This window comes from Peromyscus leucopus, chromosome X, assembly GCF_004664715.2.
Source record: "Peromyscus leucopus breed LL Stock chromosome X, UCI_PerLeu_2.1, whole genome shotgun sequence".
Lineage (NCBI taxonomy): Eukaryota > Metazoa > Chordata > Mammalia > Rodentia > Cricetidae > Peromyscus > Peromyscus leucopus.
This window is the reverse complement of record NC_051083.1, coordinates 87,816,297-87,887,357: the sequence shown is the minus strand read 5'-3', so window position 1 is coordinate 87,887,357 and position 71,061 is coordinate 87,816,297. Positions and strand designations below refer to the sequence as shown.

Here is a 71,061-nt window from a genome sequence, read left to right as displayed (position 1 = left end):
TTTATTTGTTTGTTTTGAGACCGGGTTTCTCTGTGTAGTGTTAGTTCCTGTCCTGGATCTCCCTGTGTAGACCATGCTGGACTAAAGCTCACAGATTTCTGCCTGGCTCAGTTTCCCTGAGTGCTAGGTAATGGCGAATGCCACCTCTGCACAACATGCAGTTTTTTGTTGTTGTTGTATTTAAAGATTTATTTATTTATTATGTATACAGTGTTCTGCCTGCATATATGTCTGCAGGCCAGAAGAGTGACCAGATCTCACTACAGAAGGCTGTGAGCCACCATGTGGTTGCTGGGTATTGGACTCAGGGCCTTTTGGAAAAGCAGCCAGGACCCTTAAGAGCTGAGACATCTCTCCAGCCCACAGTAGTTTTTTTTTGTTTCTTTGTTTGTTTGTTTGTTTGTTTGTTTGTTTGTTAATTAAGCAATGTCCTGGCCAGCATCAATTATTCACTAAGATTAGACAGTTAGAACCTTGAGACCTTCTTGACATAAAACAGAAAGCTTTTGATTAATTCCAGATTTTCCTACTAAGCAGCCTCCCTGCAAGGTCGTTTCCCTGATTTACTTAACCTTCCTATACCCTGACCTTCATTGGGAATTTCATAAAAAGTGAGCAAGGCAGAGATAATTCAGTAGTCTTTTTCCAAGGGACAGTTGTGAGCTGCCCTGTGGGTGCTAGGTATTGAACACAAGTTTTCCAAAAGAGCAGCCACTGCTCCAAACTACTGAGTCATCTCTCTAGCCCGTACATGGCGCCTTATTTAAGAGTATTTGCTGTGCCAGGAGGTGGTGGTGCCTAGCAGTAGGAGGCAGAGGCAGGTGAATCTCAGAGTTCGAGGCCAGCCTGTTCTTCAGAGCAGTTTCCACAACAGACCGAAAGTTACAAGGAGAAAACCTTTCTCAAAAAAATCATGAAAAAGAAAAGAAAAAAAGGAAAGGAAAGCAGGGGAAAGAAAAGAAAAGAAAAAAGAGCACTGGTTTCTCTTCCAAAGAGCCCAAGTTTTTTTTTTGTTGTTGTTGTTTGATTCAATGTTTGGTGTTTGTTTGTTTGTTTGTTTTGAGACCGGGTTTTTCTGTGTAGTTTTGGTTCCTGTCCTGGATCTTGCTCTGTAGACCAGGCTGGACTAAAGCTCACAGAGATCTGCCTGGCTCAGTTTGCCTGAGTGCTGGGGTTAACAGAGTACATCACCATTGCCCCACATGCAGCTTTTGTTGTTGTTGTTGTATTTACAGATTTATTTATTTATTTATTATGTATACAGTGTTCTGTCTGCATATTTGGATGCAGGCCAGAAGAGGGCACCAGATCTCACTACAGAAGGTTGTGAGCCAACATGTGGTTGCTGGGTTTTGGTCTCAGGGCCTTTGGAAGAGCAGCCAGGACCCTTGACTGCTGAGCCATCTCTCCAGCCCACCGTTGTTTGTTTGTTTGTTTGTTTGTTTGTTTGTTTGTTTGTTTGTTTGTTTTGAGACCGGGTTTCTGTGTATAGTTTTGGTTCTTGTCCTGGATCTTGCTCTGTAGACCAGGCTAGACTCAAGCTCACAGAGATCTGCCTGACTCTGTTTCTCTGAATGCTGGGATAACAATATGCGTCACCACTGGCCAAATGCATTTTTTGTTGTTGTTGTTGTTGTTGTTGTAGTTGTTGTTGTTGTATTTACTGATGTATTTATTTATTATGTATACAGAGTTTTGCCTGCATATATGTCTGCAGGCCAGAAGAGGGAGCCAGATCTCATTACAGATGGTTGTGAGCCACCATGTGGTTGCTAGATATTGGACTCAGGACCTTTGGAAGAGCAGCCAGGACCCTTAACTGCTGAGCCATCTCTCCAGCCCACCGTTGTTTTTTGTTTGTTTGTTTGTTTGTATGTATGTTTTTTAATTAAGCAAGGTCCTGGCCAGCATCAATTATTCACTAAGATTAGGCAGTTAGAACCTTGAGATCTTCCTGACATAAAAGAGAAAGCTTTTGATTAATTCCAGATTTTCCTACTAAGCAGCCTTCCTGCAAGATCATTTCCTTGATTTACTTAACCTTCCTATACCCCGATCTTCATTGTTAATTTCATAAAAAGTGAGCAAGGCAGAGATAATTCAGTAGTCTTTTTCCAAGGGACAGTTGTGAGCTGCCCTGTGGGTGCTGGGAATTGAACCCAGGTCCACTAGAACAGCAGGCAAGGCTCCCAACCACTGAACCATCTCTCCTGCCCGTCAATGGTTCCTCAGTTAAGAGTATTGGCTGTGCCTGATGGTGGTGGTGCCCAGCACTTGGGAGCAAGAAGCAGGTGCATCTCTGTGAGTTCGAGGCCAGTCTGGTCTACAGAGCAAGTTCCACAACAGACTCCAAAGCTACACAGAGAAAACCTTTCTCAAAAAACCATTAAAAAAGAAAAGAAAAGAAAGGAAAGGAAAAGAAACAAAAGATAAGAAAGGAAGAGGAAAGGAAAAAGAGCACTGGTTTCTCTTCCAAAGAGCCCAAGATTTTTGTTTGGTTGGTTCGTTGGTTGGTGTTTGTTTGTTTGTTTGTTTTGAGACAGGGTTTCTCTGTGTAGTTTTGGTTTCTGTCCTGGATCTTGCTCTGTAGACCAGGCTGGACTCAAGCTCACAGAGATCTGCCTGACTCTGTTTCTCTGAATGCTGGGATAACAATATGCGTCACCACTGGCCAAATGCATTTTTTGTTGTTGTTGTTGTATTTACAGATTTATTTATTTATTATGTATACAGAGTTCTGCCTGCATATATGTCTGCAGGCCAGAAGAGGGAGCCAGATCTCATTACAGATGGTTGTGAGCCACCATGTGGTTGCTGGATATTGGACTCAGGACCTTTGGAAGAGCAGCCAGGACCCTTAACTGCTGAGCCATCTCTCCAGCCCACAGTTTTTGGTTTTTTGTTTGTTTGTTTGTTTGTTTGTTTTGTTTTTTAATCGAGCAATGTCCTGGCCAGCATCAATTATTCACTAAGAATGGGCAGTTAGAACCTTGAGACCTTCTTGACATAAAACAGAAAGCTTTTGATTAATTCCAGATTTTCCTACTAAGCAGCCTACCTGCAAGGTCGTTTCCCTGATTTACTTAACCATCCTATACCCTGACCTACATTGTGAATTTCATAAAGAGTGAGCTAGAGATGAGTGGTTCAGTAGTCTTTTTCCAAGGCACAGTTGTGAGCTGCCTTGTGGGTGCTGGGAATTGAACCCAGGTCCACTAGAACAGCAGGCAAGGCTCCCAACCACTGAACCATCTCTCCAGCCCATCAATGGTTCCTCAGTTAAGAGTATTGGCTGTGCCTGATGGTGGTGGTGCCCAGCACTTGGGAGCAAGAAGCAGGTGCATCTCTGTGAGTTCGAGGCCAGGCTGGTCTACAGAGCAAGTTCACAACAGACTCCAAAGCTACACAGAGAAAACCTTTTTCGAAAAACCATTAAAAGAGAAAAGAAAGGAAAAGAAACAAAAGATAAGAAAGGAAAAGGAAAGGAAAAAAGAGCACTGGTTTCTCTTCCAAAGAGCCCAAGTTTTTTGTTTGTTTGGTTCGTTGGTTGTTGTTTTTGTTTGTTTGTTTGTTTGTTTGTTTGTTTTGAGACAGGGTTTCTCTGTGTAGTTTTGGTTTCTGTCCTGGATCCTGCTCTGTAGACCAGGCTGGACTCATGCTCACAGAGATCTGCCTGGCTCAGTTTCCCTTAGTGCTGGGATTAACAGTGTACTTTACCACTGCCTCACATGCAGCTTTTTGTTGTTTTGTTGTTGTATTTACAGATTTATTTATTTATTATGTATACAGAGTTCTGCCTGCATATATGTCTGCAGGCCAGAAGAGGGCACCAGATCTCATTACAGATGGTTGTGAGCCACCATGTGGTTGCTGGGAATTGGACTCAGGGCCTTTGGAAGAACAGCCAGGACCCTTAACTGCTGAGCCATCTCTCCAGCCCACAGTTTTTGTTTGTTTGTTTGTTTGTTTGTTTGTTTTTTAATCAAGCAATGTCCTGGCCAGCATCAATTATTCACTAAGATTTGGTAGTTAGAACCTTGGAAACTTCCTGACATAAAAAAAGAAAGATTTTGGCCTGTTGTTGGTGGGGCATGGCTTGATCCCAGCACTCGGGAGGCAGAGCCAGGCTGATCTCTGTGAGTTTGAGGCCAGCCTGGCCTATCAAGTGAGTTCCAGGAAAGGTGCAAAGCTACACAGAGAAAACCTGTCTCAAAACACACACACACACACACACACACACACACACACACACACACACACACACATACACACACACACACACACAGAGAGAGAGAGAGAGAGAGAGAGAGAGAGAGAGAGAGAGAGAGAAACTTTTGACTAATTCCAGATTGTTTTACTAAGCAGCCTCCCTGCAATGTCATTTCCTTGATTTACTTAACCTTCTTGATCTTCATTGTGAATTTCATTAAAAAGTGAGCTAGAGATGAGTGGTTCAGTCGTCTTTTTCCAAGGGACAGTTGTGAGCTGTCCTGTGGGTACTGGGAATTGAACCCAGGTCTACTTGAAGAACAGCCAAGGCTCCCAATCACTGAACCATCTCTCCAGCCCATCAATGGCTTCTCAGTTAAGAGTATTGGCTGTCCTGGTGGTGGTGGTGCCCAGCACTTGGGAGGCAGAGGCAGGTGGATCTCTGTGAGTTCGAAAGCCAGCCTGGTCTTCAGAGCAATTTTCTGAACAGACTCCAAAGATACACAGAGAAAACCTGTCTAAAAAATCCATTTAAAAATAGATATACTAGATATAAAGCAAAGAACAATCAGACTGCAACCCACAGTTCGAGGGAGGCTGCATTGAAGGGGGCACCCTACTCAATCACTGGGCAACCATCAGTGAAATATTTCACTATTAGGATAATAATTTGTACTGTATCAAGCTGATGATTGCTAAAAATAAAATAAAATATTAAAAAAAATGAAAATGATCAAGCATGCAGGACCCATAGAAAGATGACCACTGAACTTAACTTGGCAAAATGGTCCTTCAGGTTCCTGCCTCGCAGGAAAACTGCCAGACATTGTACAGGACACAGAGAAAAATGACTGAGTGTCTCTAGGCCTCTGGGCTGAAGACAGATGCCCCAACTTTACAGAGTAACTTTGGATGGCTGTCTAGGCTGCCAGCTGTCTCTGTCATTCTAGATTTTTGAAAGTTGCTTATAATGTACTTCCTGCTTACTTAGGTAATATTATATCCTTCTGAGGTCTTTGACTAGATAGTTATAATTTCCTTAGTTATGATAAAAGATAAGTTAGATATGAAACCTTAGACTCACAAATATAGGATAGATAGAATATCTTCTTTAATTTTGCCAAATAGAAATAGACTAGATATTGTAACTGTAATTCTTGCTTGATAACTGTTTTGTTATATGTAATTTTACTGTGTTAAAGTTAAAACCTTCCTTTTTGGAAAAGAAAAGGGGAAGTGCTGTAGATATCGCTCTGTATGCTGTGAATGTGTTGCTCTGATTGGTTAAAAAATAAAATGCTAATTGGCCAGTATCCAGGTAGGAAGTATAGATGTGAAGGCAGAACTGAGAAAAGTTACCAAGTCAATGGGCTACACATAAATAAGAATTATGGGTTAATTTAAGTATAAGATCTAGTCAGTAGTTAGCCTGAGCTAATGGCTGAACAGTTTTAATTAAAAACAAAACAAAACAAAAAACGAAAAGAAAAGAAAAAGAGCACTGGCTGCTTTTCCAAAGAGCCCAAGTTCTATTCCCATCATCCAAGAGACTGTTAACAACTGTCTAATTTTAGTTTCAGTGTTGTGGGATATTTGTGCACTGTGTGAAGGTGTATTGCTGTGATTGGTGTAATGAAAAGCTGAATGGCCAATAGTCAGGCAGGAGGTATAGGCGGAATTTCAGGGGAGAGAAAGGAAGAGGAGAGTTGAGGCACACAGGAGCTGCCAGGAGAAATGGAGATGAAACAGAAGGTGCAAGATGGAAGAGAGGTAAAAAACATAGATTAATATAAATGGGTTGATTTAAGTTTTAAGAGTTAGTGGGACAAGCCTAAGCTATAGGTCAAGCCTTTATAATTAATAATAAGTCTCCATGTCATTTTTTGTGAGCTGGCAGCCCAAAAAAAAATCTATCTACACTTCAGTCCCAGGGAACCTGATGCCCTCTTCTGGCCTCCACACGTGCTGTACACATGTAGTGCACAGATAAATATACATGCAAATAAAACACATTGCATATGAAAAAATAATAAATAAAATGTGTTTAAGAATTTAGCTAGGTGGTGGTGGCACACACCTTTAATCCCAGCACTTGGGAGGCACCTCCTATTTCTTCTCCATATCCTCTCGAGTGGGAATACTATATACCCCTTTGCTTGGTCTCAGGTCAGGTACTTCTACCAGCCCTGTTAGCTCAGTGTGATCTTCCAGGTATTTCATAAAGACTAAGTGCTATTGTGTTTGTTTATTATCCACAGCAGTAGATCAGTGATTTTTTTTTCTGACTTCCAGAAATCAGATCTTTCTTTGGGCAGAGGCATATAAACACAGGAAGTTCAAAAGAGTATAAAACAATTACTGGCAAGTCACCGACAACAAAAATCCTGTTGTTAATTGAATGAAGTCCTATTTCTCAATGTAGCCATACTAGTAACAACCACCACTTTTTAAGAACGCTGTGTATAAGTCAAGCAACATACTAAACGCTTTATATCATAGCTAACAAATGTCACTCTCTGAGCAATAATCCTGTGTAGTTAGCATGATGATTTCCATTTTATTCCCAACATGCTTAAAAGGTAATACAGCCAGCAACTAGCAAAGCCAGAGTTTAAGCCCTGATCTTACCTGGCTTTAATGACTTGGAATCATGGCCCTACTAGGGTTACTAAAAGGATATCAATTAATTCTACTTTAACTGTGGTAGAGAGGCTTGTTGAGATATATGAAAGGCAATCTATAAGGCAAATCAGTTGGTGTGGTTGTTTGAAAGAAAATGGCCCCCCAAAGGGAGTGGCACTATAAGGAGATGTGGCCTTGTTGAAATAAGTGTGGCCTTGCTGGAGGAAGTGTGTTACTGTTGGGGGAGGTGCTTTGAGGTCTCTGTTTCTGAGAGAAATATTAGAAGATATTATTCTAATGAGTGGTCACCAGCCATCCATATTATACAAGAACAGGGCACAATAACTGATGATCTCCCAAAGACACCAACAGCTCTACCTTTAAAATGGTTAACAGACAAGCCTGTATGGGTTCAGCAATGGCCTTTAACAACAGAGAAACTCCAGGCTTTAGAAGAGCTAGTAGAAGAACAGTTAAATACTCAGGATATTGAAGAATCAACCAGCCCTTGGAATTCTCCTGTATTTGTTATTAAAAAGAAATTTGGTAGCCGGTTGGTGGTGGTGCATGCCTTTAATCCCAGCACTCAGGAGGCAGAGGCAGGCAGATCTCTTTGAGTTCGAAGCCAGCCTGGTCTACAAAGCGAGTTCCAGGATAGTTGCAAAGCTACACAGAGAAATCCTGTCTCAAAAAATATGGGAAATATGGTGATATTTTATTTGTACTGAAATGTAATTTTATTTGTATGTTAATAAATAAAGTTGCCTGGGGGTCAGAGCTAATAGCAAGCCATAGTGAAAGCTGGGTGGTGGTGGTGCACGCCTTTAATCCCAGCACTTGGTAGGCAGAGCTAGGTAGATCTCAGTACCAACCATAGAAGACCTGGAGGTCTGTACAGACAGGCAGTGACTAATAGGTCATGTGGTTGGGTTAACAACCAATGAGAAGGCAGAACAGAAACTCTATAAAAAAGATAGACACAGGAAGTAGGTCTCTTTCAGAGAGGTGCAGCGACAGTGAAGGGTAAGGCTTTTAGCTCTTAGCTCTTAGCTCTGACCTCTTGGCTTTCATCTCTATATTGGCTCTGTGTTTCTTATTTAGTAAGATGGTTGGTTACATCTACAGGTCTCTTTTACTCAATCTTCACTCAGTCTACTTCTTTTTTCCTGCAGATCAGTGTGTAGCAAGCAACATGTCTGCCTGCACATCGACATGCTCCCTGCCATGATGATAATAGACTGAACCTCTGAAACTGTAAGCCACCCCAATTTAATGTTTTCCTGTGTAAGAGTTGTGGTGATCATGGTGTCTCTTCACAGCAATAGAAACCCTAACTAAGACAATGTGTCAGTGCAGGCAGTGATCCACAAAGAGATTGAAAACCCGGTACAGATTGACTTTGGGGAGTCTAATGCCAGGCAATTCACTGTCAGCATATTTAAAACATAATACAATTTGGAGAGCATTATCTCTCCATGTGGCTAATTCAAATTAAACCATCTTTAGTGTTATTTATTTCTCCCACCCACTTTCTCTATGCTTTACCCTCTCATCATCCTCCTCACTTAAGTCTCCCTGTTTTTCCCCTTTTTCCCATTATAGCACTTGTGTTCTACTAACCTCTTCTTTAGAGCTCTCTTTGTTCTCCTCTTGAATGGTCACTTTCTACTTTCCTGGTGTCATAATTAGGGTTTCTATTACTGTGATGAGACACCATGACCACAGCCACATTTAATTGGGGATAAATAAATGAAACATTTAACTGGGGCTGACTTCCAATTTCCGTGGTTTAGTGTAGGCAGACATGGTGCCGGAGAAGGAGCTGAGAGTTCTACATCTGGATCTGCTGGCAGCAGAAAGAGAGACCAGCTGTAGACCAGGCTGGCCTCGAACTCATAGAGATCTGCCTGCTTCTGCCTCCCTCCTGAGTGCTGGAATTAAAGGCCTGTGCCAGCATGCCTAGTCACTTCTTTATTTGTGTTGTATGTATATGGATGTTTTGCCTGCATGTATGCCTGTGCACCATGCCCATGCATTGCCCATAAAGGGTGTCAAGTCCCCTGGGACTAGAGTTATAGTTGGTTGTAAGCCACCATGTGGGTACTGGGAGTCAAACTCAGGTCCTCCGGAAGAGCAGCTGGTGACCTTAACCACTGAGACATCTCCTCCCCCCCCCACACACACACCAGTGATTTTTAAACTGTGGTCCTATGCCCATATGCATATCCTTGGCTCTAAGCAAGATTGTCTGAGTCAGATGTTCTAAGGGTAAGGCCCAGCAATTGGTGTTCCCATGCTCCACCCATGGCTTGTGCTGAGGTTTTAGCCCCTCCGTTCGAGTTGATTGATGACTAGTAGGGTTTTCTATGTTAGACTCTCCTGAGCTTGAATCTCCTTGGTTGAACTGTCAAACTCCCCTCCTCACCAACGTGACTTAAAGAGAAAACCCTAAATCAGTTCTCCAGCTTTCTTTTCTTTTAGTTACTTGCTTTTGGTTGATTTTAGGAATCACTAATTCTGGGGCGAGAGAGATGGCTCAGCAGTTAACAGCACTGGCTGCTCTTCTAGAGGACCTGGGCTCCATTCCCAGCACCCCAGCACCCACATAGCACCTGGGACTGTAGTTCCAGGAAATCCAGCACACCTCATCTGGCCTCCTTAGGCACTTCAAGCATGTGGTGCACAGATAAATATACAGGCAAAGCACCCAACACATTGTTTTTTTTTTTTTTTTAAGTAAAATAAAACATTTAAAAATTAAAAAAAAAAAACTGCCTCAGGCTGGAGAGATGGCTCAGCCGTTAAAGGCTAGGCTCACAACCAAAACAAAAACAAAAAACTGTCTTATAAAACATATCATTAGTTCTGGGCGGCAGGGGACATGGTTCATCAGATAAAGGAGCTTGCTGCCAAGCCTGAGTTTGATTCCTGAGAGCCACGTGGTAGAATGAAAGAACTGACCTCCACATGCATGCCATGGCATACACACACACACACACACACACACACACACACACACACACACACACACTCACACACACACTCACACACACACTCACACACACACACACACACACACACACACACACACACACGGAGAGAGAGAATAAATGTTAAGCTATCACTATTTCTGAAGGTCTGAAGTATTGGCTATGGTAGAAACAGTTCCCGAGATTACTTTTGTGGAAACTACTGACACTTCACTTAGACCTGCACTAGCACTGGACTGGTGACCTTTGGTGTCAAGAACCTCAAAAGTCCACCCTCAGATCATACTAACGCTGTCATTTTCTGAACACGTGTGCGCCCTGTGAAGTGTCACGAAGACTGATTATAAGTGCTCAGACCACTGATGACTTCATTTCTGATTCCTTTTCCCTCATACCTTGAATCAGCTCAATCCCTTTCCCCATTAATGGCCCCAGACTGTATCCTTGGGGAGGCAGATTTGAGAAATGTAGGTCTGCTCTTCCACCCATGAATGACCTGTGAACTCTGTCCTGGGACGGGGGGGGGGGGGGAGCATCTGAGTGGTAGATACACATCTGAGTGGTAGATACAATGTGAGGCGGCCAAACAGGCCTGTTGTAATAACAGTGTAAGGAGTAAACAGGAAATCCTGTGCAGATGGTATCTGAAGATAATGCAGTGCTATGAGATTAATTACTTCCGGGCTTCAGAAAAGAATAACAAATCTTTATTTGATTTCCTGTTCCTAACGTGTGCTTTCTTGTCCTCCTTTATCTTCCGGAGAGTGGTAAGGGAAAAACATAAAGAGCAAATCTGGAGAGAATGTCTGCCATCCAGCAGGACTTGAACAACAGTTCGCCTCACCCAGCCTGCTTTCTCCCACACATTAAAATGTGACTTCTAGGAGCCAAGGACATGGCTCAGCACATAGGGCTGCTGCTGCAGCCTGGCACCCCAAATTCATCCCTTGAACCCACGTAAAACTAGAAAGAGAGCTCCAGCTCCACAACGGTGTCCTCTGACCTCCACATGCCTGATGAGTGAGCACATAAACATATGTTAAAATGTTAAACACATGACTTTGACGGAAACTGAATGTAATCACTACTGTAGCTTCTGGATTAGGAAAGAAATGAAAGGTACACACAGTTACAGTTACATAATGTTTTCTCCCTAAAGGGAGACAATGCTCCAGTTTCCCTCTATTGCAAGGGCTCACCTGGCCTTGTCAGGTTAGTTGTAGCTTGACACTGGAGAGGAATCATTCCCAGATTGCCGATCAGGGCAGTCTTAGCCAATGTAAACCCCAGTCTAATGAACCATGGTTATAAACCGGAATGATGCCTGCAACTGACCAGTCACTCAGTACATGGAATGAATAACTGAACAACTAGGACTCTGTCTCTGGAAGACCACTACTCCCCTAATGCTGGGGCCTATAATCACAATTTCTGACAAGTGGGAAGAAGCAGGTTCTGACTCTGCCAGTGTGCCAAGTCTTGTTCTGGGTTAAGGAAATGCGAATGAAGAAAAGAAAGTTCTTGCCATTCATACACCAAGGTCCTACTATCTTAGACTGTGAAAGGAAGAAACATCATGAACAATGAAATGCCATATGAATACGATGTCAGATAGTGATGAGTATTATGAATATGAGTGTGGTGATGAAGTTTTGCAGATATGGGACTATTGCTCTACCAACACTTTGGGGAAATGGTTGATGCCAGTTCTGGGGTATTTAATGTGCAAAATAAATTTAAAATATCTTGTTATACAATTTACTAAAGAAGCTGTCAAAAAATACTTCAGAGAAAAAAAATTAAAGGATATTGAAAACATGGCAGAGGAACATGACTGAAACTTAAAGATACTTCTACTGACCAAAGACAGTCCTTTTCTTTTCTTGGTTGTGTGTGTGTGAACTTCACATACGAGCACTGAATCTGTCTACATCTCTCCTACTGCTCCTTCCTCCCCTCCAACTCCTCCTGTGTCCCACCCTTTCCTCTCAAATTTATAATCCGTTCCTTAGTTATTATGGTTACATATATGTGTATTATATGTATGTATATAGATGCACACATGCATATGTAATCTACTGAGTTTCCTTAGCATTGCTTGTTGGTATATGTGTCCAGAGATGCTCACTTGAGACTGGGCAATCTATTCCCTGAAGGAAACTGAGTCTCTGTCTTTTAGCAGCCATCGACCACCTATAGCTCTTCATCTAAGGGAGGGACCATATAATGCTTTTCTTTTTTAATACAGGGTCTCCTGTATCCCAGGTTAGCTTTGAATTTGACTTTGAACCTCTGATCCTCCTACCTCCACCTACAGAGTGCTGGAATCACAGACGTAAAACAACTAAACCCAGGGTTCCATGCATGCTAGGCAAGTGCTCTACCAATTAAGCAATATCCCCATTTCCAAAAGATAATAATTGAACAATAAAAAACTATAATAGTTTGAAATACACACACACACAGACACACACACACACACACACACACACACACACACACACACATATATATATATATATATATATATATATATATATATATATATATATATATGGTCAAGACAATACTCATTGGGGGCTGGAGGGATGTCTCAGCAGTTAACAACACTGGTTATTCTTACAGAAGACCCAGATTCCATTCCCAGCATGTATATAGTGGCAAACAACCACCTGTAACTCCAATTCCAGGGGATCCAACTTCTTCACTTCTGGCTTCTATATGCACCAGGCACACATGTGGTGCACAGACACGGATACTGGCAAGATACTCATACACATAAATTTTTTTTCTAAGTAATTAAAAAGAAGTCAATGCTCAGAAAAAATTATTCAACCATATGAAAAGCATTTATCATCTGGATATATATTGGAAGTAAACTATGATATGACTTCTCACTTATCAGATTGGCAAAAATCCCAAGTTTTGTCTGCATAGTGTTCTGGTGAAGCAAGTACTCCCTTGTCATTTTGATGGTGGGAATATAGAACAGCACCATCCCATTGGATAGGAAATGGTTGATATCCTGTCAATTTTCCTTTCACCTGTCAATTCCACCTCTTGAATCCATCCCAAAGAAATACTGACAAAACCCCACTATGACATATGTAAGGTCATTCTCTATATGCAATACCAGGATGGTTTAAAAAAAAACTAGATTAAAATGTCCATCAGTAGGACTGTTTGGACCAACTTCAGTATATTCCTTAGATGAAGTATTATTAAGCAATAAAAAAGGAAGATCGTACATTTCATACACCTGGAAGTGATCTTTTGATATATTGTTAGGTGAAAAAAGCAAGATGGAGAAAAACATAAGTATGCTACTATTTATCTAAGAAAAAAGAAGGGTGTTACGTATATATAAGACATAAGATTGGTAGATACATGATAGATAGATAGATAGATAGATAGATAGATAATAGAATAGAATAGAATAGAATAGAATAGAATAGAATAGAATAGAATAGACAATTATTCTTAATTCAGGACCCCAGTAGCTCAGGCTGTGGCTTGCATGGATTGGAAGTAGCTGGGCAGATGAACTTTGTGAAAACCCACAGGCACCTAGGAACCCACTGTGGACAATACCAAGATTTCTATAAAGAAAGTTAATTCAGCTAAAGAGGCAGTAAATAAAGAGGTCGGGAGATCTGCAGCCTGCAGATTAAACCTACTGCTGCCGAAGTTGAAACAAAGCCCAAAGCAAATGTCAAGAGGAAGAAGATAAGCCTTGAGGGAAAAGTTCAAGCATTCGGGAAGGAGAGGCAAAATGAAAACCCACAGCAGTGGCTAGCAAAGACTGCAGGACGTGAAAACAAGAAAGGCAGTCCCACCCCTGATGGAACTGGACAGAAAGAAGTCAAGATCAACTGAGGTCTTTATAGCAAGTCTCATTGCTGATACTAGTACTTCCCTCCTAGAGCACAGAGTAATGGCTGCTACCAATTCTCTTGAAAATGGGAGCGTTTTAGTATTTAGTAGCTCCAGGAACACATTTTCTGAGGCGTGACCTCATGTAGCCCAGGCTAGCTTCAAACTCTTTGTATACTTGTCTTGAATTTCTGATCCTTTAGCCGCCGCCTCCTGTGTGATGGGATTATAAGTGGGTGTCACAATGCCAACTGAAAATGAAGCCGCTTTGTGATGCTTTTCTCAGGGTTGTTGCCTTTGAGACAGAGTCTCACAGACTGACCTGGAACTCGTTATAGTCAGGTTGGCCTTAAATTTGTGGCAGTCCTCCTACCTCAGCCTCTCCAGTGCTGAGATCATAAGAATGAGCCAACACACTTGGCTATAAACTCATTCTGAATAGAGAGTTTGTTTGCTTTTTTCTGGAAGTGATGGGGATCAAACCAATGGCCTTACAAATTATGGGGAAATACTCTACCACGGAGTCATATCTCCAGCACAGAACACATGGATAGGAAGGGGAAAAAATCCACATCATTTAAAAACTGTTTTCATCAGATCTAAGTGCTTTGTTGAGGCATGAAATCATGTACAGGCAACAGCAAAAGAAAGAACTAGGACTATCGGCAATCTGAAACCTCAAAGCCCACCGCCAGTGACATACAGCAAGGTCACACCTCTGAAACCCACCTGAACAGCACCATCGACTGACTTTGTAGTCAAATATCTGAGCTTCTGGTGGACAGTGTCATTCAAAACATCACAGCAATAATCATACTACCCCAATTCCATTTGCCACCCTTGGAAGATGAAGCCAATGGAATTCAAACTTCCCTTCCTACACTTGTGACTCTCTCCTCAACTATCAGACAACTGAGGCAATGGACCTCAAGAAATTGGAATTACCCCAGAAGGAAAACGCTGGGGCCCTGGTGCCAGTGGGTGGGGAAGGATGACATGGTTTTTACAACTTATCAGACCATCTCGAGGGACAGACTAGCAGTCAGTTGACAGTGATCTGTCCATGATAGGTAGAACTGTGATACCTCAACAAAACCCCCCACTCTATCCCCTACAGACAAAGAGAAGCTTAAACCAGGATTCCTAAGTGTAGATAAGAACTTAGACCCTTTTTCCCCAGGTGGCTGTATCTGCTACAGGGACTTTGGAAAACACAGAGTCAGGATATTCGACCAAAAGACTAAAAAAAGGGAGGCGGGTTAAAATAAATTATATGGTCTGTGCCTTTAAGAACTAGCCTCACAAAGAAAGGGGAGCGCTCCTTCCAACCTCCCTGCTGTGAGTGAGAGATTTGGAAGAGCCTCCCTGGAGGCTTGTAAACTTAGAAAACACCTTACTTTTGCATTCTGTACCTAAAGTCTCCAGTGGCGGCTTTAGGGACATGATCTAGGCACAAGACCCTCACTCTATTGTCTCAAAAAGGGGCCTTAGACAAAGATATCTCAATATAGATAAACCCAGGCCAGTTTCAAGTCCCCAGAAATGATGGCGCCAGCCCCAGGAACTCAAAAGAACAAAGTCAGGATGTCTGATGGTAACCAATTAACCACGAGATGCCCCTCTCCGGAGATAACATGACCAGACCCCGGAGATGAGTTGTAAAACTCCTGACAGGGCAAACAGATAAGCTAGAATAAGATAAAGTCCAGGCCCGGGAAAAACTGGACCAATCAAGGATGGACCGGTACTAACCTCCTCCCCTCTAAAAAATTTTATGGGTTTTGCCTATAAAAACTAACTTCCCTAAGAAAGAGTAACTCGCCGGGCGGTGGTGGCACACGCCTTTAATCCCAGCACTCTGGAGGAAGAGCCAGGCGGATCTCTGTGAGTTCGAGGCCAGCCAGGGCTACTCGGTGAGTTCCAGGAAAGGCGCAAAGCTACACAGAGAAACCCTGTCTCAAAAAAAAAACAAAAAAAAAAAAAAAAAAGAAAGAGTAACTCTTCCCTTCCTTACTTGAGATGGCTTGAGATGAGTTCCCTGTCATGACTTGCAGCAGAAGTAAACCTTGCTTTTGCATTCTGGTATGCTCATCCTTGGTGGTCTCTCTGGGGGTTACGATCTGGGCACAACAGAACCATATCTTAACCAGAATTGCTTAGTTATGCACACTTCTTATCCTCTATTTAAGCCTCCCTGGGGATGTAACAAGGTTAGTGGACTGCTTGCTTAGCACAAATAAAGCTAGCATTGCACAAACCAGATACGGTGCTGCACAGCTGTAATACCAGCACTCAGGAAGTGGAGACAGGAGGACCAGAAGTTCAGGTTACACAGCAAGTTCAAGGCCAGACTGGGCTTTGCGACACACTGTCTCAAAAAAAGACAGAAAAGATTTGCATATATCTTAGTTGATTCTTGTATAATATTAGAGGGACCAGCCTTAATATTAATACATCCCAGGGGCACAGGAGAAAAAACTACGAACAGTGAGGACTATTTTTGGGAAATAGAATCTCAGCACACGGAGCTCTTTAGTCCACTTGCTTTAATTCCTCTGGAATAACATCCTTTATACACAGCTTCAGTTCTGTTCTCATGTCTAGCTCCTTTCTTGCCTGATTTCTCTCTATATTCATCTACTGCTCCCTCTAAGTTCTATCTTAATTCTCTCATCTTAATTCTGCCTCATCTAGGTCCTTTTCATCTCGTTCTTACCCAGCTAGGACTTCCCCATCTGACTCTTCCTCATCTTCCATCTTGTCCACACATTCTCTCTGGTCAAAATCCTCCTTATCCCTCTCTGTTCTCCACCTCTAAGTTCTCTACATTCCTCTAAGTCTCTCAGGAATCCGGTTATAAACCCAAGTAATAGCAATCCTCTTGCAGAGCAAGGTCACCAGGCTTGAATTCTTACGGGGTCATAAAGGCAGGTAAGAAATTTCCTCAGGCACTGACCACCAGGCTTTCTTTTACAACCCAAATGGGAGTGATAAAAGAGGAGGTCAACTGAGTGCCAATGACCAGTTAGCATATCAAAAAGGAGAATCTATGTGCTCAGTCTACATTCTGAGAAGTGGTTAGGAAAGAAGTTAGGGGTCTATAAAGTTAGTAAGGTTGTAAGAAAGGAGGGTCCGAGATAAATTGTGTAAAGCTATTACTTAAGGTCCACCTGACCTAGGCAGTGTCTCCTTGTGGAATTTACCTTAAATCAGGAGATTTATTATGTGGTGGTTTGGACTGTTATTTCTCTTAGTCCTTGAATGTAGCTAAGGGAGATATCTGATTTCGGTGCTGAAAGGAGAGAAACAGATGGGCTGGGGAGAAGGAAGCCTTTCCTGAGGCTGTTCTCCAAATACCTTGAATGTGTATGTCCAGAGAGTGATCAGTCCACACACACTGTTAGCCCTTCTTAGGGAAAAATCAATTGGGAAAGCTATGAAGGCACACATGATCTTCATAACAGAAGACAGCTGATATATAACAAGCCAAATAACACCAAAAACTCCGTGGAATTTGGCTTCCTCTGAAGGAATTCCTTGACCCCTTCAGGTGGTGGCTTTGCCATAACCAGCTGAGTTCTTATGATATATTCCTGCGGCCCACAGCAGTTGATAAAGTGATCACTTAGCATGCATGAATTCCTGGGCTCCATCCCCAGCGCTGCATAAACCTGACATGGTGGTAGATGTCTAATCCTTTGCCTGGAATACAGCACTCCATCTCAAAACAAACAGGTAGCCTGAAACTCTTTATAAGGGCTAGAGAGATGGTTCAATGGTTAAGATCAATTGTTGTCCTTGCAGAGGACGGGAGTTCAACTCCCAGTCATCACATGGTAGCTCACAACCATTCAGGTCTAGATCTTGCATCCTCTTCTGACTCCCACAGGCACCAGGCATGTACATGATATACATACACTCACACAGGCAACATACTCATACACATACAAATAAATAAAAATCATTGGGGGGGAGCACAACAGGGGCTGGAGAGATGTCTCAGAAGTTAAGAGCACTGGCTACTCCTCCAGAGGACCAGGGTTCCACCCCCAGCACCCACACAGTGGCTCACATCTGTCTGTAACTCCAGTTCCAGGGGGAACTGACACCTTCTTCTGGCCTCTGTGGGCACCAGGCATGTACAAGTTACACAGACATACATGCAAGGCAAAACACCCATACACATTTTTTTTTTTTACTTGGTTGGCCTGAAATTCACTAGGTAGACCAGACTGGCCTTGAATTCAAAGATATGCCTGCCTCTGCCTCCCAAGTGCTGGGATAACTGTGTCTTTAATTGTCCTACTGAGTACATGTAACAGAGCCTAGTTGTTGGCTCTTCAAGGCTTTGAACACAGCAACTCCAGTAACACTATAGCATAGCTGGGATCTGAAACCTGCTTTGATCACATGGATCGGAGTCTCTTCAGAAGTTGGCTCTTATGCCTATTAGGAAACTACCAAAACTGGGCAAGTTTGAAAGACCATGAGGAAAGACTTAAAAAAGTCCACTTGTGGGTTGGCTGGGGAGTCTTCTGAAAGATGCTCACAATTCCTATCCTTGAGGAGAGCTGAGAAATGTGTTGGTTGACAGACATCCCTGGAATGATGCTTAAAATGGACCTACTAAGAGTCTACTTCCAGTAGAGAATGAAGAGCCTCCAGGAAAGGACTCAAGCTGTGTCCTAGACTTGATCTAGGCAACATCTGGAAACCTGATTTGGAGACCTGACTGTTTTCAGGTCACATAGGTAGGGAAGCATCCACTACCATGGAGTCAAATTGAAAGGAAAACAGAGCTAAGTGCAAGGAGCTCAACTCAGAATTCAAGCTTTGTCTTTAGGGAGGCAGAGCTATGCTAAAAGCAGTACTGAGATGAGTATAAGCCAATGGCTCAGAAATTAATCACTGAAGAGGTCATGGGAACTCTCAGCTGGTGTCTCTCAGTACCCATCTCTGCTTTCAGAAGCCTAACTTCTGTCAGAGGACTGCAGCCATGTGTAGTCTGGGCACGTCTGTTTTGACCACTGATGAAAAAGTGGAGTCTGAAGGGTCCAGGAATATAGAAATATAAAATGGTAAACATAAAAAAAAAGTTGACAGTCATCGGCTCTAAAAGTTAATTTCTAACAATGGGTCTCTGCTTACAGCCAGCTCCTCTGTCAACAGCCTTTAAGTCACTTACCCCTCATAGCCAACAACTGCCTGGACCAAAGTTAACTTTTAATAGATGTTTCTACATGACTCCTAGCAGGTACCCCATGCCTGATGATTCTACATGACTCCTAGCAGGTATCCCATGCCTGATGTTTCTACATGACTCCTAGCAGGTATCCCATGCCTGATGCTCTCCCCCTTACTATAAAAAGGGGGTCAGAACCCATCTCCATTGCCACAGCCTCAAAATTTAACTCTGGCTGTGGTCTCAGCTAGCTGATAAGCTTTTGTGCCCCCATGGTGATATTCTTTCTTTCTTTCTTTCTTTCTTTCTTTCTTTCTTTCTTTCTTTCTTTCTTTCTTTCTTTCTTTCTTTCTTTCTTTCTTTCTTTTTCTTTCTGGAATAAAGTTTGCTTTTGTTTGAATAGACTTTGATGGTCTGTCCCCCATTATTGCGCGACCCTGAACCCAACAAGGTCCAGACACAAGTTCCAGGATAGGCAGAGCCCATCACCTCCTCAGTGGAGTCTTGCTCTAGTAGCACACAAGGTAGGGAAGAAGCCCCTCACTATGAAATCTGGCTTGAAATTAGAAGCTTCAACACAACTGTTAGATCAAAATAGCTTATAAAGGTATACTTGTTTTCTTAAATACTTTCCAAATAAAGTTGTTAAAAACAACAAGCTAAGCTGGCCAGTGGTGGCCAGTGCCTTTAATCCCAGCATTTAGGAGGGAGGCAGAGGCAAGTGGATCTCTATGAGTTCAAGGCCAGGCTCTTCTCCAGTGTTCCAGGACAGCCAGGGCTACACAGAGAAACCCGTCTCAAAAAAACCAACCAAACAAACAAACAAAACAAAACAAATAAATAATCAAACAAAAAGCAAGCTATACTTACCAAGGGCCAGAACGCTAATGGTCTTAACTGCATTAGATCCCTTCTCATCCCTAAATCTAAACAGGGCATCTCAAGACAACCTCACAATTTACAAAGGAAAATTCCTTATAAAAAGAAAGTAAACAGACTCATTTTTGTAGTTTATTTTTTACTAACACCACCCCCTTTTTAAGATATCTGCCTGCCTCTGCCTCCTGACTGCCTCTGCTTCCTGAGTGTGGGGATTAAAGGTATGCGTCACCACAACTGGCTTTTTCGTTTTTAAACTTGACTTGATTTTTAAATTTTGCTTGATCTTTAAAGCTTGTAAATTAGAACCTTTCAGAACGGTAACTCGAAAAGCCACAGAATCTCATAAGAACCATTCTGAAGACTCCTAAAGGCATCCCTATCTCTAAACAACCACATTTAAAGATGAAGTGTGTACTATCTCATATCTCCTTCCTAAGTGTGGCCACATGCCTTCACTCTGACTCATTCTTTCAGGGGGCATAGTGGAGAAACAAGCTTTATGTGAGAGGAAATCCCTAGGTGGGGACTCCTCAAGCTGACGGTGCTGACACACCCATTGACCTAGTGAGCCCAGGGCTATGCCTGCTTTGCATTCACAAGACTGAATTCCATGAATGAAAGTTGGAGCAAGTTATGAAACGTTCTCGTGATACTCTCAGCCTGATGCCAGACAGAATTTCACCCCATCAGCAACTGTTTTTACAATATCCCTTTTGCTCACCTTGGAGATTATTGCCTTTAGGTAGAAATTATCTATGTTGAAAGGTAAAAGGACTCAGTTTTGACAAAAAAAAAAAAAAGTTCCAGAGACGTCTTAAATTTGAACACAAGGGCCTGAGATTGATGGAGGAGAGATGAGAGAAGTTAATAATCTAGTAGATACAGGTGAAATCAACATAAAGACTGTTCATGTGGAATATTTGCTCTACGTCCCATCACAGCTGCCCATCAAGGCCATTGAATCCAGAAATTTTTGAGGCTGCTATTTGAAAAGCATTCGAAAAGCAGTAATAGTTCTCTGTATGGGCTGCCTTTCTATTCCACTGCTCCCTGATTTAGCTATGGTAAATACATATCTGATGGAAAGGATGGCTCCTCTCCCTGTTCTAGTGAGGGTTTCTATTGCTGTGATAAACACCATGACCAAAAGCAACTAGACGAGGATAGAGTTTATTTCTGTTCACTCTTACAGTCCATCAAGACAGGAACTCAGGCCTGGAGAGATGGCTCAGAGGTTAAAGAGTATTGACTGCTCTTCCAGAGGTCCTGAGTTCAATTCCCAGCAACCACATGGTGACTCACAACCATCTGTAGTGAGATCTGGCGCCCTCTTCTGTATACATAATAAATAAATCTTTAAGCCGGGCGGTGGTGGCACACGCCTTTAATCCCAGCACTTGGGAGGCAGAGGCAGGCGGATCTCTGTGAGTTCGAGGCCAGCCTGGGCTACCAAGTGAGTTCCAGGAAAAGGCGCAAAGCTACACAGAGAAACCCTGTCTCGAAAAACCAAAAAAAAAAAAAAAACCCAAAAAAAAAAAAAAAAAAAAAAAAGACAGGAACTCAAGGCAGGAACTGATGTAGAGGCCATGGAGGAATGTTGCTTACTGGCTTGCTCTTCATGGCTTGCTCAGCCTGCTTCCTTATATACAACGGGCTAGGCCCTCTACCATCAGTCACTAATTAAGAAAATGCCCCACAGGGTGGCCTACAGGCCAATGGAAGTATCTTCTCTATTGTGGTTCCCTCTTCTCAGAAATGTTTTGGTGTGTGTTGAGTCGACAAAAAAATCAACCAGCACACTCTCCAAGGTCTGCCACAAATACTCCTAGCTCTGGGTCTGAAAGAGTTTCCCAATTGCTACTAATTTTTGCTTCTGGTTGTTTGTTGATTCTAAAGTGGCCCCTTGTACTGGCTGGTTTTATGTGTCAACTTGACACAAACTAGAGTCATCAGAGAGGAAGGAGCCTCAGTTGAGGAAATGCCTTCATGAGATTCATCTATAAAGCGTTTTCTCAATTAGTGATCAATGGGGAAGGACCCAGCCCATGGTGGGTGGTGCCACCCTGGGCTGGTGGTTCTGGATTCTACAAGAAAGCAGGCTGAGCACGTCATGGGAAGCAAGCCAGTAAGCAGTACCCCTCCATTGCCTCTGCATCAGATTCCTGTTCTGTTTGAGTTCCCGTTCTGACTTCCTTCAGTGATGAACAGCAATATGGAAGTGTAAGCTAAATAAACCCTTTCCTCCCCAGCTTGTTTTTTGGTCATGGTGTTTGGTAATTGCAACAATAGAAACCCTAACTAAAACACCCCCTTTATTTATTCTAGAAATCCCTTGGTCTCATGAGTTTTTGGTTTAACGATTTATAGCCAAATTTGCCATGCATTTTCATAACAATTTGCCGGGGGAGGTGAGTCAAAGGCATGCTATGCTTTCACACAGGATCCTCTTTGTTTTGATTACTTTAGGATAGGATGAATGAATTCCAAAATAAAAGAAGGTTCAAATTGCAGAGACCGAGAATAAACTTGGAGCAGAACTACCCTAGACACTTGACAAAACACAACTTGTTGGGCCCATCTCTCAGGGTTTCTAAATCAGTCCATCTGAAGTGAAAATTTGCATTCCTAAGGAAGCCCTAGGTCACAAGATTGTAGCTGCTACTGCTACTGTTGATGATAATGATTCATAAGCCACACTTAGACCCAGTGATGCAAGCCATTGCTGGAGACAGCCCTAGGCTTTGGTTTTTATTGTTTTGGGCCTTTTGAAACCAAGTCTTCTATGTAACCCAGGCAGATCTGGAACTTGAGATTCAGCAGAGTGCTGCAGTTATAGGTGGATACCACAACTAGCTCAGGACACGACTATGATTATTGTGCCTTCCAACACTCTATCTGATCCTGCCAAATAACTCATCTGTGCATTCTAAAATGAATCCTTCTGGGCTCAAGGCCTATGCCAGTGATAGGGTGCTTGCTTGGCCTGTGTTCAATCTTCAGCACCACACAAAAACTAAAATCAATCCAAAACTCATTAGCTAGGGATGTGGGTAGGCTGCCGACTTTATCTGCCATCAAACCTTCCTAGGTGGTATTAGATTTGGGGGTGTCACGTCTCTGATGAGGGGACTGTGTATACATTTGTGCTCTTGCTCCAGCGGGGACTGTTGACCCTTTGCAGGTCTCTAATGCTGACCACTGGTCCTTTCCAGGTTCTCTCTCCTTTGTTTTCTTGAAATCAGGGATTGATGGACATGAAGGAAAGGTTAGTTGCTTGTCTCTCTGTGCCATTCAGCAAGTTCACCATGGTGAGGTGGGAGAATCATGGGTTGTTTAAGGTCATGGGGGCGGTGCTTGTCTTTGAAGGTTTTACCTGGTCCCCAGTCCCCTCCTCACTTTCTGCTTCCTGTCCATCATGGAGCGAACACCCAGGGTCTAGAAACACCTAGAAGGGACCATGGACTGAACACTTTGAAGCTGTGAGTCAAAATAAATCTTTTCCTCCTTGAGTTGCTTCTATCGGATATTTTGTCTCAATTATGAGAAACATAACCAGTAGTACATAAATGCTAGGATTAAAGGAGTGTATCACCACATCTAGCTGAAAAGACATACATTCTTATAATATACACCAACATGGGAAACTCTCAAAATGATTATACTATGTGGAGAAAATCAGAAATATATTCTGGTTATTATCATCCCAGCCCTTTTTAATTTCCCTCCCTCCCCTGTCAACCTCCCCTTCCCTACATGTCCCTTAACTGCATGCTTTGTTTTATGACCCTCTGAGTCTAACTAGGCCATTTGTGTAACCATGAGTTTGGAACTATCCATTGGAGTCTGGCAGGTTCATCTATGGGGACTGAACTGGAGACAATGGCTGCCTATCTCCAGGAATCAACCAGTAGCCAATATTTCAGCAGGGAGAGGGAGTGCCCCGTAAGCCCCTCCCTAGTCCGTGATTGACTAATGACGACTCAGTCTTGTACAGGCCTAATAGAAGCAACCCAGGAGGAGTTTTATGAAGCCAGCCTGGGCTATGTAGTGAGCTCCAGGCCTGCCTGGATTACCGAGTGGAACCCCTTCTCAATCAAAACCACGCCCCCAAATGTGCAGGAAACTGAAGCATGAGGATCATGAGCTTGAAGCCAGCCTAAGCTACTCTCTCTCGAAACAAATAAAAATCCCAACTTTTTATTCCATCTGTACACTGTTCTATAAATTGTAAATTAATATATGGTTCGAATAATTAGATTAGCAGTTTCTTCTGGGGTGAAGATTAACTGGGAAGGAAATGTTTTATATCTTGATTGGGTACATTGGTACGTATGAACACAGAAAGTTCATCAGTCTGTACATTTAAAATTAGTGCACATTATTGTGTGAATTTTAATATTATACCCTTTTTCCAGGACTGGGGATTTTACCTAGTGCTCTACCACTGAGCTGTATCCCCAGTCATCTTTTTTTTTTTTTATTCTTTTTTCACGTTTCTGTTTAAAAAAAAATTTGAGACAGGGTCATGTATAGCCCATGCTAGCCTTGAACTACATAGCTAAGGATGACCTTGCATTCCTGATCCTACACCATCCAGTCTACACCTTTCAAGCGCTTGGGTTGTATTTGGGTACCATCATGCCTGGCCTTTGTTTCTTCATCTTGAGACAGAATTTCTCTAAATTCTGGTGGTGTCCTGGAGCTTACTCTGTAGCCAAGGCAGGCTTTGAACTTGGGACCCATTTGCTTCAGCTTCCTGAGTGTTTGGTATTACAGGTTTGTACTATCAGATCTGTCTCACTGGACTGCTTTTGTCGGTTCCTTTCATCTTCCCCTTGATCACTTCCATCTTTCCTTTCTGTGGGAGCCCACAACTGACTCAGTTTCCCAGTTTGAATCTGAAGCCTATTTTGAGTCAATAGAGTTCAAGCTTGCTTGCTCCAGAGCCGTGAGAAAGTCCTGATTAGCCTGCAGAGTCTCCTTGAAGGGCTGTGAGAAAGTTCTGATTAGCCCATGGGAAGGAACACACTATCTAGCTAGACCCAGCCTGTTAATACCAGCTGGAGGCACACTGAGATAGAAAAAGAAACTGCCTGCTCCTTGATGCAGGCAGGATAGATAGCGGTTGAAAGCCTGTGCTGTGCATTGTTCTACCTCTGTCCTTCAAGACTGTGTATAAGCTGGCTGTGACATAAACTCGGGGCTGTCCGGCATTGACCGGCAGACTTCTCGACTCTTTCCTGTCTTCCTCATTGTCTCTACAATCCACATGCCCTTGCCCAGCTACCCAGCTGACTGGTCAGCAGGCTCCTTTCTCCATCCCTCTCTCTATTTCTTATGTATTTTTTTTGGGGGGGGATGATGTACCAGGCACTGATACTGATTTTATCTGGAATCCTGGAAAATCCAGTGTTCACATAGCCCTCATGATGAAAATGTGGAGGACAGTTATTGCAGGAAGTAAGATGAAAGAAGTCTGGGGTGAAAGGATGACTCCCGGAGAGAATATTTATTCCCGTTCCTTCCACTTTGATGCTGGGCCCTCACTTTTCTTGCGGCAATTCTCTACAACCTGGTCTTTGGGGTCAGAAAGATTTTCATCTGAGTTCCTGCTGTGCCATTTACTAACCGCTTGACACTGAAAAACCGACTTAACTTCTGTCTTAGCTGCCGTTGTTGTTGCCTAGTTTTCAAGACAAGGTCTCTCGCACTATGGCTCAGGCTGGCCTGGAAGTCACAGAGATCTGCCTGCCTCTATTTCCTGAGTGGTGGGACTAAAGACATGTGCCGCTACAAGTCTCTCCTTAGACTTCTTATTTAGAGCACCCGTACTACAAGTGCTACCTTCCTGGCTGTTTAAAGAATTAAGCAAGATAATATAAGTAAAAAGCTTTGTTTACTGAGAAGCCACTTTATTCTAATTGGTTCTTTTATTTTCCTAGGTGGTTGAGAACCTATAATCTTTGGTGACATCTGGCTCTCCTCCATTGGACATCAAAATGCTATTATACTGACTGTTGCAGGTAAGAAGAAGCATTATGCTTGCAAAGTGATGTTTAAGTCTATCATTGAGATCACAAAGCTTTCTTTATTTGTTTTTGAGACCAGGTTTTTAATGTATTCCATGTGATCCCCAAACTCCCTATGTAGCTAAAGATGTCCTTGAACTTCTTATTCTCCTACCAATAAGGAAACTCAACGGAGGATCAGGACCCCAAGACCAAGTTCTCAGCACAAAGGAGATTTATTTGCCACAGAGGGGCAGAGGGCAGGGATAAGGAACAAAGACGGGAAATAGAGAAAGAGGGAGAAGGGGAAGAGAAAAGGGAGAACGAAGAAAAGGGGTAAGGGAGAGGGGCATGGGTATTTGTCCTGGAGGGACAAAGGACTGGCTTTGGATAGAGAGGAGACAGGCTTGGTCCATAGGCAAATGATGGTTTATAAAGGTGTTAGGACGAGGTGTTTAATTTTACCTGGGCATGTTAATTAGGTGAGCCAAAGAGGGCTTCTGATTGCTGGACTTCAGTACTTTGATAGCTGGACCTTGGTGGTCAGTCAGTCTCAGAAGGAGGAAGTGGCCAAATAAGGGACTAGACCTTGATGGGTAGCTTTAGGAATGTAATCTAACGGTTATAGCCAGACAGAGGGAATTGGGGAGAAGGGCAAGGCCTGTGGGAGCCACAAGCTAGAGTGGGTTGGTGTCCCTTTATGCCTCTGCTCTTCAAGTCCTGGGATTGCAGGCCTATATAGCCATTCTCGGCAGTACATACCACACAGCCCCTTCTTTCCTTCCTACCTTCCCTCCTTCTTTACCTCTCTCTCTCCCTCCATCCTCTCTTTGTTTTGCTTTTTTTGAGATGAGTTTCATACAGCCAAAGATGACCTCAAACTCCTGATCGTCCCACTTTTACCCCTTGAGTACAGGGATTGCAGACAGGCATTACGATGCCTGGTGCAAGCCAATTTCTTCCTAAATAAGCAGTCCTGGGTGGTCAGATTGAAACCATTATTTGTTGCTATTCTGTTACAAAATTGAAGACAGGAAGGACATTTTGGCTTCCTGAAGCTCTCAGCCGAGCAAGCGACAGGCCTGGCCTGTCTATCTTACTGTGTACAGGTATAATAAGACAGTGCAGAAACGTTAGTAAATAAAATGTCTTGTGTTTTTTCCCTCTCCCCTCCAGACTTTCCCAGGTGAGCCATTTCTACCACATAGAAGTGGTGGGCAGGGTCAATCAGAACACAAGGCCCGTTTGTTTCCTCCTTGCTGACCCATTTTTGAGAGTATTTTATGCGGTACAGTTTAGTTGACATCAGAATTGTCTCCTCCAGAGGACGTTCAGTGGAAAGAGAACTGGCTGCTCTGTGTCAGACTTGGGACTAGGGTTTGTTTTCATACAGAGACTGGAAGGCATGCTGTAAAGCAAAAGTCACTATTGACGTTTGGAGTTGAGGAAAGTTGCTTTTAAAAGGGAGGACTGATTTCTAGGCAGACACTTGCTTGTGCGACAAAAGCAGTGCTCCCTATCGGCAGCCACCCCTTTGTCTGGCTTTTCTGTGTATTAATGCTGACATGTCAATAGTCTAGCTGTGTCAATAGTCTAGCCTTTCCCTGTCTCAGTTCCACTGTAGTCAACAGCGGAGGTGTTTTCCTGCAACTGAAAACCGTTCCGCTTAACCACAGAAGTAATCAGTCACCAAAGGCTCATACTCTCTAAACCACCCTATGACCCCATAGCCACCTACCTACACATCTATTTGTTCATTCATTTCATAGAGGTTTATAGACACTTGGACCAGGTACTAGGCATCATGTGGGCTGAGGTGTAGGGACCTCAGAGTTGAACAGGATTTATCTTGCGCAAATGAAGCAAGTCCCCTCTCGGGATCTCTTATAAGTCAACAGTTTTATAGTTGGGGTAGAAAGTGAGGAGAGTTTCAGAAGGAAGAAAAGCATATATTGAACATGGATTGTATCCTATTCATGAGATCCGGGAAAACTGATTAACTGCCGAGGAGATTGTGCACTCTCAGCTGCAGGCATCGTAGGGACTTCCCCAGAGGTGGGACTCTGAGGGACTAAGGCCTGGGTTTGTCCCCTTCTCCTCGTCCTCTGTATGCCCCAGATGGTGATGACGGGATCTAGATAAAGGTGCTTTGCGGTGTCTGTTTCCTGTCTCCCATGCTGTAGGGATAGCTTGTTCATCTGGGATGGTCAGACTTGAGTTTCTTGCCACTTCAGAGGTGCCCTCAGGGTTGGGTCTCCCTTCCTAGCACGAGGCACAGTGAAGCAAGTATGAATAAACCATTATGACCTAGGTTAAACATGTGCTTTGCACACAATTGTCTCTTGAAATGTCTTCTCTGCATTCAGTCTTTTCTCTGCTTTACACACCACACTTCCCAGAAGTTCAAAGGCTTCCCCAAACCACTGATAAATAGTTGAGGAATTGCCCATATCTGGTCTTAGAAAAGTTTACATAGCAAATTCCTTTAAGGCAGATGGAGAGATAGCCATTTTTTCCTGGCTTTATTAAGAGGTTGTATTGTTCTGATCTTTTAAAATCACTGTGCTCTATAGCAGTTTATGAAAACACAGGACTACAGAGAGATAAAAATGAACTAGGGGAAATTGCTGTTGACGTCTCGACATATTTTCTCTAGTTTGTAAAAAAAAAAAATCGTGATCTTAAATCTCTCTTTCAAAAACTGGCATTATAGCCTGTGTGTTTTTCTGCTGACTTGTTTTAATGTCAACTTGAGACAAGCTAAAGTCACCAGAGAGGAGGGAACCTCAGATAAGGAAATGACGCCTCCTGTGGGCATAGTAAGGCAAGACTTTTTTTTTTTTTTTTTTTTTTTTTGGTTTTTCAAGACAGGGTTTCTCTGTGTAGCTTTGCGCCTTTCCTGGAACTCACTTGGTAGCCCAGGTTGGCCTCGAACTCACAGAGATCCGCCTGCCTCTGCCTCCCAAGTGCTGGGATTAAAGGCGTGTGCCACCACCGCCCGGCTGTAAGGCAAGACTTTTAATCCCAGGAGGATCTATGTGAGTTTGAGGACAGCCTGGTCTAAGAAGTGAGTTCCAGTACATCCAGAGCTACATAGTAAGACCCTGTCTTGAATGAACAACAACAAAAATGTCTGCATAAGATCAGGTTACAGGCAAAGCTGTGGAATGTTTTCTTAATTAGTTATTGATGGGGAGGACCCAGCCCATTGTGGGTGGTGCCATCTCCGGGCTGCTGGTCCTGGGTTCTATAAGAAAGCAGGCTGAGGGCTGGAGAGATGGCTCAGCGGTTAAGAGCCCTGGCTGCTCTTCCAGAGGTCCTGAGTTCAATTCCCAGAAACCACATGGTGGTTTACAACCATCTGTAATGAGATCTGGCGCCCTCTTCTGGCCTGCAGGCAGAACACCTATACATAATAAATATTTTTTAAAAAGAAAAGAAAGCAGGCTGAGTGAGCTGTAGGGAGCAAGCCAGTAAGCAGCACACCTCCATGGCCCCTGCATCAGGTCATCTCTCCAGGTTCCTGCCCTGTTTGAGTTCCTGTGCTGGCTTCCTGCAGTGATGGACTATGGTGTGGAAGTGTAAGCCAAATAATCCCTTTCCTCCCCAACTTGCTTTTGGTCATGATGTTTCATCACAGCAATGGTAACCTTAACTGAGACAGTTGTCCTGTTTCAGTCAAATGTTTCATGAACATTTGCCTTTAAATTTGCATGTTTTCCCACTTATTGCCAAAGCAGGTTCAGCACCTTAGCCAGGAAACCCCCTCTAACCACTCCTGTCCTCTGTTCCCTGCCTCTAGAACGGACTGAACCTAATAGGGCTCCCTAGCTGTTCCTTTATAATGGCTCCCTATGCAATAAGAAGGCCTTTAAAACTATTTTTAGTAAAGACATTTAATTTCTCGAGGCCCTAGTTTCCTTATGGATCTATAAAGTACCACTTTTTTGGACTGTTCTGATTAACTGAGAAAATTCCAATAAATCCACGCTGGTGGCTGACATATGGAATGTGCTCTACAAGTCTCACAATTGCCTGAGAAATGACTTAAGTGAAGAATATGAATTGAATGGGTAAACCAGGACAAAGCTGAGAAATGCTGATTAATCATGACGCCGAAAGAAGAGTTCTTTGGAACCCACTTGTTCTATGGACTTTGGACTACAAGGGCAGACACCAAGTGAAACTTGAATCCAGCTTAGAAAATATTTCACATTACAGTTTTTTTTTTTTTTTAATTCGGTGCTGAGGCTCGAACCCAAGGCCTCACACCTGCTGAGTATGCACTACCACCAATATACACTCTACCACTAAGCTACAACAGACCTCACATTTTTTTCATTCATTCATTCACTTATTGCTGGACTGGTGATCAGACCCAGGGCCTCCTGCATGCTAGGCAAACAACCTGAGATTATTCATTAAAAACATTTGAGTGCAAGCAGAAAAGCAGGAAACGCAAGGGAAACTGGTGTTTGACACTGTGTCAAGTGCTTCATTCATTCACCCAGGGTTTCCCATTCAACTTACACACCCCTGCTGTGAAGAGTCTGCACGCTAACTTTACTGATCATCAAGCTGACCCTTTCCCAAAGCTTTCAGAAGTCACAGAACCGCTAGGAGGCCAAAGCTTTATGTAAAACTCAATGTTTTCTTAATAAGTTCAATCGCATTGTATGGATGTGCCCGTTTGTTTCTGCCCTCACTTATACATATACATTTCAGTTGTTTTCAGTTTGGGACAATTACGAATGGCAATAAGTATAAAAAGCTCTCTCTCTCTCTCTTCTCTCTCTCTCTCTCTCTCTCTCTCTCTCTCTCTCTCTCTCTCTCTCTCTCTCTGTGTGTGTGTGTGTGTGTGTGTGTGTGTGTGTGTGTGTGTGTTTGTATCATAAGCTTTCATCTACCTTCCCTGAAGATAGACTTGTTGGGTCATAGAACAAACATATGTTTATCTAGAGCTGATTTTAAAGAATTGAATCTTAAGCTAGGGTGTGCGTAGTGGCTCACACCTTTTATCCCAGCACTTGGGAGGGAGAGGTAGGTGGATCTCTATGAGTTCCGGGCCAGCATGGTCCATAGAGAGGCCTTGTTTAAAAAAAAAAATGGAGTCTTAGCTGGGCGGTGGTGGCACAGGCCTTTAATCCCAGCACTTGGGAGGCAAAGCCAGGCAGATCTCTGTGAGTTCCAGGCCAGCTTGGTCTACAGATCGAGATTCAGGACAGGCACCAAAACTAAACAGAGAAACCCTGTTTTTGGGGGGGGGGGATGGAGTCTTACCCTTCAGTCTCCTGCCTTACCTGGATTTTAGGTAAATTAAATTTCTCCACAAAATGGAAACTATACATGCTCTATAGATCTATAGGACATTGGAAAATACAATGCAGATATGGTGGTGCAAACCTGTATTTCTAGCACACAGGTGGCTGAAGCAGAAAAGTCATGAGTTTGAGTACAACCTCAGCTACAGAGTTCCAGGACAACTGGAGCTACATATGAAACCCTGTCTCAAAAAAACAAGGAACAGGGGAAGGGCTTGAGATGGTCCAGCCTGTAAAGGAACTTGCCACCAAGCCTGATGACCGTGGTACTGTGTTTGAAAACCACCACAGGGTGGAAGGAGAGAAGAGACATGGCATGCATGTACACAGCCCCTCCAATAAATAAGGCAATAAGAAGTTTACGAAACAAAATGTCAGTCAGACATGGTGGTGCACGCCTTTGATTGCAGAACTCAGGAAGCAGAGGCAGGCAGATTTCTGTGAATTTGAGGCCAATCTGGTGTACATAGTGAGCTCCAGGACAGCCAGAATTACATAGTGAGATACTGTCTCTAAATAACTAAATAGTCAGACATGATGGTACACACCTATCAATCCTAGCTCTTGGGAATTAGAGACAGGAGGATCACTACCAAGTGCATTATGAGTTAAAGCTGGCTGAGGCTATGTGAGACGTTGTCTCGAAAGAAAGAGAGAGAGAGAGAGAGAGAGAGAGAGAGAGAGAGAGAGAGAGAGAGAGAGAAGAAAAGAAAAGAAAATCTAAGGGGAAAAATACAAAAAAAAAGAAGAATATTAATACTCCTATAACAGGGCTCAAAAAATTCTCTTTTCTTTTTGGGATTCGGTGTTGATTACTGGCTGTCTTGAGACTGCAGAATCCTAGCTAGAGATTTTCTGGAAAATTAACCGAGCAGACTGTCAAGCATAAAATCAATTTACAAATCCATGGAGATGCTCTCTATGGAAGAATCAGAGCTCCACATACTTTGAGGCTCAGTTCACCCAGAGCCTCTAATCAGGCCCAGAAAGGCAAACAACCGCCAGCCTTTCTGAGCTTTCTTCCCACACAGCACAGGAGACAAAGGAATACAACAGTCTTCTGCTCTGGCAACTCAGCTTGTGCCCATTAAGAGAACAATGCTTAGCTCACATCATAATGCGTGCTGCATTTATTCTTCTCTGGCAACTCAGTGTATACCTAGTGGGAGAAAAAAATGCGTAGATCACATTATAACATGTACTGTGTTCACACAAAGGAATACAATGCAGTCATTAAATATGAGTATGTCATCCTATAGTTAACAATAGTAAAGTGTGATCCGGAGCTAATTTTAGGACATAGGTTCCTTTAATGGTCAAGATAGTTGGTGCTGGACAAGATAATCTGGATGTGATGCTTGGCTGCAAACCTAGCTTTCTAACTTTACATAAAGACAGCTTTGCTGTACCTCCATTTTGTCATCTTGAAAAGGAGATAAACATAATCTCCCACTTATTAGGCAGCTTTGAAGATTAAACAAAACACTATGCCACTTAGAAAACCCTTAGGAAAAGTAAAATGGGGCTCATAGTAAATTTACCATTGACAACCTGACAATCAGAATTACCCAGTCAGTTCTCCAGTCATCCCACAACCTGCTCTCACCCTTCCACTCACTGAACCTTCTCCATTCTCTTCCAACTTCCAGTGGCTCGCCTTCCCTCTGTCTCTATGTGCGTGTGACCACAGCCATTTGCACAAAAAAGAATGGTTGTGCAGCTCCCGCTCATCTTCCCTAAAGCAAGCATAAATGGTACAGATGCTCGACCAGCCTTATGAAGAGTCTCTCAGTTACAATCGATGCCCTTGCCTCCTATGCTCTGCCTACGTTTTAGGTCCCAGATCCTCCTCTTTTTTGATGCACACTGTAGTGTAATCCTTTTCTCTGTTAGACTACTCACTCCCAGCAGATGCTTAATTGTAATCTTTACACAGCCATACATTTCTCCCTATTAAAAAGGGCTGCTCTCTAGCACTTGGGAGGTGGGGGAAGACAATCTCGAGCTCCAGGTCATCTCTGGCTATTTAATATGTTTGAGGTCAGCCTGAGCTATATGAAAGTCGTCATCATCATCATCATCATCATCACAATGATGAAGATGATGATGATATCTCTTGACCTCTCATCGAATTCCTATTACACTATTGCATTCCCTTTATGAACAAACTGCTTCAAATAGTTGCCTATAATCATTTTTTTTCTAGTTTGTTGGATACTCCTATCAGCTAGCCATACCTCAATTCATTCCATCCTAGATTTCTACCCATCATCCCACAAAAATAGATCTGGCACTGTGCATGGTACCTCATGCCTATAATCCCAGCACTCAAGAAGCTGGAACAGGAGGATTGCCATAAATACAGATAAACCTGGGCTACATAATGAGCTCCAAGCCAGCTTTGACTGTGGAGTAAGATCTTTTCTCAAAGAAAGAAAAAGGGAAAGAAAGAAAGAGAAAGAAAGAGAGAAAGAAAAGAAAGAAAGAGAGAAAGAAAGAAAAAAGAAAGAAAGAAAGAAAGAAAGAAAGAAAGAAAGAAAAAGAAAGAAAGAAAGGAAGGAAGAAAGAAAGGAAGAAAGAAAGAAAGAAGAAAAACAAGAAAACAAGCCAGACCTTACGGCCTCCATATTCACCAGCCCCTATTTCTTCTATCAGTGGCTTCACTGATTGAAGCCTCTCCTGATATTGTTTTTTAAAGAAGTTTCTAGGTGCTCTTTCCCTGTCTCCCTTGTATGCAGGTCCTCCTTTATTCCACATAAAAGGGTTGCTGCTAGTTCTGAAGGCTATCTGTCTTCTCCATTCTCACTCTGTCACTAGCTGACTTAACCTGTCGTTTCAGTTAACACCACCTGAATACAAACAGCTCCCACTTTATACCTCCAGTCTACAGGCTCCTCCTGAGCTCTAGACCTGTCTGTGCAACTATCCATATGGCTTCTCTTAGGTACACTCAAAAGCACCTGCAATACAACATATCTAAGGCCAATCTCATACTCTTCATCCCTGAATTTGGTATCGATATTTCTGACCAGTACCTCAAACCAAATAAATATACAGGTGTATAAACAAGAAACTAAGAAATTGTCTTCCTTTTTGAGTTCTCTTTCCTCCTCCTCCTCCTCTTCCTCCTCCTTCCTTCTTCTTCTTTCAGAAAGAGTCTCATGTAGTCCAGGCTCCCTCAAACTCACTTGTGGAGGCCCAAATTAGGTCCAGGAATCTGAGCTTTACCCAGCAGGGCAGCATAATGGGATGATTTGACTACGGGTGTGGTTACCAGGTGTTTGGAAGGGTCTACACTTGGCTGTGTGGTGTGCTTTGATCTAGCAAGGGAGAGGTCTTTTGTGCCCCACCCCTGGCATTGTTATAAAAAGCCTTTTTGAATAAACAGAAAAGGCCACTGGGTATTGACCCAGGTCCTCCTGAAGCTATCCTGTGTTTTTGTCTTTTTTTTTTCTCATCAGCTAGATCTCTCTTTCTATCTAATATTTTCTTATCCCTCTCTCCTCCTCATAGGAACCCTGGAAAAGGTGGGAGCTGGCCTCCCACACTCGCTATATATGCAAGGACAGCCTTGAGTTTCTGAGCCTCCTGCCTCACCCTACCAAGTGCAGAATTAGAGACATGCATCTCCATGCCCCGTTGAGAAACTGTCCTTGACTCCTTACCAATGTTCAGTAGGAACCTCCAGCTCCCTCCTGCACTGAGAAGCTCCATTCCTGTCTCTCCAAGCCCCACCCACTCAGAGAATCTCCAAACAAAGGGGAGGCCCCCAAAAGCCCACTTCTACATTCTTGGTGGCTTTGGTAGCTTCGTCCTCTGAAATTGCCAGCCGCCCAAGTTCCCACCTAAAGCGTTCAGCTTTTAACCATACTTGGGCACAAAACCAGCTTGTGGTGGACACATCATCACCCCTCGCCTACAACCTATATAATCTCCCTGCTTTCATTTGTAGATACAGCTTCTCTGGCCTCCATCTCTGGGGGCGTTGCTTTGCTCAAATAAACCTGTTGTTATATTTTTTTCAATTTGGCTTGATCTGACATATTGTATTCAGTGGAGAAACCTATTATCAGGGAACAGAAAAACCTATTAACCCCCTCACTTTCCCTATAAGTTATAGAGAGAAGAAACCAGAGTGATCTTTTTCTTCTTCTCTAGTTGACAGAATCTTTTTGTAGTTCCACAAGTATAAGCAATTTCTTCATAAAAAGCCATCAGTATCTGGGTGGTGTTGCTCGCCTTTAATCCCACCACTTGGGAGGCAGTGGCAGGCAGATCTCTGAGTTTGAGGCCAGCCTGGTCTACAGAGCAAGTTCCAGGACAGCAAGGACTAAACAGAGAAACCCTGTCTCAATAAAAAAAAAAGCCATCAGTAATGTTAGTATTCCAACCTGCCCCTTTGATACCGGTCCAGCGTCCTGACATAAAGTTCCCTTTAAAAAAGAAAACTCCCCCGCCCCCTTCTTTCTCTCTATTCCCACGAAGTGCTCTCTCTCTCTCTCTTTCTCTCTCTCTGTCTCTCTCATCTCTCTGTCTCTCTCTCTTTCTCTCTCTATCTCTCTTCCCCTCTTTCTCTCTCCCCTCCATCAAATAAAACTGTTCACTGAGTGCTGTCTGCATGACATCTCTGTCTCTCACCCGCGGGGAGGCATCTTGGCTCTACCTGCCAAAGCCTCACTCGTGCATAACAAGTACTGCAGCAGGCATCAGCTGGGTCTTCTCTACAATTCTAACAATTCCTACTTTGAAAATAGGATCAGATCTCACAGGGTGAGGGTTCAGTTTCAGAAGAATCCCCCCCATCTCCCCCACACCTCAGATGCCATAACTTTGTAGAGATTTCATTATGTAAGTATGATCAACCATCTTTGGCCCTCCAGATCACCTTAACCTTCAACTCCTCTTCCCGTCTCAGAGGTTGGGGGTGGAGCTGAAACTTCCAACCATCTTATTGTACCTTAGTCTTAAATTCTATTTTATTTATTACTATGGGTAGGTAGTTGTCACAGTGCACATTTGAAGGTCAGAGGACAGCTCTGTGGAGTCAATTCTCTATTTCCAACTTTTATGTGGGTTCTGGAGCTCAAACTGAGGTCACCAGATTTGCAGGCCTCCCATTGTGAAGCTACTATGGAGCCCCAGATACCAATCATCCTCATAGGAGCAGGAAACATTCATTCTAAACAATTCCAAGGGTTTTAGGAGTTGTGTCAGGAAACAGGAGTGAATACTGCCATTTGTCTTATCCAAAACTTACGTTGAAATTTAACTGCCATTCTAACAGTATTAAGTAGCAGAAGAGCAGGGGTTGTGTTACACGCCCTTAATCCCAGCACTTGGGAGACAGAGGCAAGTAGATCTCTGAGTTCAAGGATACCCTGGTCTACAATGAATAATGAGTTCCAGGACAGCCAGAGGTATGTAGAGAGGCCCTGTCTAAAAAAAGAAAGACAGAAAGAAAGAAAGAAAGAAAGAAAGGAAGGAAGAAGGAAGGAAGGAAGGAAGGAAGGAAGGAAGGAAGGAAGGAAGAAAGAAAGAAAGAGAAATAACAGAGAGATCCGAGGTTCAAAGACAGTCTCAGCTACCTATAGAGAGTCTGAGGCCAGACTAGGCTACATAAATCATGCCTCAACAACAACAAAAAGGTAGAGTGTTTAAGAAAAACATTAGGTGGGTATCAACACACAGGTAGATGAAAGTAATGGGTGTTCTGAAGTCTCCCACTCTCTGCATAATGTCTGGGTCTCTGTACTTGTTCCCATCTGCTGCAGGAGGAAGCTTCTCTGATGATGGCTGAGAAAGGCACTGGTCTATGGGTAGAGCAGAAAGTCATTAGGAGTAATTTTATTGTTGTTTTTGGTGGGTTTTTTTTTTTTTTTTGTTTTTTTTGGGGGGTTGGTTTTTTTGAGACAGGATTTCTCTGTGTAGCTTTGGAGCCTGTCCTGGAACTCACTCTGTAGACCAGGCTGGCCTGGAACTCACAGAGATCCACCTACCTCTGCCTCCCAAGTGCTGGGATTAAAGGCATGTGCCACCACTGCCTCACTATTGTTATGGGTTTTTTTGTTTGTTTGTTTTTGTTTTTCGAGACAGGGTTTCTCTGCGTAGCTTTGCACCTTTCCTGGAGCTCACTTGGTAGCCCAGGCTGGCCTCGAACTCACAGAGATCTGCCTGGCTCTGCCTCCCGAGTGCTGGGATTAAAGATGTGCGCCACCCGGCCGGTTGTTTTTTTTTTTTTTTTTTTTTTTAAGTAGAACAGTACCATTTGGTTTTCCCTAGGTCTCTGGGCTATCTAGTCTCAGGTTCTCGGTCTCCTATTCAGTATCGAGTATGGAGTTCATCTCCTGGAGCGGGCCTTGGGTCAAATCAGATCTTGGTTGGTGACTCCCACAAGCTTTGTGCCACCATTGCACTAGCAGATCTTGCAGGCAGAACATCATTGTAGACCAAAGAGTTCGTGGCTGGGTGGATGTTTACATTTCTCTTTTGGTAATTGTGCAGAGTATCTTCCCGTACCACAGAGGCTAGCATGTAGGGGTGAAGCTCTATGTGGGCACCAGCTCAGCTTCTCCATGTACACTGAGTTGTGTAGGTGATATCTTCATCAATAGGGCATTGCTGTCAGTTTGCGGAGACCAAGCTATAGTCTTGACAACAACCTGGGTTGTTTGGGGGTTCCCATGTGACCCCTTTGTCAAATAACTCAATTAGATGTAACCTATTCCTGGTACTTGGAACACTTATCCCTAAAGGGGATGTCGCCATAAAATCCCTCCTCTCAGGGTTCAGGGTATCCTACAGAAAAGGAAATGGAAAGAGTGTAAGAGCCAGAGGCGATGGAGGACACCAGGAGAACACGGCCCTCTAAGTCAACAGGATCTACACACATCCTATGAACTCACAGAGACTGAGGCAGCATGCAGGGGTCTGCACCAGATGGAGTCCTAGAGCTGAAAGAAGTGGACACATGCTTTCATCCCTAAACTGGAAGTTATCTCCAATTGATAACTACTTGCAAATAAAAACTTAAGGGAGTCTCACTGGGGAAACAAACTACTCTTAAGGGTAGACTGTACACCCAGTAATAGATGGACAACAGAAAACAAATTGAACAGCATCTTTGGAGGTTCCTTGCCTCATAATGTCATGTCAGCCCCCTATTTCTCTGTCTATCTATCTATCTATCTATCTATCTATCTATCTATCTATCTATCTATCTATCTATAGCTCTCTTTACTGTATAGCTCCTTTGCATATATACTATTGCTTCCAGTTAAGTGCTTTTATGGGATTTCTGAGTTTGCAAACAAGTGGATCTCCTGTCCATATCTATTTCTTGTGTCTTTTCCTGGGCTCTTCTGTTTGTTTTGTTCTACTCCAATATGCTAGTTTTGTTCTATCATATTTTATTATTATCCCTTAGAAGACTTTATTTCTCCTAATGAGAGAAAGAAATGGGATGGATCCAGATTGGAGGAGATGTAGGTAGGAACTGGGAGAAGTAGAGGGAGGGGAAACTATAATCAGGATATATTATATGGAAAAAGAATCTATTTTCAATAAAAGGGGGTAGAAGTAAATGGGTTCTGGGGTTCCATAGCACAATGTAGTGAGTGTATATGCAATAACTTATTACAGAGTTTGTTACTATTATTATTAATGTTTGTTTGTTTGTTTGAGATATAGTTCAGTAGGTCAAAGAGCTTGCTGCACTTATAGGGTCAGAGGAAAGAGGATTTCTGAGAGTTTGAGCTCAGCCTGGTCTACATAGTGAGTTCCAGGCCAATCAGAGCTTCAGTAAGACTATATCTCAAACAAACAAAAATCCCTGATATGACTCTCCAATACATTCTGATCCCTTTCCAATCCTTTGCTCACATTGTAGCCAAAGATATTACTTTCAAAAATCCTATCTGATCCATTGCCCCCACTCCACAGGGTTTCCAATAGCTCTTAGGATATTGGCAAAAACAGCTACAGTTTGTTTCTAAAGCCCTGTCCGTCCTGACCCTCCACACTGGCACAACCTCAACTCCAGGCTAATGCTCTCCCAACTGCCTCTTAGAGTCCATACATATTGTTTTCAACTCTATTGTTCTCCATTCTATCTGCAAACATATAGCCTGGGATCTATTTCCCAAGCTAATTAGCCTCCACTCTTCCTATAGTTGTCAAGTTGATATCCACTGCCTAGAGCGGGCACGATTCCTGACCACCCGGACTAGTCCAATCGCCCTTCTTTAAATCTGAAAGATTATATTTTATGTGTATAATTGTTTTGCCTCCGTCTGTGTATGTATATCACATGCATGCCTAGTTCCTGCAGAGGCTAGAAGAGGGTATCAGATCCTCTGGAACTGGAGTTGTGGATGTTTATTTACCATCACGTAGGTGCTGGGGACCGAACTCAGGTCCTCTGTAACAGCAGTAAGTGCCATTTCTCCAATCTCTTCCTTCTGGGTTTTTCTAGCACTATGTACCTTCTTCTACCAAGCACTTACCCTCATCTCCATTACACACACGCATAGCTTTTTCTTATTGTTTGGCTCCCCATTTGACTGTGGGCTCATTGAGGGCAGACGCTTTGGAGGTGCTCTGCTCACTCATCCTCTGCACCCAATGTGGTGCCTGGCAACAAGCCATGGGCTCTTAAAAAATAATTGCAGGCTGGGCGGTGGTGGCACACGCCTTTAGTCCCAGCACTCGGGAGGCAGAGGCAGGCGGATCTCTGTGAGTTTGAGGCCAGCCTGGGCTACCAAGTGAGTTCCAGGAAAGGTGCAAAGCTACACAGAGAAACCCTGTCTCGAAAAACCAAAAAAAAAAAATAATAATAATAATAATAATAATTGCAGGAGCCCAAGAGATGTCTGGCAGCATATGCCTTTAACTCTACAACTTGGGAAACAGAAGCAGGTACATCTCTGTGAGTTCAAGGCCACCCTGATCTACACAGGGAGTTCTAGGCCAGTCAGGACTACATAGTAGGACCCTGTTTCAAAGCAAGCAAGCAAGCAAACAAACAAACAAATGAAACCACACATACTGTTTTTGCAAATGACCCAAATGAACTTAGTGCCCCCATCACCCCATCAGATGGCTCACAACAGCTTATAACTTCAGTTCCACGGAATCCAATGCCTCTGGCTTCTATCTTCCTCACATACAGGCAATTATATATAAAATAAATAATTTAGCAAGTTTTAGGTGGGTGTTTTGAGACAGGGTCTCACTATGTAACTCTGGCTGACCTGAGACTCACTATGTAGACCAGGCTACCCTCAAATTCACAGAGAATTCACCTTCTCTGCTTCCCAGGTACTAGTCCTCAGGGTGTGTGCCATCATGCCCTGCTAAACTAAATCTTTAAAAAATAATTGTCCTCCAGGAAACCAGACTACTATATACTACCATAAATGCTGCATCAGAGAGTGTCTTTTTCCCAAAAGAAAGAGAGCTATGTATTAGTTAAAAGTAGTGAAGGTGTAAACTGAAAAATGGCTCCGTGAGTATGAGTGCTTACTGTGCAGGCATGAGGTCTTGAATTTGGATCCCCAGAACCCATGTTAAAAAAAAAAAGACAGGCATGGCAGCATGACTTGCTGGCAAGCCAACCTAGCTGAAGAGAAATAATGAACCCCAAGTTCAGTGGCAGAATGGGGAGAATGGAGAAGAGAACCTACCTCACGCTGGCCTTCTTGGGTACACAATTCCCCCACCACCACCACCCACAACACATGCATACATTGTGTATACCACACAAAAAGAAAAAAATAGAAAAGATAAATTTTTAAATAGGTTTTAAAGTTATTTTATTGTTTTACATGTAAAGAATGTTTTGCCTGCATGTCAGTGTACCATGTGTGAACAGTTCCCATGAAGGCCAGGAGAGGGCGTCATATCCCTTTGAGTTACTTTGTGGGCTGCCATATGTGTGTTGGGAATTAAACCCAAGTCTTCTGGAAAAGCAACTTGGTCTCTTAACCATTGAGCCATCTCTCTAGCCCCTAGATAGGTTTTTTAGTAATACTCCTATAATAAAGGAACAGAGGTTTCAATATAGAACAACTCATCCATATGCTGTTTTTGTTTGCTTGTTAGTCAGTTTGTTTGTTTGTTTGTGAGACAGGGTTTCTCTGTGTAGTCCTGGCTTTCCTGGAACTCACTCTGTAGACCAGGCTGGTCTCCAACTCAAAGATCCGCCTGCCTCTGCCTCCCAAATGCTGGAATTACAGGCGTGCGCCGCCACCTCTTAGCTCCTCAACCCAAATTTAACAAGGATAGCATAACTTTACAGCCAAGGAGCTGAGTGAGGGTGTCTCTAGCTGGAGACTACTGAGAGAGACATCAAGGGAAGGAGAAGTCTTACTAAAATAGTCAAACCATCACTGCAATGAAAGTTGTGGACATTCTTAAAATCTCTCAAAAGCTTCATGTCTGTTTGCAGCCATCCATCAGTCTCCACCTGACAGGCAGTTTAGGGAAGTCATCTCATTTAAGGATGAAAAAGAATGGCCTGTGGTAGCTCAACCACAATAATAATAAAATAACAACAACAACAAACAAACAAACAACCCTACATGCCTAGATTGTGCAAAGCCCTAGGTGCCAGTCCCAACAACCACAAAAGGGGTAAGAGGTATAGCTTAACAGGAAAATTTTAAAAAAAACAAAAACAAAACATACACATAGAAAAAAATTAGAGAATGATAAACAGTGACTGCTCAGTTTACTTGCTCAAAAAAAGACTGAGAGACTATGAATCAGTGTGAACTATCTCTGCATGGTAGCTCAGGCCTGAAATCTCAGCACTGGGAAGTTGAAGGCAGGAGATTATGTGTTTGAGGTCAGGTTGGGCTACACAGTTCAAACAAAACAAAGCAAAATGAGAACAAGTAAGTGTGACCTAGGGAGAGGTTCAGCAAAGTGGTAAAAACATCTTTAGAGATTTTACTGCATAGGGGAAAAATCAAAAAGAAGAAAAGGAAAGTACTATGGGTAGAGAAAGAAAACACGCAGCATGTTTTCAGAACTTTTAAAAGTTCCAATATGGTGTTGTGACAGTTGGTGGCTGTTTGCCCTTGATCCCATCATCAATAGGAGATTCAAGAACAGAAGGAAAAAGATTAATCACAAGCCATAAAAATTGGATCAACACTCAACTGAAAATAAACTTGTATTCTGCCGCTTCCCGCATGCATGCCAAGCCAGGAGTACTGTGTTGGGTAATGCGACACCTTCTAGAGAAGATAGCCGCAGGGCCCCTTCCCACCAGCTCCTGGAGCTGCCCTTGGTGCAAAGTCCCCGAGTGGGGGACAAACGAGCCTCTGACAAACCCTGGCTGGCGGTGATAACACTGGCAGTTAGGGGGTGGGGTGGCTGTCCAGACTTCCTTATTTTTGTCTAATGCTACATTTTGGCCAGGCTTCCCGCTTTGCTCCATAGGGCCAAAAGGAGAGAGAGAGAGGTCTGAGAGGGCGGGAGAGATTGCCCGGGCTTTCCAGATGCCTGGAAATGGCTAACAAAAGGGGTATTTATCCTTCTCCTAGCTCAGCAAACACCTTACGCGGCTTCCTTTCCTTGCCGCCATCTGCCATTCATCACTCTTGACCACTCCCCCATTTGCTTCGGCGACACGGAGCCAACCCCCACCCCACCGCCCAGGCTCTAGCCGCCATTTGCTGGCAGCCTCTTCCAAACTCCTGTCCCTAAAGTGGAATATTCCAGGGGAGGGGGGAAGCGGCTGGTTGAAGGGCCTCCGGAAATCTGGAAAGAGAGGACGAGATGGATTCCTGCCAAATTCTCTCCGCCCTGCTGAGCCCCAGCCCCCACCCCTTCCCCTTACTGAGAGCTCCCAAATGAGACCAGAAAGCCAACTGAGAAGGGTTCCAGCGCTGCTCACAGATACCCTCACCCACAGGTTCCCAGGAACGGCTACACAATCCCACGTGGATCCCAGACGTGTCCTTCACTCCCCGATCCCCCATTACTTCCTGCTTCCCTCCAGCACAAGTTTTTTTTCCTCAATATAGTTGACTGAGACTCAGTTTCCTCATCTCTAAAGTGGGAACGGCAATGAAACCTAATGGCATCATGTAGAGGAGAAGCAGGTCAAGTACAAAGGATAGCAGGAAGGAAAGAGGGTAAAAAGGACTTTGGGAAACGTCCTGGCAATGTTCAATTAGACCTTCTTAAAAGGGGTTAGATATATAGCTCAGTGGTAGTGTTGGACATAGGCAAGGTCCTGGGTTCAATCTCCAGCTTCCCTTGACCTGTAAACAAACAAATACATAAATAACAGATAAGAGTTGGTCAAACAGAGCATTAGAAATAGATAAATGGAGCCAGATGGTGGGGGGGTGCATGCCTTTAATCCCAGCACTTGGGAGGCAGAGGCCAGTCTGTTCTACAAAGTGAATTCCAGGACAGCCAGGGCTACACAGAGAAACCCTGACTTGAAAAAAAAAAAGATAAATGGGACACTCACTTAATGAAGCAGCAGTTAGTCTGCTCACTTTTCAGAAAAGTTTCAATTTTCCCTTTTTTTTTTTTTTTTTTTTTTTTGGTTTTTTGAGACAGGGTTTCTCTGTGTAGCTTTGCGCCTGTCCTGGAACTCACTCTGTAGCCCAGGCTGGCCTCGAACTCACAGAGATCCGCCTGGCTCTGCCTCCCGAGTGCTGGGACTCTCTTTTCTAAGCGTGCTTTCCCCAGCACTCTGGGCTTCTTCACTCTTTAATCCAAATAGCATGGCTTTTTGGGTTTCCTCCATCTTCCTCCTCCTGGCAACTACTAAGATTTACAGCTTGCTACCCTGGGATCTTTTAGATTAAACTGTCCTCAAGCTTGAGGGGTAGGGGGTGAAAAAGCAAGCTGTAGGTTAAGGGCATTGGCTTCTCCTAGAGGACGCAGATTCTGTTCTCAGAACCCACATGGTGGCTCATTCGAGTTCCCCCACTTCTGGCTTCCACTGGTCCCACGTACACAAGTGGTTCACAGATACACGTGCAGGAGAAACACCTACCCATACGCATAAACTAGTTTTTTAATATGCAGAAAAGAAGGAAGGGAGGAAAGAAAAGGGATAAGCAGTTAAGAAACTATAATCTCAGCTATTGTCTCTCAGGAGTGATTTCTTCTTCCAGAAACCTAACTTCCATCAGAGGGCTGCAGCACGTACATCTGTACACATCTGTCCTGGCCAATGCTAGGGAAGGTGGGTCCATAAAAAGGTTCCAAAACAGGTACAACCTACCCTCTCCCCTATTCAGTGGACTCTTGCACCCACTAACCTGGTGACCCCGTGGCCACGTCCTGCTTTGCATTCACAAGACTGAACTGCAGTCAGTGTGCGAGCAGGTTGTATAGGGCTCTCCCGACACTCAGCCCGGTACTGGGAAAGCCAATGGAATCTCGCTCCAGCACCAGTTGTCTGGCAATAGCCCTCAAGGCCCATCTGGGGGGGCTGGGGGGGGGAATGTCATTTTTACTCATAGTGCTAGACATCATCTTGATGAAAAAGGTGTTGTTTGATTTACACATGAATTTGGCATCACATTTTCTTATTATTTTCCTGGGGGATGAGTCAACAATCTTCTATGGTTACATATGATTGTCTCTATTTGGTTACCCATTTTAAGGTCAGATGAATAAATTCTGGAATGAATGAACGAAACGGTGAGTTTTACATTTATAAGCACATTAGCAGAATACATTACGTACTTGTCAAGAGACAGCTCGTTGGACCTCACCCCCTGAGTTTTTCAATCATTTCAATCCATCTGGGGTGACACACCACATTCCTAAGGGAGTCCTCGATCATGCTGCTGCTGTTCCACAAACCACACTGGAATTGGACACAAGCTATTGTGGGGACAGTTTTAGGCCATGATTATTGTAGCGGACAACATTTTGCTGATACTTCCAAGTACCTTGACCCAATGGAGTGGAGCATGCACTTTACCTCCTCTAACCCTCCCCTGGGTAACTTCTATGCTGGCTCACTAGCGGCGGGGGAGTGTACCTATAGATATGTGAAGTACACGGGGATCAGAGTCGATGCCCTGGCAGGTACTGTCCCTTTGTCACCTCTGGTCCTGACCACTGCCATCCTCCACGCTCTTTCCCTTGACTGTTCTCCAGAGCCTGGCTTTCCTACTAATTTATTGTGGTGGGAGACACACCTGTGAGAGGAAATTACTCAGAGGACAACTTTCTGGGCTCTGTTCTCTGGTGTGGGTCCCCTAGGAATCAAACTCTGATGAGGGATGGCAGGAAGGATCTTTACCTGCCGAGCCATCTTGCTGGCCCCATTTCAACGGAGCCACGGGCATTCTAACATCTCAGGATTCAGCTCTCCTTTTTTTCTGGGACTTGGTGACATCTAGTGGCTAACTGGAGCTTTGTCACTCATACTTTGAGAAACTTCTGGAAAAATTACTCAGCACTATGGAAAGCAAAACCACTTTGAATTTATTTACTCCTCTGAGAAAGGGTTCCAAATGAGCTTTGGAGAAAAGGGCAATCATTCCAATCCATTTTGGCACAATGGCATACGAGTCAAAATGGATTTCCTAGTTTCCTGTCAATTGAAATAGAAATTTGAAATCATTAAAGAAAAAAATCAACCAATCAACCAAAAATATAAATTAGAAACCATCAGTTAATCTCAGATCTCACTGCCATCTTTTCTCAATTTCCAGAAATGGTACTTAATAAAGTATCCCTAATACAGGATCAATTAATATAAATTTGGTATCTGTATCCTATATCACAGGGTATTTCTATAGATGCTAAAGCATAGACAACTCGAAGAGCCAGTTTCTGGGCAGTCAGATATCCTGAAATATGGAGTTCATGTGCAGTCGTTACTGATCTGAGGGTGTCCAGGACTACAGGTCAGGGAGAGGTGAAACACCTAACCACCATGATGCAGAGATGGGAGACCCCACAGACAGAAGTGCTGCAGGTGCAGACTACTCATGGGAGGGCAAGCTCCGGTAAATACACAATCAACTGTGGCATGCACTTCAAAAGAAATGTTGAACTACGTGCAATGAAAAGAGGGAGAGACCGCGTGATCATACACGAAGGCATTTCTTCACAGTTCCTTTCAGGGTTAGACTTTAGCAGTGGGAGAATGGTGAGCTGTCTCAAGACATGCTTTTGAGTCATCTCAGTGCAGTACTTGGCACCATCTCAGAACCGTCTCAGGATGGGGTGCAGCAATCAGACCTTAAATATGTTCCAACAACACTCACGCAGTGTCAGGGAACAAGTGGCTCACCAACGAGATGTCCTGCAAACCACGAAAATAAAGCGTGTTTGAAGGTTTTTATTACTGAGCAGTGGTGGCGCACGCCTTTAATCCCAGCACTCGGGAGGCAGAGGCAGGCAGAGCTCCGAGTTCAAGGCCAGCCTGGGCTACAGAGTGAGTTCCACGACAGTCAAGGCTACATAGAGTAACCCTGTTTAAAAAAAAAAAAAAAAAAAAAAAAAAAAAGGAAGAAAAAAGAAATGAAAAGTAAAATTGCCGGGCTAGAGACAGCTTAATGGGTGAGAATGCTTGCTGTGCAAGCAGGTCAGACCCGAGTTCCCATCTCCAGCACCCATGTAAAAAGCCAGCCCTAGTCATACACACATCACCCCAATGCTGTGCTTAGCAGACAAGAGGATCACTGGAACTTACTGGCTGCCAGCTTAGCTGCAGGCTCAGTGAGAGGCCCTGTTAACAAGACAATATGGCAGAGAGCAATAGAACAGGGTACCCAATGTTTTTCTCTGGTCTCTACCAACACTCATGGTGTACACGTGTGTGCACGTGCACTTACACACACACACACACACACACAAATCCAAGTTTAGGCTTTGGATGTAGCTCTGTTGGTAGAGTGCTTGTCTTGTATGCAAGAAGTCCTGGGTTTGCTCTCCAGCACTGCATAAACTGGAAAGTCATACATAAGTCATATGTGACTGAAAGCACAACACTTAGGAGGTAGAGGCAAGAGGATTAAAATTTAAAGGTCATTCATAACCTGGAATTTTGAGACTTTATCTCAAAAAGAAACCTGAAAATTTACATTCAACTGCAGAGAACTTTAAAAGTCAGATACTGTATACCCATATAATAGAACATAATTAAAAAAAAAATCAAACTATACAAGACTTTTCCAGTTTTTAAAAGGAGGATTTATTTAACAAGTTTCACTTAGTACAATACATCTAAATGGAATTCACAATACAAGGTAAGATTGAAATCAAAGCCTCAGAATTCCATACAAACAACATGACCAAACTCCTAAAGTATTGGTTTTACATCTCAAAATTGTCCCAGATCTTTAAAAAAAAGTGAAAGTGTACACTCACGTGCCTTACAGGATATTAAACCAAAAAGCTAGAATTAACAAACATGCCAAATGTTGTCACTTGAATCATAGACACAGCTCCTATATTGATTTTTACAGAAAAGCATGTTTCTCAACATGCATCCGAAGGTTCTGATGTATTGTGTGGTATAAGAGCAACATTTAACATAAGTGAAACTGCTTTAAACCTAAATATGCTTACTGCTTAAGTACACTCCTACAACATAACTAACTTGAGGAAAGCTGAAAGTGGATTTAACAGTTATGGTCAATACTGAACTTGTTATTACGTCCTAGATGAATATTTCAGTGTTCAAAATTGCTGAGCTTAAAGTTTGAAAACAATCTTAACTTTCACTTTACAGTAAGCATGAATCACAAGCTTGTAATGCGAAACTGTTAAACTTAAATTTTGTTCTTAAAAAAAAAAGGAGAAAGAAGAAAGAAAGAAGCTGACCAGTAGTGATCAGAAGCAATTGTATTTCCCATTTACCAATCATACTGGATATGTTGGACATCCTTCCTATTCTATCCAGTTCCTATAAATGCACAGCTTTTATTCCTGGAGCTGTTTGGTGTTCCTTCTCTCCCTAAGCAAGGTTTGACTGATAGTCACTTGAGTTTTCCTGAAGAACTTGGTCATATCCACTCATACTGCTCTGACCACCATACCCACCGCCGTACCCACCACTCAGCTGCTGGCTAGCAGGCCCTCCATAACTGGACTGGTTGGATAAGCCCATCCCTCCCATCATCTGGCTACCGTAAGCACCCCCGCTGGCCCCCGCTGTAGAATTCAAAAAGAGTTCCACATAGCTATGATCGTAAGCTCCTCCACTTGTCCCTGCAGTAGAATTCAGGAAGAGCTCCACATACCTGTGCTGCATATTAGCTTTATCCTTTGCCATAGCTGCCACAGCATCCTCATGAGTAGCAAACTCAACATCTGCCTCCCCTGTAACTCTGCCATCCGGTCCTATTTCAATGTGTACTCTCATGGGATTAAGAGGTGAGAAGAAATTGTAAATATCATTCTCAGTGGCTCTATATGGTAACCCCCTCATGTGTACACAGTGCCCTGTGGTGCTCTGGAAACTGGACCCGCCATCTCCATATCTATGATCAGACATTCCTGAGAAACAGTAATTTAGGTCTCTTCCAAATCTATCAGACCCAAAACCATACCCGTCGTTATACCCTCCATAGTCATCATAGCCTCCATACCCTCCACCATAGGCACCTCGCCTCATTCTTTCAAACCCAGCTCCTCTGCCAATGCTATTATACCCTCTTCCAGCCCCTGGCCTATCATACGGACCCGGGCGCTGCATAGTCATGAGCTTTCGAGGGGGATCATAGTGGGTTCGGACTTCAGCTCTGCTACTCTTGAAGATTTCAATGTACCTGTGCCCTATTCTTTCCTTGTGTTTCTTTAAGGCCTTTTCAGCTATCTCCTGTGAAGCAAACTGCACAAACGCCTCCCCTGTGCTCCGCCCCTGAAAGTCCACCGGCAGTGTCATCCCATTTGGCACAATTTCCAACCCTGAAAAGAACTGAACAATTTCTTCCTTGCTACAGCCAAATGGGAGTCCTCTAAGCCGTACAAAGCCATCATTGGCAGTATCAGGACTATTTGGACCTGTATGCTTTAACACCCAATCCATTTCAACACTGTTGGACTTGAATACTTCAACATATCTGTGTCCCATGGTTTCTCTGTCTTTCTTTAAAGCCAATTTCACTTCATCTTCAGATTCAAGTTCGACAAACGCTTCGCCACTTGGTCTGCCTTCTCTGGTGTAGATGAAACGAACACCCGATGTGCCATTTTGGATTTTGCAATCAGAGAAGAAGCGCATCACCTCCTCGGCTGAGCAGGACCAGGGTAGGCCCCTGACCTTCACCACGAAGCCCTCCCTGCCCTCTGTGCTCAGCATCATGGTGACTGTTGGGCTCTTGGTGGCAAGCTTGACTCAACACAATTTCAACGTGGCTTTAAAAAAAATTAGAAAACCATTGTCATGAAAAATTGTACAAATTATAGTAAGAGAAACAATGAAAACTACTGTTACAGAAGTTCACATCAGTAACTTTTTAAAAAGATAGCCAAATGAAAGATGAACAAAAAGACTGCATAAAATTTTTTAATGCATTCACTTAACAATGACTTATTCCATTTCTATTATATATCAGGTATAATTAATTAATGGTGATTATTTCTGGGTAGCAGTGCTATAGGTCTTGTTTCCATGGATATATACATGGAAAATATTAAGACATTTTTGAACATTCTAAATTGTCTTCACTGACCCAATGTATTAACATCATAGAGAGAACATTAAACTAAAGACTGCAAATAAAATATAACTATATCTCATTATATAAAAATCAAAAATTTCTTTAAATCAAAAAACAAAACTCATGAGAAGATGTAAGTCCATTAATATCCTAAGAATATAAACAATGCATGCAAATCAATAAAATCCAGAACTATTAAAGCCTAAGAGATAAACAGAAGAAAAATAATGGGAATTTACATATTCAAGCATCTTTTAGATGCCAGGTCCAGTACTCAGTTCTGACATATAAGAATCAATGAGTCCAGAAAGGGCTTATAGTCCCTACAGGAGAAACGTATGCCTTCACCAAAGGTAAGTACAAATAGATAGAATAAAGGAAGGATTGGTTGATGAAGTGTTATCAGTTGGAGGCAGAAGGGTTAATTGAAACAAACTAAACTGATCCTGTTCAGGGATCCAGAAACAATTTATAAAAATTTTCAATGGAGCAAAAAGTGGAAGAGTTCAAAAATTCGAAGACAGAGCTGGCAAGAAAGAGATCAGATCCCGAGGGTTCGATTTAACACAAGGAGGCTAGCCTCTTGCTTGGTTCACAAGCATGATGATTCAGTAGTCACGCCACTGTGTGACATGTGCCTCCCCCAAACCTGAAGACGCTGGGACATTACCGCTCTGATGCTGGGTGTGGAGAGGGAATATATAGCATCTTTTATGGATTTTAAACAGGAGTGATGTCATTATAGCCCTTTCAGACTCATCACCCAGGCAACTGGAACATTCAAACAGAAGGAAGGGGGGCTAGCTGAAAAGAGCAAATTAAAAAAAATGACCTCGCAGGGTGGTGGTGGGCACACCTTTAATCCCAGCACTGGGAGGCAGAGCCAGGCGGATCTCTGTGAGTTCGAGGCCAGCCTGGGCTACCAAGTGAGTTCCAGGAAAGGCGCAAAGCTACACAGAGAAACCCTGTTTTGAAAAACAAAAACAAAACAAAACAAAAAAATGACCTATTAGAGGTATGTCAAGAGATTCACTAAAATAGCAGCAAAGAGGTAAGGAAAAAAATGTAATCTGCCTAAATAAAAAAGTGGAATCTGCAGGACCTGATCAAAAAGATTATGGGTATTAAGGGTTGCTATGTGGGATGGTACTCAGGAGACAGAGGCAGGTGGCTTTCTGTGAGTTCAAGGCTAACCTGATCTACATAGTAAGCTCCAGGCCAGCCATGCAGAGCTGCATAGTGAGACCCTATCCCCCAAACAAACAATAACAAAAGATTTAGGACTGCAGGTAACTTAGGAATACTAGTAGTGGGAGAACTAGTCTTCCCTAGAGAAGGGCACACTGACTGGTTATCCAATACCAAATGGTCAGCCCTGAACACATGCATACTGATAACATTCTACAGACCGAGCAGCTTGTAGCTATACATTTGGGAATATGCACATATGCAACAACTATGAACAAAGGCCAGGAATTTGAAAGAGCACAAGGTGGGGAGGTGTTTAAACTTGGGATGGTTTGGAGGGAGGAAAACGGAACGGGGAAAATGATGTAATCATATTATAACTTCAAAAACATTTAAATACAGAGAAAAGAGGAGTATACAGGGGAAAAGTCTGGGAAATGTTCAAACTTCAATCACTGGAAATGAAATTTAAAGTAAAATAAACATTTTTAACACCCATCAAAAACAATGGCGATCAAACAGTGGTAATAAGTCAACATTAGTCACAAACTAGAGTTCCCTAGAAGAGTGAAAACTGATGACTATTCTGGAAAAATATTTTGATAATAGCTAGGCGGCAGTGGCACACGCCTTTAATCCCAGCACTCAGGAGGCAGAGTCAGGCAGATCTCTGTGAAGAGTGAGATCCATGACAGGCACCAAAACTTCAGAGAAACTGTCTCAAAAAACCAAAAATAAATAAATAAATAATATATAAATATATATATTATATATAAATATATATATTATATATTGGTAATATTTACCACACCTTCTGACAGAAAATTCACTTCAGGTATGTGCCTTAAGGAATTATCTGAAATTAAGAGCAGGACTTATTGAACTATATATTGTTTGAAAGGCATTTTAGGAAGAAAATTGGAACATTATACATTTAATATAGTTATAAAATTTTAAATGATTCAAGATCAAAGATATTTTTTCATCTCAATTATGTAGAAATAAAAATTCACATACCCTTTGACCCTGCTAGAGTTTCTTCCAGGAATCTGGTCGACTGAAATACTTAAAAATTTTTGCTGCAGCACTGTAATGGTAGAAAATCAGAAAACTAAATAGCCATCAACAGAGATGGATGAATTATATTTCTACTTTGTAAATGGAGCTCTATGCAACCCCTCATAAAAGAGATTTGCCCTTACCCAGAAAGATTTCCAAAACACACTGAATGAATGAATACATATAATATAATCCTACTTCTATTAAAATACAAGCATAAATACAAGCATAAAAACAATGTGTGTGAGACATGTGAAAGTAGCTTCATGTAAGATAAACTTTAAGAACAAATGGAGGGCAAGAAGTGGAGGTAGCCTTTCCCTTTTTAATACCATACACTTTCATAGTTTTAATCCTTTAAGCTCACTGTATTGGAACAAAAGTAATCTTAGAAAAAAATACAAGCATTGGAAATATGACAAAAAAATTTTAAGAACTTTTTGTGTGCGTTGATGGAGATTGGATTTCAAATGTTAGCAGTGACGATTGAGTTTATGTTTTTTTTTCCCATTTATTATTTTTTTTCTGTGCAGGCTTAACGGTCTGCTGAAATAATAATAATTTGTCAAAACATCCCAGGGACTATGTTGATTTCTACAGCACTCTGCCTCAATAAGCCCTCCCTAGTGGCTGGGAGGTTTTGCTTCCTTACATTTCCTGAGAAGGCCACCAGGACTCTGTTACCTAACGTAGTAACCAGGATTTGTGAGTTAAGAATCTGTGTACTTATACCTGTGCTACAGCACACTTTTTGTAACTGCAATAGAGTTGGGTAGTGCTGAACTGTGTCCTTTTTAAACGAATATATTACTTTTCGAATGGCCAAAATTCAACTCGTAGATCGTTACAAGCAGAAAAACAAACGTTCAAAAAATTAAGTAAAAGCATTTATTGGGCGCCTCTCGAGCACGCAGTAGTTGCCCAGCTCATACTCTAAAGGTGTAATGCACTCGGGACCCCTCGCGACCATCGGGTAGTTGGAACAGTTGAGCGCCTGAATGGATGGAGCGGTACTTCGACCGCGGGTCTCAGTATGTTTGTTTGTTTTTTTTTTTTTCCTCTCCTAACTCCGGCCGTGTTTTTGAAACGCTTTTCACCTTACGGTTCCCTCTTGCAGGCAGAGGGGGAAAGGTCCCCCGAGATCCGGCCACACGAACTGATTTACAAAAACACGCACGCAGTCACGACCGTCCACCATTTCCCCACCAGGCGCAGCGCAGGCCGCTTCCCGGCACTCGGGGAGGGGGAGGGGGGAGGAGGACGCGGGGGGGGGGGAGCCGAGCACGAAAAAGGCGGAGGCGACCCCGAACTCCGCTCTGCTCTTCCTTATCACCACCCGGGGTCCCCATTTCCCACCCACACACCAACCTCCAACGAGACCGGGGGGATTATCCTCCTTCTTCCCTCAAACGGCTATAGCGAGACGATAGACGACGACCAGAACTACTTCTGCTCACGTAAGCGATTGATCACGTGAGCGCCTACGTCATGTGAGATCTCGGTCACGTGAGCAACTCTCGGCTTAAACTCGGGATCACTGAGGTGCCGCACTTCCTCCCCGTTTGGAAATGGGGTGGGTCAAGGTAAAGAGAGCGCCAATATGATTGGTTCATGTATGTCTTACGTGATTGCTCATTGGTCCACCTCTGGCGATAACCGTCCAGTTGCCTGAGAAACGGTGATGTCATTACTGAATAGATATCTATGATTGGTCCGCCCCAAGGGTAAACTTAAAGCCCATGTTAAATGCAGGAAACTGAACCAAAAAATTCCTGTGAGGATGGAGCTTTTGAGTGGAGATCCGGGTTTGGTCTATGAGCTTGCGTTTCCTCCCCTGGTCTTAGTTTTCTGGAGCATTCTTGGGGCCAAAGCACTGGACAATGGCTTGGCGCTGACTCCTACTATGGGCTGGCTGCACTGGGAAAGGTTCATGTGCAACCTCGACTGCCAAGAAGAGCCTGATGCCTGCATCAGGTATGAAATATTCAGTGGTCCTTTCGCTTTCCGTGTGTTTGTGTGGGTGTATTTGGTAGAAGAAATGGGAACATTTGAGCTGGAGGGGTAGATTCCCCTACTATTGTTGCTTTTTTATCCCCAACAAAATATTCATCCGGGACCTGGACGGTCCCTAAACTGTTATCAATGGGAGCTGTCCTGAGATGGAAAATAGCCAGCAGCCAGTGCTTTGCTCCCGCTCCGTCTCTTCCTGCACTGGGAGTTTTTCATATATCATTTGGTTCCATGCAGACCGTTTGAGTTTGTACTCTGCCCTTGTTTAGTGCTAGCCTTGAGCTAAGCCATAAGCACGGTTGGAATGGATAGGAGGATGACTAAGACCAATGGCATTTTTCCCTTTTGGATCACGGGTTCTTGGGCTGTACTGAAGCAAGAGTTAGAGAAACCATGAGATTACTGAGCTGTCCCTCAATCCCTTTTCCTTGAGTGTGGCATCAGGCTGGAAAGTTGACCTGAAGGAACTTTGCACATCAAAGATGAGAGTTGAGACCGGGTAGAACCTATATGATTCTCACAATCCTAGTTTACAAACCAGAGTAACATCTTTTTTAACTCGAGAAGCTGACACAGAAAAAGCTGTAAAATTGCTGGGCATGGTGGCTCAGGACTAATCCCAGCACTCCAGAGACAGAGGCAGGCAGATCTCTTAAATTCAAGGCCAACCAGTGCTGCATAGTGAGACCCAGTCTCAAAAAGAAAGAGCTTACTATCAAAAAGAAAGAAAGAAAGAAAGGAAGGAAGGAAGAAAAGAAAAAGAAAGAGCTGTAAAATGGCTATCTCACACAGATGAACTTTCAGTTAAATAAACCCATTTTAAAAACCAACCATTCATGCCCTGAACCCCTCAATTAGGCAAATAAAACAGATGTCTCTATCCTGGCATGTATAGGAAATGAATTGTAAGTTTACAAATATATGGGTATTTTTCTAGAGAGGAGATGTTTTCCTTTCTTCGAATTCTTAAATGAATCTGTGATCTAGAAATGATTAAGAAGCAAGTATTAGATATTGAGTGACTGCCTTGTAAAAATTATTGAAAACATGGTAAGATCACCCAGTGGTGCAAAACGGCCTTCCAAGGCAGCTGCCACAGCTCCCGCGCTGTGTTCACAAACTATTTCTCTGAATGCCTATAAAGATAAAATCAGGGTGTTGGTCATGTATCATAAAAGAAACTGGCTTTCTAATCTTCATACTAAGTCTGTTCTATCCCTGAGATGAAATGTATGGCAATTTGCCAATACAGGTTTTTTATATTTTTTGTTTTGTTAATTGTGGCTGTTTTGGGGTTTGTTTTTGTTTGTTATAAAACTAATGCATGGCCACTGCAAACAATGTAGATGGTAAAAATAATATAATAGAAATTAAGACTCCCCCTCATTTCATCACCCAGAAATAATCATGGTTAGCATCCATATACAACCTTACAATTATTGTGTAAATGAATACACAGATTTCTAATTGACTTCCACAAAAATAGTATCACTTTATGTTTAAGTGGATACCATCAAGACCTCAGTGCCCTTAAATTCTACTTCATTGTACCTTGAGACAAATCATTTATTTTGTTTTGTTTTTCTTGAGGTTTGAGGACATGGCCACAAGCCTTGCAGATGCTAGGGAAGTGCTCTATTACTGAACTTAATTCCTTGCACTTGGATTTTGGGGACATGGTCACCCTACGTGGATCAAGCTAGTCTTGAACTGGGGATCCTTTTGCCACCACTTCCTATTTGCTGGGGTTACAGGCATGCAAGATCATGTCCAGTTTAATTGTTTTTTTTCTAAATTGGGCTGGGGATGTAGCTCAGTTGGTACAGTGTTTGCCTAGCATGCACAAAGCCATGGGCTTGGATCCCCGTCATCTGGTGGTGCACATTTAAATTCCAGTATTAAAGAGGTGGAAGAAAGCAGAAATATCAAAAGTTCAAGTCCATCCTATGCTACAGAAGCCTGGGATACAAGTGACCTCAGAAAAATGTGCAGACTATATATAGTACCTGGTACAGAGTAAGAACTTGATAAATGCAAATGTCTGTATATTCTCTAATTTATTTGTGTAGTCCTTTGTTTTCTTTTTTCTTTCTTTCTTTTCTTTTTTTTAGTTTTTCGAGACAGGGTTTCTCCGTGTAGCTTTTGGAGCCTATCCTGGAACTCACTCTGTAGCCCAGGCTGGCCTCGAACTCACAGAGATTCGCCTGCCTCTGCCTCCCAAGTGCTGGGATTAAAGGCGTGCGCCACCACTGCCTGGTGTGCAATCCTTCGTTAATAGCTACTTGGATTCTTCAATTTTTGTGCATCCTATTCTTACCTGATTTCTTTTCTTCTATTCTTCTCTCTCTCTCTCTCTCTCTCTCTCTCTCTCTCTCTCTCTCTCTCTCTCTCTCTCTCTCTCTCTTAATGAGAAAGGTCTCACGTTGTACGCCTGGCTGGTCTGGAACTCTAAGCAATTCTAATGCCTCATCCTCTCAAGTGTTGAGATCACTGTCATACCCACCACGACAGGCAAGCTCCATTCTTTTCTTAGAACATTAATTCTAGGGCCCAAAGGTATGCTCATTTTGATAACATCATTCATTTCCAATGATTTCGCAGATACATGTACGCAACAGTGTATAAGAATTGCCTATTTCTCAACAATATATCCAAACGTGAATTTTGTCATTCTTTTAAATCTTTTGCAAATCTGCTTTGTATTATTCTTTATGTATTTTTCTGCCTCTGTGGAACTTGAACCCAGGATCTAACATGTTAGGAAATATACCACTGAACTATACCCCAGCCCTTCATAATGTACATTGATTTAATTACTAAGGAGGCCAAATGTCTTTCCCTACTTTAAATCTACTCCTTGAACTGTTTCCTCCATGGATCTCCCTCCCCTGCTTTTTGCCATTACCCTATTTAACTACATCACCTGCATTTGTTTTTATTCCATTAGGTTTGGGTCTAGTATATATTGCAAATACAGGTGGTTCTTGACTTTTAGTTGTTTTGATATTCATATAATGTGATATATCAATTCTTTCATTATTTCTGGCTTTAGAGTCTTATCCCAAGAAATCAAAAGTTAAGACAAAAAGTAAAGAGCATTTTATTTTGGGTGCAGAGTAAATTTGCAAATGGAAAAAAAGACTCAGTTCCACTGAAATAGCATTCCAGAGGGAAGGTGAGCTTGAGTTTGTTTGTTTGTTTCGTTTTTGTTTTTTGTTTTTTCAAGACAGGGTTTTCTCTGGCTGCTTGGGGAACTCACTCTGTAGACCAGGCTGGCCTTGAACTCAGTGATCCGCCTGTCTCTGCCTCCTGAGTGCTAGAATTAAAGGCATACACCACCACTGAGCTTGGGTTTTTATTTTTATTTATTTATTATGTATACAGTGTTCTGTTTGCATGTTTGCCTGCAGGCTAGAAGAGGGCACCAGATCTCATTACAGGTGGTTGTGAGCCACCATGTGGTTGCTGGGAATTGAACTCAGAACTCTGGAAAAGCAGTCAGTGCTCTTAACCTCTGAACCATCTCTCCAGGCCAGCTTGGGTTTTTATAAGGTGATTGGATTGTTAGCCAGGTGGTGGTGGTGAATGCCTTTAATCAGATGCAGAGGCAGGTGGATCTTTTTGAGATTTAGGCCAGCCTGGTCTATAGAGCTGGTTCCAGGACAGCCAAGGCTACACAGAGAAATCCTGTCTCGAGAGGAAAAAAAAAACAAAAAAAAAAAAAAAGGGGAAGGTGATTGTGAAACCTTGTATTCTTAGAGAAGCTAGAAGACTCATGGCATGAAATGAGTGGATCTCTTTCTGAAGCCTTGAATTACAGTAACCTTTGTATAATGCCATGTTACAGTAGCTTCCGTTCTTTCATGACACAAAGCATTTCATCTTTCAGGTGAGCTTTTCAAATCTTTTGCCAAATTCCTTTAAAAGTCTTTTTGGGGTTTGTTCAAGGTTTTCTGAGCCAAGACTAAGATATTGTTTCTCCATTTATGTAAGCCAGTGAGGAGCAGGATAGTTTTAACATATGATTGATAAATATATTAATGTCTAGGTATCTTAGCTTTTTGGTTTTTTGTTCCTGCTTTCCTGTTACTATTATGAATGAGACTGTTTAGCTCTACGTAGGAAAAGCTGGTACCAGAAGAAGCTGTCTATTATGCTAACTCTTACTCTGCTGGGGTTCCTCTAGGTGTATGTAGGCCAGGCAGACCTTGGACCTGCAAATCGTCCTGCTTCAGTTTCCTCAATAGCTGGGATTACAAACCTGTGTCACCACAACTTCTGAGTGGCAATAACTTTCCAATTGTGTCATGTATCTCATTCTTATTTTAATTATTTGCAGTTTTTGTTTATTTCTTTTTTTATATGTTTTCTTTTTTTAAGAATTTATTTATTTTTATTTTATGTGCATTAGTGTATGTATATCTGTGTGAGGATGTCAGGTACCCTGGAACTGGAGTTACAGACAGTTGTGAGCTGCCATGTCGGTGCTAGGAATCAAACCCAGCTCCTCTGGAAGAGCATTCAGTGCTTTTAACCGCTGAGCCATCTCTCCAGCCCCTAAATATTCCTTTTTTTTTAATTTTTTTTTTTTTTTCGAGACAGGGTTTCTCTGTGTAGCTTTGCGCCTTTCCTGGAACTCACTCTGTAGCCCAGGCTGGCCTCGAACTCACAGAGATCCATCTGTCTCTGCCTCCCAAGTGCTGGGATTAAAGGCGTGTGCCACCACCACCTGAAAATAAGGTAGGGAATTTTTTTTATGACAATCTAAAGGCAGGGTAAGACTGGGTTTCTTTTCTTTTTTCTTTCTTTTTGGTTTTTCAAGACAGGGTTTCTTTGTGTAGCTTTGGAGCCTGTCCTGGAACTCACTCTGTAGCCTAGGCTGGCCTTGAACTCACAGAGATCCGCCTACCTCTGTCTCCGGAGTGTTGGGATTAAAGGCATGTGCCACCACCGCCCGGTGTTTATTTCTTTTGTGGTTAGGGAAAGAACGGCCCCACCCCTTCTGTGAGTTCTGGGGCAGAGATTGTGGGAGGAAAGGGAGAGGAGAAACAGGAAGGATAGTTAATTTTACCTCCTGTGGGTTGTGATTACTACCACAGTATCACTGCATTTTTGGAAACTGAAATCCCAAGGTGCCTTAAAATGGGAGCGTGTAAGCAAGCATTCATCTAGTGAATTGGAATGAGTGTTGGAATTCCTTTTTCAGTGAGCAACTGTTCATGCAAATGGCAGATCTCATGGTCTCTGATGGCTGGAAGGACGCAGGTTATGAATACCTCTGCATAGATGACTGTTGGATGGCTCCAGAAAGGGACTCCAAGGGCCGACTTCAGGCAGATCCCCAGCGCTTCCCTAGTGGGATCCAGCACCTCGCTAATTATGTGAGTTTAAAGCTGTTTGTTTATTTTTTATGGGTCTGTATCACTTACAAAAGCTTATTGAGAAACAGGCCACGTGATACTTCAAAAATGGAATGGTTGCTGTTATCTAAACAATAAATTATGCTTACTAGGTGGAATTATCATCACATCAGCCTATACACATTTTGCAATAGCTCCTGAGGCCTGTCTTGTTGAAACATTTTTTTTTTCCAGGAAACCACTGAATTGTCGAGGAGAAAAGGAGAGCTTGGTTGTGTCAAGCATGCTTATATCCCCATAGCATTGTGGGAGGTTACCACAGTTATACCATTAATGAATTTTAAAAATGAAAGCAAACGTTCCAGAGACTACTGAAGGCAAAGGAGGCCCTGATACTAGCTAAAGGCAGTTAAGCAGATTTTATTCAGGACAGTAGGAGAAAGGGTCAAGCTCCAATCCAGATGGACAGGTGAGAGTCTACAACCAATGAGCAAATCCTGGGAGCTCGCTAGATGGAAAACTGCCAAAAGGAAACCAGGATTCTTGCCATGGTGAGCTCACCCAGACAGATACCATGGAGGCCAAGACAGGAGGAGATTCAGACAGAGCTAACTGAAATGTAGCCAGCCTTTCTCAAGACAGATCTGTTACTGTTTTGGAGGGAGACCGTTCAGGATCCCCTGAGGAATGTTAAAGTGGTCATAGCTTTTTCCTCACTTCTGTGCTCCAGTTCGCCATGGATAGTTAGAACTACCTTAGCAGAGTTGGAGGATTTGTTCTCTGCTTCCCACAAACTCAGCTGGAAAACTCAGTGGTTTAAGGAAGCAGGCCCCCAAGACCTGGAGAAGCACACATCTCTCTGCTCTAAGCCTTAAGAAGTCCCCTCCTGTTTTTAACTACTTCCTGATCCATCCTTCTCATTTCAGGTCCACAGCAAAGGATTGAAGCTAGGGATTTATGCAGATGTTGGGAATAAAACCTGTTCCGGTTTCCCTGGGAGTTTTGGATACTATGACATTGATGCCCAGACATTTGCCGACTGGGGTGTCGATCTGCTAAAATTTGACGGTTGTCACTGTGACAGTGTGGTATCCTTGGCAGATGGTATGTTTTTTTAATTACATTTATTTTTAAAATTACATTACAATCAACAAAATAAAAATGATTTTTGGTGTATGTGCTATGATGCCTGCTGAGAAGCCAGAGAACAGCTTGCAGGAATTGGTTCTCTCTTTCTTTATCTGTGACTACCATGTGAGTCCCAGGGATCAAACTCAGGTCGTCAGGCTTGGCAGCGAACACCTTACTGCCTGAACCATCTCGCCAGCCCAAGTAGTTTATTTTCTTCAAGAAATACAAGCCATAATCATTTCTCAGTCTTTACTTAACATCAACTGAAAGATCAAGCCACAGAGACAAGAGCTTTGAGGCCAGAGGAAGCCGAGCCTCCAAAGAACTAATCTCAGTCATTTATTCATCTATGTGGGATTCATACGTGCCTAACTATGGCATGTGGCATATATACTGTGTACTTTCAAGCCAAGAACTCTGAAAAGGAATGATAATTAGTAATGATAACTAGATCTGACATCGTTTGTGAGAGTCCAGACCGTCACAGATAAAGTAGCATCTTACCCCTGCCTTTCCTTTATATATGCATCATTTCTGCATCACCTCCCCAGAGCAATCCTGGCAGTCACAATTTAAGCAGAGAGCAAACTTTCCCTGTCACTGGTTTGCAATATAAACATGGACCTTCCAAGTGGCCTCTTCAAATGTTGGGCACTACCTGGAAATTCCCTTATTTCCTTTATTTTACCCATTGTTTTCTCCTACAGGTTATAAGTACATGTCCTTGGCCTTGAATAGGACTGGCAGAAGCATTGTGTACTCCTGTGAGTGGCCTCTTTATATGAGACCCTTTCATAAGGTGAGCTAGTGAGCCCAGAATTTCAGAATCTAAATTTCAGAATGCTTGTAATTATAGTTGAAGCTTCCACTAACTGGGAAACCGTCTTTGATTTTTCTTTCCTTTTATTTCAGTGTTCATATCTTATCACCGGCAATCCTGCCAGTATTCGCTCCAACATCTACCTTGAATTTACTAACTCTTGTCATCCCCACCACACCCCCACCGGCCTTCCAGGCCACTCTCATCTCTCACCCAGCCTGCTCTGACAGCCTGATCTCCCTACTTCTGCTCACTTCTCTACCCCCACCGTTTTCCAAGCAGCAGCAGAACCGTCTTCTGAGAAATGGCGAGGGCATCCATCCCATCAGTCACCTCCTTAAAACTTAACTGGCTTTGCATTGCACTTGGAGTAAAATCAAACTCCATTACCCTGCCTCTTACCTGCTTTCTATCCTCTAACAGCTCTTTCGCTCACTTTTTTCTTTCTGTCCATCAAATACCATATGGACCTCACTGGTGTATATTCACTGTGCATGGTACTTGGCCACACAAAGACATTTCCATATGAGTCTATGATTATGTATTTGGTTATTATTTCTGCCAAGTCTGCCCCCAAGATTTAAAAGGGCTGGCTACTTAACATTGAAATCTGAGCAGGTGCTCCAAACTTGGGTCTTCTCTACTTTAAAATAGTCTTCTGCCCATGCACTCTCTAGTCCTTAGCTGCTTGGTTTCCCTGGAAGAGCTTTCCTTTACTGTTCACTTGTTTGCCTGTCTCCCCACTAGAATGTAAATCCAGGAGGGTAGGTCTTTCTCACTGTTTCCCAAGCATATGATTACTTGAATAAGTATTTATGGAATGAGTCCCTATTATTTTCTTTAAATCTTTCTATAGTCATTTTCCTCAGCCCTTGGATAGCACACCTACATATCTACAAACTGATTCATTCCACAAATTACATGTCTCAGATTCAGATTTTATCATGTTTGATGGCATCCTGTATAATTTTATAAGCCTTATTTTTGCTCATTTAGATCATTTTAATTTCATTACAGAAACATGCCCATTTTAGGCTAGTTTACAGATTCCAGTAAAAACAAAGTTCTTTCATAATGCCAGTACCTAGATATCACAGTTCAGTGCATGTCTAGCATAAATAATATTAAAGTCACTTTAAACAGGTACTTAAAATTGTATGGCCCATTTATAAAGTGAACATCTTCTAGTGAAACTCCCTTACATTTAGAACTCTAAAAGATGGTCAGGCCTTATTATTTGTTATGGGGAAACTTTTGATCTGTAGACTATACAGGCCATCAGTGCATCTCACAGTAAAGTTAAGACTGCAAACCATTCTGTCTTTACAGCCCAACTATACAGATATCCAGTATTACTGCAATCACTGGAGAAACTTTGATGATGTTTATGACTCCTGGGAAAGCATAAAGCGTATCTTGGCTTGGACAACATTTAACCAGAAGGAGATTGTTGAAGTCGCTGGACCAGGGGGTTGGAATGACCCCGACATGGTAAAGACCTGAGCCCTCCTCATTTGAGAGCTGGTCGCTTTCTTTCTGTTGGTGCCTGGCTCTGAAACCAGGGCCTAGCACAAACCAAGCAACGTTTCTAGCACTGACCTACACACCCAGCCCTGGGAAGAGGCTCTCAGTGAGCACTTACATCACAGTGCTGTGGAAAATGGGTTCTCTCAGTTGACCATCTAGGGAATTTTTTAATTGTTCCAGCAGGCATTGGGTAAGCTGCTTGGATGAGTCTCAGCACTCCAGAGGCTGAGGCAGGAGAGTTGTTCCAAATTCAAGGCCAAAAGGTTAGCCTGGACTACATAGTAAAGACCCTATCTCCAAAAAAAGAAAAGAAAAAAAAAACCAAAACCTGAGGGGTCCCCTGCAGGTATTCTGTCAGAGAAACGAACCTGCAAAGAGATGAGAATGAAAACCTGGTGCAGATTGACTTCGGCAACCTGGATCACTTTGGGGAGTCTAATGCCCAGCAGTTCACTGTCAACATGTTTAAAACACTACAACTTGGGTAAAGGCTTCCAGGCAACCATCAGTCCAGTTCCAGGTGCACGATAAAGCTTAAGGTGTGACTGCATAGAAACTTTTACACAGTACATGTGACCCGTTCTATAGCTAAAGGGCCTAGAGTCTCGTGTGGGCTCTGATAGCATAGAGGTCATCAGGTCATAAAGTACATGTGACATCCCCCCTAAGGATGGATAATGGTCTAGGGAGGGAAGAGTCTGGGAGAATCATTCTGGGGGATTTGAATGAGGTCTGCCTCTATAGTAAAAGGTGGGTGAGGTCTGCCTCCACAGATAGCAACAAAGTCTCCAGTTTGTTAACAAAATCCACTCCCAGCCTTTTGGGCAAGAAAACAGGTATTTTATCTCCTTAGTTGAGAAAAGGCCCTTGTGTGTTTAACATTCCTGGCTTTCCTTAATGCCCCCCTGAGTACGGGGACCTCTGTACCCTCAGCAAACAAAAACCCAAATAGTTGAATCTTCTCTCATCTGAATTATTTCCCTCTTTGTCACAGCTAGTGATTGGCAACTTTGGCCTCAGTTGGGACCAGCAGGTAACTCAGATGGCCCTTTGGGCTATCATGGCAGCTCCTCTACTCATGTCCAATGATCTCCGACAAATCAGCTCCCAAGCCAAAGCTCTACTTCAGAATGAGGATGTAATTGCCATCAACCAAGACCCCTTGGGCAAGCAGGGGTACTGTTTTAGAAAGGTAAGTAATGTTTCCTGGGAGAAAACTGACTAGGAGTGTGTATCCTGCCTTAAAGTTTATGATTTGCAGTATTTGTGATGGCCTTTGAATACTTAACTACCAAATTATCTCAAGTCTAACCGTGCAATATGAAGAAATGATTGGCTTTTTTTCTCAGTTATATTTCCCTTGAGCTTGAGAACTGTGTAAACAGTAAGACTTTGTCAGAACTGTTACTGGGTTTTGTTTTGTTTAGTTTTTCAATACAGAGTTTCTCTGTGTAGTGCTGGCTGTCCCAGAACTCACTCTGCTGACCATGGTTGTTAGAGGGTATCCACCAGAGAAAACTACTCTGACGAGAGTTTAAGCCAATAGAAAGTTTTTTTTATGGTTTTCTCAAGACAAGTTTTCTTTGTGTAGCTCTGGCTATCCTGGAACTCCTTCTGTAGACCAGGCTGGCCTCAGACTCACAGAGATCCTCTTACCTCTTCCTACCGAGTGCTGGGATTAAAGGTGTTCAGGATCCCAGTGTTTTTGTTTTATTTTTTTATTTTATTTTATTTTATTTTTGCTTTCCAAAACAGGGTTTCTGTGTAGCCCTGGCCATCCTGGAATACCCTCTGTAGATCAGGCTAGCCTTGAACTCAGAGATCCACCTCTATATCCGGAGTGCTGGGATTAAAGGTGTGTGCACCACGCACAGCTAGACATTACTTTTTAATTTATAAATATGCTGCTGGCCAATTTTAATTTTTCTTCCAAGTATATGATAGTTCTGACAATAAGGCTGAATATCAAATAAGGCCAGTAATGGGGTTCCCACAAGCTCACACTTCTTTTCTTGGCTTTTTAGGAAGACAACATCGAGGTTTGGGAACGACCACTCTCAAACTTAGCCTGGGCTGTAGCTGTGAGGAACCTGCAGGAAATTGGTGGACCTCGTTCTTATAGCATCCAGGTTGCTTCCCTAGGTCAAGGAGTGGCCTGCAATCCTGGCTGCATCATCACACAGGTCCTCCCTGTGAAAGTACAGCTAGGCTTCTATGGATGGACTTTAACTTTAAAATCTCGAATAAACCCTTCAGGCACCGTTTTGCTCAGGCTAGAGAGATAAGCCAGACTACCTAACGTCAGAGATGGCCAGTTCTGCTAAGAACTACTTCCTCACTCTTTCCTGTTTCCCCTTGAAATAAAGTATCCCAAAGCCATGGCCTTTAAAAGCTCCTTCAAGGTAAGCTTTTGGAAAGGCTTTTGAAATAAAGTGGGTTCCCCTGTGCCAGGCACTGTAACAGATGCTTCAGGTATACTGGTTCATTTTAGCCCTCATAATGCTGAGCCGGGTGTTCTACCTACTGGAATCTGTAGGGCCAGGATTAAAAAAACCAAAACTTTTATTTTTATGTGTTGAGTGTTTTGCCTACATGGATGTGTGTCTTCCACATGCATGCCTAGTGCTGTGGTGGCTCATAAGTTTTGCTTTTACTCCATCACTGGGCAAGCTTCAGTGAGACATTTCACTATTGGGATAAGAATTTGTACTTTATCAATCTGGTAATAGAAAAAATAAAATAATGTCAAAAAAAAAGGAAGTCAAGAGGGCATAGGATCCTCTGGAACTGGAGGCAGCAATGGTTGTGAAGCAAGTGCTCTTGGATCACTAAGCCAACTCTCTAACACATAAAGTAAGGATTTAAAGCCAAGCCAACCACGGATCACCTGGTGTGGGCTGCTTAGTCTAGTGCAAAGAAAAATGAAATAAATCAGCTTCCTTGGTTAAAGGATTGAGAAAATGCCAGGTGATGGGCTGGGTCTAGTGGCATGCCTTTAATCCCAGTACTTGGGAGGCAGTGCTGTTAACTAAGACACCAAATGAACTGCCCTAGTGACAGACTAGGGTATTCAAGCAGCTTCAAGCAAATTAGTAGACATTCAAATCCGTGAGAACGAACTTGTGGTCAAAGTTTCAAAACTGCCCCTTTGCTATCCCATATTTTTTGTATTTTTTTTTTTGAGACAGGGTTTCTCTGTATAGTTTTGGTGCCTGTCCTGGATCTCACTCTGTAGACCAGGCTGTCCTTGAACTCAGAGATCCACCTGGCTCTGCTGGGATCAAAGGTGTCTGTCCACCACCACCGCCCGGCTGCTATCCCATTTTTAACTACTCTTCTCACCAAGAGGTGTGCAAGTACGTAATCACAGCATTCAGAAAGCTGAAGCAGGTTTGCCAAGATTGAGACCAGCCAGGGCTATGTAAAAATCTCAATCATACACACAAATTCATGAGCAAGCAATATATACCTCTAATATTCTAAATACAAAATGGTGCAAAAGCACCCACCTGAAATACTGAAGGGGGCAGATTTTCAAGAAAAGCCTCTTTGACCTGGGTTTGACCCTGGAACCCTTGGTAGGAGAATCAACTTTCAAAAGTTTCTGACCCCCTGCATTCACAATCACGCAAAAGAAAAAAGCTCAACCCATACATGGGCCAGAGAACTAATGCAGGTTAAGAGCAGTGGCTGCTCTTCCTGTAGACCCAGATTAATTCCTAGCACCCACAAGGTGGTGGGTTTGTTGGGGGGCATTTCAACACAGTAAAAATCTCACCTGATGCTTGCAGTCCTCCACTGCTGTACCTAACTCTAAAGACATGGGTTTTCTCTCAGTATCTCCTCCCTCATCTGGTTCCTGCTGGGATTTACAGTGTTCCTCTCACACTATAATAAAATGATAGAGGGGCCTCCTTCTGAATGCTAAAAATAGCAAATTACATTAAAAGCTTAAAAAAAACTCACCTGAAAGGTATGTGGCTCTAAGTCAAGATGTTTAAAGGGACATAACCTAAAACCAATAATGTACATTGGAATGTACTATGATGCCTAGAAAACATAGCCAAATCTCCTTAAGTAGCAAAGATATAAGTCATATTTTACACCGGCTCAAAGTTAAATCCTAAAGTAGTACTCAGACACAAAGCAGAAACTCAGAGAATTTTTTTATTTCCTCCCCAAAAACCAACTTGCAATCTTAAGAGGTGAGTACAAGCTCATGATTTTATTGTCTTCATAACAAGATCAGCTTAGAACTGGATCACCTGGCCCTGTAAACAGAACAGAAAAACAAAGTGTTGTGTTTTGTAGTATCTTTTTTTTCTTTCCTGAGACAGTGTTTCTTTGTAGCTTTGTAGCTTGTCCTGGATCTCATTCTGTAGACCAGGCTGGCCTCGAACTCAGAGATCTGCCTGCCTCTGCCTCCTGAGTGCTGGGATTAAAGGTGTGTGCCACCACTGTCTGGCCTGCTTTGTAGTTTTTATGGAACCTTACATTATCCATGGGCTCCACACATAGCTTATTAGTTGGGTGCTTGCCTACCATGGCCCTGGGTTCAATCCAAGACCACAAAACACTTCTAAGGAGACCATGTTGCCTCTTCCTTCCCTAATTGCAGCAAAATCTATACACTGAAATCTTGAAGCCATTTAGATATACTGGTGCTCAAGATTTTTGATTTTTCAGCTAATAAAGCACACGAAAAATCCACAAATCTGAAAACAAAAAATAAAATAATTGCTGGGTGGTGGCGGCACACACCTTTAATCCTAGCACCCGGGAGGCAGAGGCAGGTGGATCTCTCAGTTTCAGGCCAGCCTGGTCTACAGAGGGAAACCCTGTGTTGAAAACAAAACAAAAACACACAAAAGCTCCTGGTCCCAAGCATTTCAGATATGGGATATGTAACTTGTACCTTCAGCTGTGGACAATTATCTTTGAGGGTGCACTGTGGCATAGTAAGCTCAGAACAGTTACCCCTACAGATAAAGCAGTTACTTAAAAGAAGGGTACCTTTCTCTTCTTATCGCCTCCCAGCTCAAAGTGCTTGCATCTCTTAATAGCCAGCATCCTCTTCGATCTGCAGTTGGGCTCAACACACTCAAGTCTCAGCACAATCTTCTTTGTAGTTTTAGCCTACAAAAGAAATGAAGTCAAATTCTTCACAAAATAACATTTTTGCCACGATCTGTATTTAGCTATGGAGGAAAAACAAAAACCCAGAAGCCAATGATTTGGAGAACTTAAGATAACAAAGCTGAAGCTTATGTGGTTGTGTGTGCCTGTGTTCTTAGCACTCTGGAGGTGGAGACAAGCTGCAGCCACATGAGTTTGAGGCCAGCCTGGGCTACATGGGATTGCCACCCCCTACACACACCCAAAAAGAAGCTACTTTAAATTTGTAGCCCTTCAGGCTTTTTGTGCTGTTTACTGGTTGATTCAAATAAAACATGGCCAAATTCACACAAATATGAAATACAACGTATGGAATTCACCAATCAATTTTCTTAAGACTTCAATTAGCCCTAAAATCAGTTAACACTCACACCCCATTAATAATCAACTTCTTAAGTCCACTATTTTGGCCAGTTTTGTTGCTAGTTTGCAATCTGAAAGCTTTAACATGGCCGTCTTCCAAACAAACTGGCTGGACATTTAAATGAACAAGCAGTCTCATTACCCTACATCCAATCCAGGACCCAAAGGAAGTCACTTATTTAATTTCTACAAGCAGGCTGGCAGAAGAGGAACAAAGAGATGAACGAAGAAATGCTATGTTCCAAGTAGCTGAACCTTAAGGAACCTCATTAAACTGGAGGAGAATCCAGAATTCAGCCAGTGGAAGGCCTACACACATACTTTAAGAAATTTTAAGACTTCATGAGACTTGAGAAATCCAAATATCCTTCCATGGCAGTACAGGGAATTGAACCTGGGCTGCCTCATACTTGGCGAGCACTCTACCACTGAGCCTCCAGCAACAAAGAGCTGAGGATTCAGACATGACAATAAATGAATAAAAGGTCTTGCTGGTGGACACATAATTCAGTTCTTAGGAAAGTAGGGCATATTCCTTCATTTTTGCCTCTTTAGGGGGTATTGTAAATACTGAGATGCTATAGTCTAGATTATAGTCAGATCTGGGTTGACTCCCAGCTCCACTGCCTTGGAAACATCCCTGCCACAAGTGGGATAACTTTGCTGTAATTAACACTAGTAACGCTTGGAGACAAGAGTTGATAAATAAATGCAAGGTTCTTCCCACAATAATCAAGAAACATGTCAATTAGTAATCACTAACCTTTTTGCGGAAAATAGGCTTAGTCTGCCCACCATAGCCGCTCTGTTTCCTGTCATAGCGCCGTTTTCCTGGAAAAAGTAATTTGTTTTGATATGCTACAGATCATATGTCAAAATAGCCACAAGGAAAAGTCTTAAGTTTAAATTGGAGTCGCCCTGAATTAAGAAATTTTGGTTGCACCCGAGGAGGGGAAATATCTGGACTTGTTACTATGTCTCATAAATGTCACATCAAAACCAAGTTATTGCCGGGCGGTGGTGGCGCACGCCTTTAATCCCAGCACTCGGGAGGCAGAGCCAGGCGGATCTCTGTGAGTTCGAGGCCAGCCTGGGCTACCAAGTGAGTTCCAGGAAAGGCGCAAAGCTACACAGAGAAACCTTGTCTCGAAAAACCAAAAAAAAAAAAAAAAAAAAAACCAAGTTATTTACTCCGGCATGGCGAGAAACAGGCACAACTCCAACCCTTCAGAAGTTGAGGCAGGAAGATTACTTATTCCAGGCCAGCGTGCTTTCCATAGTTGGCCTTTATCTCCCACAAACTCCCCATCCCCGCCCCCTAGCCACCACCGCCAAATTACATATAAACAGCTTACCCTGGGCATACAAAGAATCCTTGCCCTTCTTGTACTGGGTCACTTTGTGGGGCTGGTGCTTGCCACATTTCTTGCAGAACGTCCGGCGGGTCTTAGGAACGTTCACCTAGTAAAAAAGTGTTCAGAACGTGCAGTTACCAGACCACAGTGGCCCAGCACCCTCCCTGGATCGACATGAAAGTGATTAACTCTACAGCTACTCACTAAAAACACAACGACCGTGTAGATTTAAAAGTCGGTCCTGTCACACGCGCCATCAAACAGTGTATCCACCCACAGCTAAATCAACCCATCACTTCAATTCTTCCGCCCATAACTCGGTTCCCTGTGTGGCGCTCTCGGCAATACTAGATTTCCTAGGTACATCGAGGTCTTGCCAGAGCCTTGATGTACTCTGGGACAGTACTGTCTACGCCGGGAGCAAGGATTAAGCTGGATACTACGAAACCCGGACACACGACCATACCATGTTGGCGGGAGCGATATCGGCACAGAAAGAAAGAGGCAGGGCCAGCAACGGAAGTTTATAGGAGGTGCCTGAGTGCACTTCCTCGGAGCCGTGGGAGACAGCTACCATAGAGTCTGTAAGGATCCCGGCGCAGCGCCCTCCGATGGCTGGGATGATTTATCTTAGCCGCGGACAAGCGCTTCAGCCGAGGCTCCGCCTAAAGTCTGTGGACTCTCCTCCACTTCCTCCCGCCCAGCGCCCCGCAACTTCTTTACTCCATCCCTTTTGGCGGACGTTGCAATTTAGCAGCTTAAGCGACGAAAGCAATTCTCTTCCCAGACTCCGATCTGCCGTGTTGAAGCAGAATAGGGACCAGGATCAAGTGGAGGGGTCTTCCATCTCAGCCTAACATTCTCGTTCTGTTTCAAGGAGACTGAAATGATCTTTCACGGCAAACTGTGGCTCAAGAAAGCCCTGGGAGGCAGCCAATTGCTTTAGTTTATTTAATGTCTGTTCTGCTTCAAGACTGTTGTAGGAGCAAGACATAGTAATTGATTATGCTCATCACTGTCCAATTCCAGGCTAAGTACTTTGAAGAAAAAGAACAATGCAAGCAATACCCTTTTAGCCGAGGAAGTAAATTGGCTGCTCTTAGTTCTGAAAACTGACAGTGAATTTATCTGGCTTCTGAAATAGTTGAGCCAACCAAGAATACCTCAGTACTTCACTTCCCTGAATACTTGGCAGCAGACATGTATGAAGTTTCAAGATAGTTCAACAGAGAAAGGCTGAAGGGAGCTGAGGGTGTTTGTTTGCTTGTTTTATGGTTTTTGTTTTTTTGTTTTTTGTTTTTTAAGCTAGGACTGCAGGTAAGCCTGTAGA

General features: G+C 42.9%; 3 protein-coding genes and 1 non-coding gene across 5 annotated transcripts; 2 read left to right on the top strand and 2 right to left on the bottom strand.

Moving 5' to 3' along the window:
- Positions 1–47,246: 47,246 nt before the first annotated feature.
- Positions 47,247–53,509, bottom strand: Hnrnph2 (heterogeneous nuclear ribonucleoprotein H2). 2 transcript variants are annotated; one of them, XM_037199447.1, is made up of 4 exons: positions 53,359–53,509; positions 51,949–52,018; positions 51,743–51,787; positions 47,247–49,438 (listed from the first exon to the last, which is right to left on the bottom strand). In XM_037199447.1, the coding sequence occupies exon 4, from the start codon at positions 49,383–49,385 to the stop codon at positions 48,036–48,038; it is 1,350 nt and encodes a 449-aa protein (XP_037055342.1). In that variant the 5' UTR covers positions 49,386–49,438; positions 51,743–51,787; positions 51,949–52,018; positions 53,359–53,509; the 3' UTR covers positions 47,247–48,035. The 2 variants fall into 2 exon arrangements, with proteins under 2 accessions (XP_037055342.1, XP_028730869.1); XM_028875036.1 differs by lacking the exon at positions 51,743–51,787.
- Positions 50,321–50,423, top strand: LOC114697021. The gene has a single exon (XR_003735096.1). It is a non-coding gene; the product is annotated as a small nucleolar RNA U13 (small nucleolar RNA).
- A 182-nt stretch (positions 53,510–53,691) lies between the features above and the next one.
- Positions 53,692–65,409, top strand: Gla (galactosidase alpha). Its single transcript, XM_028875038.2, has 7 exons — positions 53,692–53,964; positions 59,207–59,381; positions 60,287–60,464; positions 61,199–61,290; positions 62,641–62,802; positions 63,833–64,030; positions 64,863–65,409. The coding sequence occupies exons 1-7, from the start codon at positions 53,771–53,773 to the stop codon at positions 65,121–65,123; spliced, it is 1,260 nt and encodes a 419-aa protein (XP_028730871.1). The 5' UTR covers positions 53,692–53,770; the 3' UTR covers positions 65,124–65,409.
- Positions 65,410–66,987: 1,578 nt separating this feature from the next.
- Positions 66,988–70,323, bottom strand: LOC114697018 (60S ribosomal protein L36a-like). Its single transcript, XM_028875039.2, has 5 exons — positions 70,198–70,323; positions 69,732–69,837; positions 69,140–69,207; positions 67,852–67,974; positions 66,988–67,109 (listed from the first exon to the last, which is right to left on the bottom strand). Exons 1-5 carry the CDS (start codon positions 70,306–70,308, stop codon positions 67,089–67,091), a joined length of 429 nt encoding a protein of 142 aa, XP_028730872.1. The 5' UTR covers positions 70,309–70,323; the 3' UTR covers positions 66,988–67,088.
- Positions 70,324–71,061: the final 738 nt, after the last annotated feature.

Bases quoted from the DNA above. Each gene is read 5' to 3' on its own strand.
- Gla (XM_028875038.2), top strand. From the start codon at position 53,771: ATGGAGCTTTTGAGTGGAGATCCGGGTTTGGTCTATGAGCTTGCGTTT. The intron at 53,965-59,206 runs GTATGAAATATT...TTCCTTTTTCAG, and splicing joins GAGCCTGATGCCTGCATCAG to TGAGCAACTGTTCATGCAAA. The intron at 64,031-64,862 runs GTAAGTAATGTT...TTGGCTTTTTAG, and splicing joins AGGGGTACTGTTTTAGAAAG to GAAGACAACATCGAGGTTTG.
- LOC114697018 (XM_028875039.2), bottom strand. From the start codon at position 70,308: ATGGTAGCTGTCTCCCACGGCTCCGAGGAAGTGCACTCAGGCACCTCC. The intron at 69,838-70,197 runs GTATGGTCGTGT...CTTTTTTACTAG, and splicing joins ATATCGCTCCCGCCAACATG to GTGAACGTTCCTAAGACCCG. The intron at 67,110-67,851 runs GTACCCTTCTTT...TTCTGTTTACAG, and splicing joins GAGGCGATAAGAAGAGAAAG to GGCCAGGTGATCCAGTTCTA.
- Hnrnph2 (XM_037199447.1), bottom strand. From the start codon at position 49,385: ATGATGCTGAGCACAGAGGGCAGGGAGGGCTTCGTGGTGAAGGTCAGG.